At 47.8% G+C, this 71,676-nt stretch overlaps 2 long non-coding RNA genes across 2 annotated transcripts; one reads left to right on the top strand and one right to left on the bottom strand.

Annotated features, from left to right (window-relative positions):
* Nucleotides 1-23,723: 23,723 nt before the first annotated feature.
* Nucleotides 23,724-26,767, top strand: LOC122419700. Its single transcript, XR_006262962.1, has 3 exons — nucleotides 23,724-23,967; nucleotides 24,067-24,139; nucleotides 26,087-26,767. It is a non-coding gene; the product is annotated as an uncharacterized LOC122419700 (long non-coding RNA).
* A 7,670-nt stretch (nucleotides 26,768-34,437) lies between these two features.
* LOC122419721 lies at nucleotides 34,438-50,187 on the bottom strand. The gene is made up of 4 exons (XR_006262968.1): nucleotides 50,036-50,187; nucleotides 41,199-41,208; nucleotides 38,860-38,864; nucleotides 34,438-34,449 (listed from the first exon to the last, which is right to left on the bottom strand). It is a non-coding gene; the product is annotated as an uncharacterized LOC122419721 (long non-coding RNA).
* Between the last annotated feature and the right edge of the window lie 21,489 nt (nucleotides 50,188-71,676).

The raw sequence follows: 71,676 nt of genomic DNA, 5'->3' as shown, positions 1-71,676 counted from the left end.
CCACGGTTTGTCTATCAGGTGCTCTTTCCAGTGAAAACGGTGTTGGATTAAAAGGTGGCCCGTTCACCGTCTGACTTAATTGCTCAAGGGCTTTTGCTTGTTGTAACTTTTTGTTTCGGAGATGCAGTAGCTCAGCTTTATGCCTGTGCTCTGCCTCATTAAAGAGAGTATAAAAAATGTTGCCCCATCAAGGATAGTCAAACGAAATGAGCGCCTTTTGTTTCTCTTCCGCAAGTGCAAGGAGTGAGGGTGGTAATGACTAGTTGTGTGTTTCCTTGCCATGGCCACGACTTGCATTACTGCAACCAGCATTTGTAGCTTCACCTGCTGTGATTTTGCACCACGGGTGCAGATGTACAAAGAATCAAACAATGCCTTACTGTTACTATGAAAGTACTGTTGACCTTATTGACCCCTCTGGGACTCCCAGGGGTCGGTGAAGCACATTTTGAGAACTGCTGCACAGAGATGACGACAAGCATCCTTTTTTTTTTTGCATTGTTGATTTTTGGATTATTGGATTATTATTACTATATGTTTATTTTTTATTTCCTTAGTCAATGCTTTCACATGTTTTACTTTCTTCCTTTTGTTTTCATTTCTTAAACTAATTATTATTTTAGCATAGTTGATTTACAAAATTGTGTTAGTTTCTGCTGCGTGAATTAGTTATACATACACATATATCCACGCTGTTTTTGGTCCTTGTCCCATATAGGTCATTACAGAATATTGAGTAGAGCTCCTTGTGCTATATATACACATTAGGTCCTTATTATTTATTTATTTTATATATACTAAAGTGTATATGTTAATTATAATCTCCCAATTTGTTCTCCCCACTCCCAACAAAAAGTATCTTTAATTTTTTTTAACAGTCTAATTTTTTTTTTTAATTAGTGGGGCAGTACCCACTCCACTTCCTGAATAATGCAAGAGCCTTCAAGTGCTTCATCTCTATTTACTTCTACTTGTATGTTATAGTTTTCATTTATTGTATTTATCTATCTATTCCATACCCTACAAGTCATTAGTATTGCTTTAATACAGTTGATGTTCATTTTACATTTATCTGCACATTTGCCTTTCTGTCATCTTTTCATTCCTTCCTACATTTCTAAGCTTCTCTCTGAAGAATACCTTTTAGCATTTCCTTTTGTGGGGGACTGCTGGGGTGAATTTTCTCAGCTTGAAAATATATATTTCTCCCAATCTGAAAATGCCTTTATTTCATATTTACCTTTGAAAGGTATTTTTGCTGGGGAATTCTAGGTTGGGAAATTTTGTCTCCAATACTTTGCAGATAGCATTCTATTGTCTGCTGGTTCTGCTGTTCGTGTTGGGAAGTCAGATGTCAGTGCTATTCTTGTTCTTTTGAAGGTAATGCCTTTCCCCAGCCCCCTGCCCCAGTTTTAAGATTTTCTCGTTGGTTCTCAATAGCGTTAGTATAATGTGCCTAGGTGTGATTCTCTTTGTATTTACTTTGCTTGGAGGTTCATAGTGCTTTCTGAATCTTTCAAAATATGATTGATCACTTTTATATCTTTATTTCTTTAGGTATTTTTTTCTGTCTCTCTCTTTGTACTGTTCATCTGGGATTCCAATGACATGTATGTTTAGACATTTCTGCAGTATCTCATATGGCTTCCATGAAAGTGAAAGTTTTAGTCGTTCAGTTGTGTCTGACTCTTTGCAACCTCATGGACTGTAGCCCACCAGGCTCCTCTGTCCATGGGATTCTCTGGGAAAGAATGCTGGAATGGGTAGCCATGTCCTCCTCCAGGGGATCCTCCTGCCCCAGATGTTGAACCCCCATCTCTTGTGTCTCCTGCATTGCAGGCAGATTTTTACCATCTGAGTCATGTCTTCCATACTTTTCCTCTATCCCCATGTCTCTCACATATCATTCTAGACTTTTTCTTCTGAGGTATCTTTCAACTTACAAATTATTTAATAAGCTATATCTGATTTAGGGCTTCCCTGGTAGCTCAGACAATAAAGAATCTGCCTGCAATGCAGGAGACCTGGGTTCGATTCCTGGGGTAGGAGGATCTCCTGGAGAAGGCATTGGCAACCCACTCCAGTATTCTTGCCTGGAGAATTTCATGGACAGAGGAGCCTGATGGGCTATAATCCATGGGGTCGCAAAGAGTCGGACATGACTGAGCAACTAACACTTTCACTTTCATATCTTATTTTCTTTAAACCTATCCATTGAATTTTAAATTTCAGTTATTCTAGTTTTCAGCATTAGAATTTATATTTGATTCATTGTGATAGTTTCTGGTATTCTGATGTAATTTTCAATTTTTCTTTTATTTCCTTGAACGTAATAATTGTTCAAGAATTCCATGCACAGAGGAGCCTAGTGGGCTACAGTCTACGGGTTCGCAAAACGCTGGACACATCTGAGTGGCTGACACATTCACTTTCAAAGGAGACATAGGAGATGCTGCAAAAATGTCTAACATATATGTAATTGGAATCCCAGATGAACAGGACAAAGAGTGAGACAGAAACAATACCTAAAGAAATAAAGATATAAAAGAGATCAGTCAAGTTGTTTTTAAAATCTAGGTCTAATATTAACACCTCCATTATCTGTGTGTCCCGTGGGATGTTTCCATATTACCACATTATCATTTTGTGTCTCTTTGTTTTCAGACATACTATTTTGTTTCCATGAATTCATGGTTTTAATTGAGAGCTGGAAGCATCATAGAGCTAAACTGGCAACCCACTCCAGTGTTCGTGCCTGGAGAATCCCAGGGCCGGGGGAGCCCGGTGGGCTGCCGTCTACGGGGTCACAGAGTCAGCCGCGACTGAAGCAACTTAGCAGCAGCAGCAGGTATAATATTTGATTCTGACACAGGCTAGCTAGGAGACCTAGCAACGCCAGAGCTCCTTAATCTAATTAGTGGCGGAGAATTTTTAAACTGGGCTTCCATCCTTTGAAGGACAAAGTATTTCTGGTTTTCCCTTACTCTTAAAGCATATCCTTTTAGAGTCAGTTAAGAAGAAAACCCAATCAATTCTTCCACAAGAGGGAAGAAAGAAAAGAAAATCGTAGAAAAAATGGATACTGCTCTTGGTATTGGTGGTTTCATAAATCCCCCTTATTAACGGTCTCTGAACTTTAATTTTGTCCCTATAGTTCTATGAATTTGTCAAAATTTCAGCTTTTCTGCCTCTTCCTCCAGAAACAGGGAGCACCTATAGGGAAAAAACTGTCCAAATGCTAAGCTTGTTTCCTTGAGTTTCCTTCTTCTCCTGGATCTTAGTTATAATTCTTCATTGTCTTGAAAACTCTCCAATACCTTCAGGCTTTTAATTTTTAATTTGAAAGTTTATCCATATTTCCCAGGTTTTGCAGTGGGAAGGTTTGTCCTAGCTACGTGGTCTGCCATGGCCAAAAATACAGCAGTCTGGTACTACTTTCAATTTGTCACTATCTAGGGGAGTTGAAGGGATCTGCACTCCACAACCCAGAAATTCCACAGCTAAGCATGTTTACTTTGGAGACAAACTTTGGCAAAATAAGCAGTTTTTATAATATCTATGCCTACCAACAGGAGAGTGGGTAATCAAATGTGGCGTAGTCTTGCAAAAAATAATGCAGCAGTAAAAATTAATGAATTAAAGTTACATTTATCAAAATGGACAAACCTTGTGAGCACAATATTGAGAATAAATGTGATGTGCAGAAAAAATATGTGTGTGTGTGTATGTGTGTGTGTAGTGATATATACACTCAGTCAGTCAGTCAGTTCAGTTGTTCAGTTGTGTCCGACTCTTTGAGACCCCATGGACTGCAGCACGCCAGGCCTCCCTGTCCATCACCAACTCCCAGAGTTTACCCAAACTCACGTCCATCAAGTTGGTGATGCCATCTCATCCTCTGTCGTCCCCTTCTCCTCCTGCCTTCAATCTTTCCCAGCATCAGGGTCTTTTCCAATGAGTCAATTCTTTGCATCAGGAGGCCAAAGTATTGGAGTTTCAGCTTCAACATCAGTCCTTCTGATGAATATTCAGGACTGATTTCCTTTAGGGTTGACTGGTTTGATCTCTTTGCAGTCCAAGGGACTCTCAAGAGTCTTCTCCAACACCACAGCTCAAAAGCATCAGTTCTTTGGCACTCAGCTCTCTTTATAGTCCAACTCTCACATCCATACGTGATTACTGGAAAAACCATAGCTTTGACTAGATGGACTTTTGTTGGCAAAGTAATGTCTCTTTTTAATATGCTGTCCAAGTTGGTCATAGCTTTTCTTCCAAGGAGCAAGTGTCTTAATTTCATGGCTGTAGTTACCATCTGCAGTGATTTTGGAGCCCAGTAATATATACAGTTGTGGTAAAATAAATGGGAATGAATGGTATGGTAAATAATGAATTAGGCATTTTCTATTCTTCTGGGAGGAGAGAGTGGGACTGGGAAGGGGTACATAGATCCTTCAATTTTGCTGATAATAGTTTACTTCTCAAACTATGTGGTGGTTATACCTGCATATTTCTTGTGTTTTGAAAGGTCTTTTGGACAATCTTGTTTTGAATTTGTTTAGCCCACTTATGTTTATTTAGATTATTGATTTATTTTTATTATTTCTTAGTTGTCTCAGTTTGTGATTTCCCTTTTTCCACTTTTTCTATGATTCTCTTCTTTCTTGCTTTTTGATCATCTTTAAAAAATTTTCCATTTGCTCTTTTTCTTTATTTCATTTTTACTCTCTCTCTATTGCTTTCAGATTTATTCTTTTTTTTTCCTATTGTTTTTCTGATTTCCCTGGTCACTTTACCAGGCATATTTAACTTGACAACATACTAAATTAAAAAATGTGTTTAAACTCCTTTGAGGAATAAAAGGACCTTGGAATATCCAGAATCAGATCACCATTCTCTCAAGATACATGTTATTGGTGTTTAATATCTTACTTCTGTTATTTTGGGCTTCCCTGTTGGCTCAGAGGGTAAAGCGTCTGCCTGCAATGCAGAAGACCAGGGTTCGATCCCTGGGTTGGGAAGATCCCCTGGAGAAGGAAATGGCAACTCACTCCAGTATTCCTGCCTGGAAAATTCCATGGACAGAGGAGCCTGATGGGCTATATAGTTCATGGGATCGCAAAGAGTCGGACACGACTGAGTGACTTCACTATTACTATCACTATTGTAATTTTAGACAACATTGATTTGTAAGTTTTCATACATGTTCACAAGCTTCTTAGCTCACTATTTTTTCTTGCATCTCAGTCTTTTTTTAAAAAATCATTTTCTTTCCTTCCTTAGGGAAATTCTGCTGGTTTACCACCAACCGAATATATCTGAATATAATTTTGTTTCGTGTTTACTGTTTCTGGGCACATGGTCTTGAGAAGTACACAATTCTAGGTTAGCAATAAATGCATTTCCACGTGTGAAAAGCTATTCTGTGACTTTTGGCTGCATTTTTGGCATTATAAAGTTTGGTCTCAGCATTATTATTATTCATTTGAAGATTACCTCTTCTTTTTGTGGCTGCTTTAAAAATATTGTTTTTGTTTTTGGTATTTTGGAGATTCACTATAGGATGTTGGAGAGGATTTAAGACATTTAATTTTACTTGGAATACATGGTGGTTCCTGAATCTTGGATTCACATCTCCCATCTGTTCTAGAAAGTTCTTAGCTATTATCTCTTCAAATATGATCTCTGATGTAATATCTCTGCACTGTCCTAGGGTACTCTGACTAGGTTTATGTTAGAGCTGCTCATTCTCCTCTTTATCACTCTTATGTTTTCCTTCATATTTTCTAGTTCTTTGATTCTTTGTACAGCTTTTTGGTAATTCAATCAGACTCTTGGGTTCACACATTTTATTTTTAGCTGTGCATAATTAACCACCCATTGAGGTTTTTTTTTTTTCCTCAAAATTAATTATCATTTTTATTTTTAGAAGTTCCAATTAGTTTTCAAACCTGTTTGGTCATTGCTGATCATCTTTTGTTGATCGTTCATCTTCGTGATTCTAACCTTCCTCTATATACTTCAGCCTCTGTTCTTATATATTGTGTATCAGACTGTACCATCTTTGGGTGTTTAAAGTTTGTTCTCACTGCCACTGATGGATATGCTCATGTGTGCACGCTCGGTTGTTAAGTCATGTCTGAATTTGTGACCCCGTGGACTATAGCCTGCCAGACTCCTCTGTCCGTGGGATTCTTCAGGCAAGAATACTGGAGTGGGTCACCATCCCCTTATCCAGGGGATCTTCGTGATCCAGAGATCAAACCCTTGTTTCTCATGCACTGGCAGGCAGATTCCTTACCACTGAGCCACTCATGGATAACTGCTTCCTTCTGTTTCTGTGACCTTTCATTGTGAGGTCATTGCTTAGTCCTAATCCCTGGGACACTTGTGAGCCTAAATTGAGGATGCTTTCCTCCTGCTATGAGCCTGGATTACCAAAGACTTGGAGACACGGATGTCACCTTTGAGCATCTCAGATCTGCAAGATTCCCAGGTTTACCTTCTCTGTCTTGTTCTTGGCCTTAGTGTTAGGATATTCCAAAAGCAATATGATTATTGATGCTCACTCTCAAGGCAAGCAAACTCCTACTTTCTGTACATTGCTACCCTGTCCCATTTCGGGTCTAGCTCACATTTTGGGGAGGAATTTGGGGCTTCCACACGTCCTACCAGTAGGTCAAAAGTGAATGTTTTTCAGGATAATCTTTTGTTTTTTGACACGAGAGGGTGCCATGGAGGACTCGGTCTGCCTTACTCCCAGAGTGGAAATTATTCTATTGTTCTGTGCTAATCTCTTTACTTCCTCAGCTCTCATAAATACTGCATAATAAAGATGAGCCTACTCTCGACCTTGAAGTATTGTTATGATGATTAGAAAGCATATGAAGCCTCTAGCAGTTGCTAAACAAATGATCACTAATAATAATGATGATGGTGATTAAATATTTTCTGAACTTAGTTGAACATATATTGATTGTTGAAGATGTATAAGGTTTATGACCTCCTGAAGGCTGAGTGCAGAAGAATTGATACTTTTGAACTGTGGTGCTGGAGAAGACTCTTGAGAATCCCTTGGACAGCGAGGTGAACAAACCAGTCAATCCTAAATGAAATCAGCCCTGAATATTCATTGGAACAACTGATGCTGAAGCTGAAGCTCCAAAACTTTGGCCACCTGAGGTGAACAGCTGACTCACTGGAAAAGACCCTGATGCTGGGAAAGATTGAGGGCAGGAGGAGAAGGGGGCGACTGATGATGAGATAGCTGGATGGCATCACCGACTCGACGGACATGAACTTGGGCAAACTCTGGAGATGGTGAGGTGCAGGGAGGCCTGCATGCTGCATTCCACGGATATGACTTAGAGTCGGATATGACAGAGTTGGAAATGACTTAGAGTCGGATGTGACTTAGCGACTGAACAGCAACAGTGACAATCTTGTACACTCTTAGGGGGGTAAGATGCTTATTTCAGAGACTAGGAAACGGAAGCTCAGAGATAATAATGAGCAGCATTTTTATTAAATGATATAAAATATATGATAGTGCTAATTCATTCATTCTTTGAACAGATACTTGGTGGTGGTGGTGGTGGTTTCGTTACTAAGTCATGTCCGACTCTTGCGTCCCCATGGACTATAGCCTGCCAGGCTCATCTGTCCATGGGATTTTTCCAGGAGAGAATACTGGAGTGGGTTGCTGTTTCCTTCTCCACCCACAGATACTGACTGAGTCCCTTCATAGTGTTTGCATTAGGAAGCTCCTGGATAAAATCTCCTTTGAGGTGAGCTTCAGCCCTCTAGGCCAATGGCCCCTGGTAATAACCATGCTCCTGTAAATGAGATGGAGCTTGGGAGCCCTGAGTTATAAGCACTGTGATGCAGCTTTGAGTTAAGGTGCAGATGGAGTGTGCAAGTTATAATGTGTCGTTACTAACTTAGAAATTAGTAACAACATTAGAGGGCTTCACGGGTGGCTCAGGCAGGGGATGCAGGGGATGTGGGTTTGATCCCTGCACAAGAAAATGGCAATCCATTTCAGTATTCTTGCCTGGGAAACCCCATGGGCAGAGGAGCCTGGATGTCTACAGTCCATGGAGTCAAAGAGTCGGCCATGACTGAGCGCTTACACACACAACGTCATGATAAGGGAATAATGTGCACTTGCGAGTGGGCAGCCTGGCTCATAAATATCAGGGGGTCTTGGTGAGAGCTGGTCTGTGGCCAACAGGCTCTCTGGTTCTCTGCAAGAGCAGGCTGGGACGACAGGAAGTACCCAGCATCCTGGCTGCTGGGTTGCTTCAGTTGCTTCAGACGCGCTCAGTTGCTTCAGTCACGTCCGGCTCTTTTCGACCTCATGGACTGTAGCCCACCAGGCCCCTCTGTCCATGGGATTCTCCAGGCAAGACTACTGGAGTGGGTTGCCATGCCCTTCTCCAGGGAATCTTCCAGACCCAGGGACAGAACCTGCATCTCCTGTGTCTCCGGCATTGCACGTAGATTCTTTACCCACTGAGCCACCTGGGAAGCCTTGCTGCTGCTGCTCACCTACTGGAATCTTCTATGACTGCTTGCCACACCCAGCTCTTCCAGGCGCCTAATTCAGGTTGCTCTGACACCTCCTTCACCTACTTCATGTCCTGCCCCCCTGGTCTCCCGGATGCTGAGACCTGTGCCCGGGAGTCAGACCCTCTTCTGCAGGTCTCCCCCCAGTCAGGGGAAGACAGATCAGGCTTATGGACAATGGTGCATAAGGGTCCCTGGCTTAGAAGCAGTCACCTGCCTTGGCTCCACCTTGGGAACTGTCAGCGCAACCTGTAAGTAAGATTAAATTGGGTGCATTTATATATGGGCCTGGACATGTGATGGTGAGAGAGATGAGGCTGGCAGAGAGAATGAGGGCAAGCTTTTAATTTTTTCATCCAGCAAGCATTCGTTTAGGACTTCCCAGGTGGTATAGTAATTACAGGTTTCCCCTATAGCTCAAGGGTATGGAACCCACCTGCCAACGCAGGAGACATAGGAGACACAGGTTTGATCCCTGGGTCAGTAAGGTCCCCTGGAATAGGAAATGGCAAGCCACTCCAGTATTAAGACTGCACTTCCAATGCAGGGGGCACAAGTTCAATCCCTGGTCAAGGAAGTTTCAAGTGCCATGCAGTGTGACCAAAAATGAACAAACAAACAAAATAAACAAGCCATTCCCTTATCTAGCATCGAGTCTGCACAACTCCCAGGAGTCAGAAAGAGGATCTGAACCTGATTCTGCCTCAGTTCCACAGCCCATGCCCCTGCCACCGATAGTAATACCCATGTCCCAGGGTGGTTACAGAGCTTGGAGATGTGATGTGTGTGGGCAGCACAGCACCCGGCATTTCAGAATGCGGTCTATGCCATCTTCTTTCTTTCTCTGAGCAAAAAGAAATCTTAAAAGAAATTCAAAATCTGTTGCCTTGGAGAAGTTTGAGAAGAAACCAGAAAGTGTGTGGGAAGGAATTCGTTCAGCCTCTGCCTGGGCGGTTGCACTGGTTCTGGTGGACTCTGACTCCTGGCATTCCCCCGCTGATGGGGGCATTTAACCACCTTCTGCCTTCAGGTTTTATTTCCTCCACCTCAGCCACATGGCCCGGCCGTTATCACAGACAGAAGGACTGGAGAGTTTTCCCTTTTCAATGATGAACTTTGCCATGCTCAGCCTTATCTTTTAGTTATTGCGATTTTGCCTAAAATGAAGAAGTGCAAATCTGACAGATTGAATATCAGCTCGGAGGCTGTACTTTTCATAGTTCTTGTGGTTTGGGTGGATTTGGGAGAAAGAAAAAAGGAGAGAGGTTCTTTGTGAAGAACACATCATTTTTCTACGAGTAGTCATTACAGAACATGATTCGATTGTATGTATCTAACTGTGCAGAAATGATGCTAGCAAACATCCCTCCTTTATTGCTTCAAGTCAAAGAAGCACTTGAGGTTTAATAAGCTGAATGGAATGGGATGGGGCAATGAACAGGCAAAGGGATGAGGAAGGTGCAAAGTCACAGCCTCCGCCTCCTTCCACCTGCTCCTGGGAAGCAGTGGAGGGTCAGACGTGTGGTGTGGAGACTCGACTTTCTCCTGTGGATATGTCTCTTCACGACTCTGAGCTTGTTACTCCTTCATAAGGCGAGGTTCTGCTTGTCTGTGGCTGTGAAGCAGACCGGCCCGTGCGGTGGAATAAAGCAACACTCATTTAGTACTGGTATTGCTCCTGCTTCTGGGGGTGACTGGGCTCAGCAGGGCGGTTCTCGGTTTTCATTGCTCAAGGGGGTGTGCTCGCATGCAGGCTGCCCTGGACGCATTTGAGGTCATCCTTATGCGTCTGGTGGGTGCAGTGGGCTGTTCGCTTGGATCTCAGAGGGGCTGTGGTTCCAGAATATCCACACGTGGTCTCCCCATGGCCCTTGGGTTCCTGCATGGCACGGTGACTGACTGGATTCCAAGAGCCCAACAGTGAGTGTCCTGCAAGGCAGAAGGAAGCTGCTTTGCCATCTAAGACTGAGCTTCAGAAGTCTCTCAACTCCATGTCACTCATCCTCTGCTGTTGGACACTCATCGAGGCAGCTGGGAGCAGCTCTTGATTGGGGGAAAGGCAAGGCAAGGCTCTGAGATGGGAAATAATGTGGTCACCTCTGGAAAATACTGTCTGAGTTGGCGTCTGGGTCACTGCGAGCATAAACTGAGTAACACTGATAGGCAGTGAGGTGTGGGTTTCTGATTCTGATTCTGGTTTCACCACTTACCAGTCATGGGATAAGGCAACCACATCCAGTGGGTTCAGCCACTCAGGGCCAGGCTGATGAGGGAGGAGGTGTGGGATGCGGATCCTTCAGTGACTCCAGATATTTCTCCCGTTTTCCTTTCCTGGTGTGTCTCATTGGCTGCTGCTAATTTGTCCAGTGCTTAAGGATGATGTTTCCTGCAGCATCTTTAAGTTTTTGTTGTTACTGTTGTTGTTGTTCAGTCACTAAGTTGTGTCCGACTCTTTGCGACTCCATGGATTGCAGCACACCAGGCTTCCCTGTCCTTCACCATCTCCTGGACTTTGCTCAAACTCATGTCCACTGAGTCGGTGATGCCATACAACCATCTCATCTTCTGTTGCCCCCTTCTGCTTATGCCATCAATCTTTCTTAGCATCAAGGTCTTTTCCAATGAGTTGGCTCTTTGCATCAGATGACCAAAGTATTTGGAGTTTCGGCTTCAGCATTATTTGTTCCAATGAACATTCAGGGTTGATTTCCTTCAGGATTGACTGGTTTGATCTCCTTGCTGTCCAAGGGACTCTGATTGCAAGGGAAGCCTGGGTTTATTAGATTGAAAGCTACACTAGAGGCTGTCCCCTTCTCAGACCTTTGACTTGGGCAGATGGAGGAGTCTGCTCATTGGTAACACCTCTCTTCCTGGGTCACAGCAAAGACTAAGTAGAATAATGGGCAGGAACCTGGGAGTGACGGAGGTGGGGGCGTGTGGGCTAAGGGTGGGCTTTGGGACCTGATGCCCTTGGGTTTGGATCCTGGTTCATCAACTGGGAATCTTGGAGAAGGCAGGTCCCATCTTTAAACTTCTGTCTCTGTAGCTCCAAGATGGGGTGATGCCTGGGATTACTGTGTCCTGTAACTACAAGGGGCTACTCCCACAACATTGTTCGGGTGAATGGCGCCCCCTGGAGGTGTGCGGGCACTGTCTGCATGGCCTGGAGGACCTCAGTCGGGCATAGCAGTAAGTGAGGGTGAGAAGGGGTGGGAAAGAAGGGCTTGCATGACTCAGGGCACAGAGGACTCAGTGAAGGTTGGCTCTAACCCTCTCCCCCACTCCACCCCAGACCCTCGGGGAGCAGTGAGGTTTCCATCTTGTCCGGGTCCTTCTTTCTCCACATGCCAACTGTGTCCAGATCGTACCTCCCAGCTCATCCCAGAAACGCAGCATCCTGGCCTCTCACGCCCCACAGCCCTGGGAAAGGGGTTCCTGCTTTAAGGAGAGAGGCACAAAGGCAAAGCCTCCCTCGTTGTGGTTCAGATCCAGACTGAAAGTTCTCAGGGGCCTTCTCTGAGGCTGCAGAGAGGCGGCTTTGGTTTTGTGATTGATCCTATTCATCCTCAGCTACCTGGCTCAACTACCCTGTCCTTCCCCTTCGAGGCCAGCAGGTGAAATAGTAAGATCTGTGCCTGGAATCCAGGCAAACCTGGCTCTTAATTCCCAGTGCATGTAACATCACTCGCTGGCTGTGAGGTCCTAGCCGGTTGAGTCTTGTTTTTGTGATCTATGAAATGGGTACAGTGACACCCACCTGTCAGGCTGGATGTGTGGATTCAGTGAGATAAAAGTAGTGTAATTGATTAGTGAATTAGGCAGGATTGATGGAGTTTGTTGAGTATTCAGGCTGTATTCATGTTGCTGGGGGTTTGAATAGACAAAGTCCTGGGGATCAGAGAGCAGAAGTGGATATATCCAAGCAGACAAGTCAGGATGGTATCTTTCTGATGGTGACCCGTGCATGTGGAGTGTGGTGGAGACTGCATGGGTGGAGTAGAGTTGTCTAGAAGGGAGGGGCTGATGAGGGGGGCTTTGAATGGAGCCTGGGGGGAGGGAGGGTGAGCATGTGGCTCTTTGCAGGTATCAGGCATTGGTAACAGCGTGGTCATTCCTCACCAGGAGAATTGCTAGAGGACTGGGACTGGGTGGGACTAGTGGAGGGGAAGTAATGGGCAGATGGACGTGACCTTGCCGGTCCTCATAAGTAAGTCAACCTTGGATCCTGGTGAGATGGGAGACAAATGGGGATTCAGGAAATGTCCTGTCTTCCTCTGCTTTCTCTCAGTATATGACTACCTTTAATACACATGGAAAGAACGTGCATTATTTGTGAATACCCTTTCTTTCTTTCCACTTTCTTTGCAGCTTTCCTTCTTCTTCATAGAACAAAGAAAACCTACTGGAGTGTGAAATAAATCCACATCCTTGCATCTCACTGGCATGGTGAGAAGCAGTGTGTCTAGTTTTTCACTCTGTACATCAAGTCGAATGACTCTTGCTGCAGGCCTTCAAGGCAGTAGTATTGTGCCCATTGAGCAGATGAGGAAACTGAGGCCCACAGTGCTGAAGGAGGTGATTAAGGTCACAGGGCTTGCAGAAGGCAGACAGGACCTGAACCCCAGTTTATGTGACTCTGGGTTGTTCCCTCAACCTTGGCTCATGAGTCAAGTCCAGGATCCAGCCAATGACATCGGATGATGTTAATCCTTCCTCATCGGCCACCTTCCAGGGCGCGGCTTCTGTTGCTGGTGTGAGTGTGTGAGATGTGGGCTTCCCCATCATGCGCCAGGCTTGATGGGGCTAGGTGGATTTTTTTTTTTTTTTTTTTTTTTAGTGATGATGGGCATAATTCATTTGGTATGGAAGATGCCTCATTGCTGCCGGTGTTAGAGAAAGAGAAAGAAAGGAAGGCTGGTTGCAAGGTAGATCCAAACAGAGTGAGCCCAACAGGCACAGGAAGGGAAAGCGCTCTTGGGAGAGGAGTGGGCTGAGGGCGTGTGCTGCCTCTGAGAGATGCCTCGAGTGCATCTTGTCCTCAACAGCAGACAGAGCATCAGCAGTGATGACCATGGACGTGGAGGGTTAGGCCACGGGAACGGAGTCCTTCAGATCGGGCAGGCGTGGCTACAGCACTTCCTGGAATAACTCAGCCAGGGGCATGTCACTCACTGGTTCCCAGACCTCAGTGTCTGAACGTGTCATCAAGGAGGCCTGTTTAAAAAATCCAGATACTCTGACCAAACCTTCAGAGATTCTGACTCAGTCCTGTGGGGAGGGTCCCGGAGGCTTTATTTTTAACAGTCACTCCATGGGGTTCTGGTGTTGGAGGTTTTAGAAACGTGCGCCCAGGGGGTTGAGGGCACGACCTGGTGATTTTCCGCCGTGGGTTTGAAGCTGCTGTGACCCAGCCCGAGAGAGCTAACCTCTTTGACCTTCGCTTCCTCCTGCTGTGAAACGAACCACGAGAAAGTCCACTTTGGAGGGTTGCTGGAGGAATGTGGGATCACGCACATAGAGCTGCTTCAGGTCTCCATTGACAGATGGTAAGGAGTAGACTCAGCCCCCAAGAGGAGGGCTAGTTAGTGATGCTCAGACAGCAGGTGGCTGGGGCCCCAGGTCTGGCAGACGCTGGCTACATCAGTGATAATTCAGTGCTTTGGCGTTCGACTCAGACCGGAAGTCTTCCTTTCTTAGACCTCTACTTAGAGCTTCCAGGACCTTCTATGTGCCTCTGTTCCAAAATATTTGCACACGGCATTAAAGCAGGCTGTTTGTGTATTTGTGTACTAGGTTGTCTAGCTCACCTTTTTTAGCTGTAGGATCCAACACAATTCATTTTGCAAAGTTGTAATCAGGATATTAAAGCAATTTTGTATGCTGCTCCCTTGGCCTCTCATCGTACGATGAGCACTTGTCCAGGGTAACAAGTCTGCAGTATCATCATTTAAAAAAATTTTGACAGCCCATGCTCTTCATTATGGTTCGGGCTTCAAGGGCTTAGTGGGTTGCAGGATCTTCGTTCCCTGACCAGGGATCAAACTCACATACCCTACATTGGAAGGTGGATTCTTAACCACTGGACCACCAGTGAAGTCCCATGTACAGTAATCATTTCTGACAGCTGTCCAGTATTCTATTGAAGTGTTGCCCTATCAATGTTTAAAGGACTCTCTCCTTGATCATAAATACTTTTGTCGTTGTAAATGATGTGGAAGTGAATATCTTTGGGTCCCTAGTTTGTGTAATGAGCTCCTGAAAATTGACAAGAAAACTAGCCGAACTCCGTTAGTAAACAATTTAAATGGATCATTCTAACAGGATGGTATACCATTGGCAAGTATGTAGAAAAACAAGCAAGCTCACAAGACAGAGCATGCAAAATAAAACATGCCTTATATTTTGCCCAGTAGGTTAGCAAAATTAAAAATAATAGTAATGGTTACTCTTCGGAACATAGAGTCATCTTCTTTGTAAAGAAGGCAGCTTTGACATAATGCTGGCACACCATCATAAGGGATCCAGCCTGGAGGTGGAGGGAAGGTACGGGAAGCCCCTGGGAAGATGAGATTCTTGATCTTGGACTGGAAGGGTCAGTAGCTATTCACTCACCAGATGGGAGTGTGGAAACAGACAAGCAACCCAGGCAGAGGAAATGGCATTGTGCTTGTGTAGGTGTGCTTGTGTGTGATTGAGTGTGTGTATGTGGGCACTTGGGTCTGTCAAAACCAGAGGCTGGTCAGATGTGTGGGGACTGTAGACTGTGAAAACCTGTGTTGGGGGACTACCCTCTGAACGTGATGGGGTGACACAGAATCAGAGAAGGGACCTGATTGGATTTGGGTTTTAGGAAGATCTCACTGGCTGCTGGGTGGAGGCCAGATAGGGGGCTGTTGTGATAACTTAGGGGAGAGATGCTGACCCTGGATGTTATGGACTAAAGGTCTGTGTCCCAAAGACCCCCAGATTCATGGGCTGAAGGCCTAACTCCCAGGGTGACTGTATTTGGACACAGCGCCTGTGAGAGGGTGATAAAGATCAAGTGAGGTCACGAGGGTGGGGCCTTAATTCCATAGGGCTGACACCCTCTCTCCTGCCTTGTAAGGTCACGGGGAGAAGGCGGCTGTCTACAGGAAGGGAGTCCCAGCAAGAACCAAATTGACCTTGATCTTGGACTTGCCCTCCCCCAGAACCGTGAGAAATCAATGTCTCTGTGTTAGCTCACCCAGACTGTTTTGTTATTTCCAGCAGCCTGAGCAGACTAAGTCACTGGGCCCCGGTGAAGAAAGATGGGCTGGAGGGAAGGAGGTGAAGTGCCCATGTTTAGGAGCTCACCTTCACTTTTCCCAGTGGCCCTCCCTCAGGCAGGTGTCACTGGGCCGTGTCCATCTGGGTCCATGGGAACTCCTGGAAGCCTGTGATGGCCCATTTGAGCTTGGGCACGTTGCAAACCCGCTAACCGCGCGTGCCGTCTGATTGCATAATACAGTTAGTGATCTGCTAGTGAATGGAGGCCCAAATGTTGCTCTTTGCAGGGTAATTATGCTGGATAAGTGAATGGCTGGAATATTTACAAGATTCTGTCCCTTGGTCGATTTCTTTTCTCAGAAGACAGCCGCTGTGTGGGGTATAACAGAAGAGAGAAAATATCTCTGGGGCTTACGCAACATGGCGTCGGGAAAGCTGGTGGCGTTTGAGAGAGGAACATGCAAAATATTAAGTTTGGGTAGAAAAGAGCATGCAACTGTTCCATCCTTGAAATGCATATGTTCCTCCGGGTGATTGGCGCGGCGCGGGCTGCTCTTGCCCGTTTCCAGCCGAGGAGCGGTTCTCATTTCCAGAGCTGGGGTGTGTGTGATGAACTTGCCATTAGGTTGGGCCCCATGTGGTTTCGGGGTGTGTGGCTGGGTGTTGGGGTTCAGCTGAGTTGGGTTTGGATCCAACTGAGTGAGCCGGGGGAGTCCAACATCTGAGCCTTGGTTTTGCTCATCTGCAGAATGGGAACAACGGTGTGTTTGCGGAGTTGCATGATGGGTCTATGGGGTGAGGCAGGTAAGGGCTCCAAATGAGGCGTGGATGTAGGCCTGTGCTTCCTTCACCCCCTCACAGAGGCCAAGGGTGAGCTTAGGGTCGGGGAGAGTGGGGTCCCTGGGGGTCCTGGGAAACCACGGTGAAAGCTCCCATAGTGTCTGCCTCCTCCCCATGGACTCAGCTCAGCTGGATTAGGTAGGGGCCTGGCTGAGTGAGGGCTTCCCCGCTGGCTCAGTGGTAAAGAATCTGCCTGGAATGCAGGAGCTGTAGTAGACATAGGTTCTATCCCTGGGTTGGGACAATCCTCTGGGTTGGGACAATCCCCTGGAGGGCAAGGCAACCCACTCCAATATTCTCACCTGGAGAGTCCCATGGGAGAGAAGGCTGGTGGGCTGTAGTCCACAGGATCACAAAGAGTCAGACACAACGGAAGTGACTTAGCATGCATGTGCTGACTCAGTGAACATGCAAAGGGCTGGGATTGGGAGGAGGAGAACTGGTTGAAGGCTCTAGCTTCTTCCCAGAGAAAAGAGGATTGGTTTTTCCTATGAAGTGCCAGGCACTGGGGGAGAACATGCTTTGAAATTACAAAGAAGTCTTGAGAAGTTTCTGTCTCCATTCTTCAAGGGAAGCCTCTGAGGCTCAGAGAGGTTCCCTGATGTTCCATTGGTACACAGCTCACAGATGGCTGGAGGTGGGCTCAAACCAGGCTCCAAGGTGTGCTCCCCATCGGTGAGGCCAGGGTGCAGGAGGCTGCTTCACCTTTGGGTGCATGTGTTTGTGTGCGTGTGTGTGTGTGTGTGTGTGTGTGTCCTCAGTCATGTCTGACTCTTTGTGACCCTATGGACTGTAGCCTGCCAGATTCCTCTGTCCATGGGATTGTCTAGGCAAGAATGTTAGAGTGGGTTGCCATTTCCTCCTCCAGGGGATCTTCCTGACCCAGGGATCGAACGCACTTCTCTTGTGTCTCCTGCAAAGGCAGGCAGATTCTTTACCTACTGTGTCACCTGAGAAGCCCTTGGGTGTGAGTGGGAGGCATTTAGTTCTCACCATCAGACTCAGACAGCTGTGGTCCTCAGCTGACCGGCGGGTCAGATGGAAGCTGTCTGTGTCCCTTGTGACCCAGCAAGTCCCAGGCTCTGCATCCAGTTGGCTTTTCCCCAACATGATTCCGACTTCCTGACGAGGGCCCTTGACCTCCAAGCACCCTCACCTGGCTCTACCCATGGTGAGGACCCTCCTCCTACTACCCTCTGACCCTGGCCACCTTCCCAGGCTCCGGGAGGCCCAGCTCCCCTATGAGGTGGGGATGATGAGCCTGTGGATGGGGGAGGCTCTCATAGGGCTCTCTCTGGGCAAAGCTGGCCACCTCCCAGCACCCCCATGCAGGAGGAGGACGTCCTCGGAATGGTTGCCAGAGCAGGTCAGAGTCTGGGGGAAGCCGGCGTGGCCAACTGTGAGCTGCATGGCTTCCTGGCTATGCCTCAGTATACTCATCTGTCAAATGGGCACAAGAGCCCTTCCTTCCAGGGGTGGTTGGCAAGGACTCCATGAGAGAATAAGGGCTCAGCACGTGTCTGCCTGTGGGAAGTGCACTGTCTCAGGCCGTGTGTCATCACTGTGGTTATCATCATCCTCGGGTCCGTGAGCAATGCAGAATTCAGACCAGAGCCGGACAGACTTGTGGGTGTGGAGACCATGGCTGCTCTGGGCACGTGCTCACAGGGGCACACGCAGGGTGTGCGGGGCCGATCGCCCCACGTCTCCTAGGGTACAGGTGCCCAGCACGTGCCTGCACACACCTGCTCAGCCACCATCACTTCTCATGACTCCAGCTCGGGTTTGGGTCCCAGGGGGAGGGCCGGTCGGCACACAGTGGGGTGGGCGCTATGCTGGGCCGGCAGGGTTTCTGAGCTAGGAAGGGCAGAGCCCCCGGAAGCTCTGAGGGAATCAGACCCCACCCTGAAGATCTGCTGTGATGTCGGCTGTAGGCTGTGTTTGTGGAGCGGGCACCAGGCTAGGGCAGGGATGCAGGCTGAGCTCTCAAACAGCCCACAGCCGGCAGACAGACAGATGTGCACGTGATGAATCGCAGGTGAGAGGGTTTGGAGATCTCCTGGGTTGCGATCTCCATCTGGCCCCGGCCTTAGTCGCCTGGCCTTCCCTGGTCACCTCCTGACCTACGGATGGTCTTACCCGAGGCTTGCTCTCATGGTTTTGGCAGCACTGGGCAGCTAAGGCTTGTCCTGGGGCTCGGCCGATCTCCCACTGCCCCACCGCCCAGCACCCAAGGCTGCGGTGGCCCCGCGGACAGGGCCTGGGCGGGTGCAGGACAGGACCGTGCATCCAGCTGCCTCCCCCGCTGCCTGTGCGAGCCTCGCACGCCCTGGGCCTCGGGGGTCTTCGTGGCAACATGGTCCCTGCTCGTGGTGACCTCTTTTGCTCCATGCGCCCCACACATAGTAGGGCTTGCTGGTGTTTCTTGAACTAGCGAATGAACTTGAATTGGTAAATGGCTATGTAAACTCTTCCATCTCCTTGGAACAAACAAATTTTTTTTTTTTTTAACAGCAGTTTGGACACTCCTGACATTGTTAAGTTAAAAAAAGAAAGGGTCGTGACGTACTGTGTGGAATGTCGTGAAACACTGTTGGCATTTCCAACCTAAAATGACTAAATGTGCTAAATATAGTTTGAAGCTATGTTAGGTGATATCTTCTGCTGGCATGAGAAGTCAAAAGGTTAACAGAAATTTAGGAGAGGAAGAACTTGAAGCAGAAAATTCTGTCTGTTAATGTGTGTGTGTGTGTGCGTGTGTGTGCAAGCACACTTGTAAGTGTGCGTGTGTCCATGTAGCTGAGCACATGTGTTCATGAGTGAGCAAGTATCCACGTAGGTGAGTATGTACATGTGTGCACATGTGTGCTTGTATATATGTGCATTGTGTGAGCACACGTACACATGTGTGAGCACATGTGTGTGTGTATGAGCACATGTGTTGGAAGAAGTCTTCTATTGCAATAACTTATCATGGGTCTGCTCCAGAGCTTTAGGGACCCATGGAAGCCTATCCTAGGTACACAGCAGGTGCTCAATAAATGCTCTCCCGTTAGACTCAGTGAAGGCCCCTGCTTCCCACCCCACTTCTCTTTGCCAGGGTGTATTATTTGAAAATTGCTGGCCAGCAGAGGAAAAAAGCTCCAATTACTAGATTAATTTGGTGCAAAGATCTGTTGAGGTTTTGACCCTAAAACACCTGTCCATCACCCTTAAGTTTTCTCACCAGTGTCTACTCCTGAGGGACCATGGACATGGAGGTGGACACAGGGTTCAAACATGAGACGGGAGTTCTGGCTCCCAGGTGGGTTAGTTTCCTGGGGCTTCTGTGATTGAGTACTGCCAAGCGGGTGTGTTAAACAACAGAAACGGATCGTCCCATGGTCCTGGAGGTCCAAGATGAAGATGCCCTTGGGGTGGGCTCCTTCTGAAGGCTGTGAGGGGGACTCTAGCTGGGTCTTCATCCTTGGCTTGTTGATGGCCATCCTCATGTCTGCATGTCTGTCTCTCTAGGGCCCAAATTTCCCCTTCTTCTGAGATCACCAGTCATATGGGATCAGGGCCCTCCCTGATGGCCCCAATTTAACCTCTGTAAAGACGTTCTCTCCAATCCCGATCATGTCCTCAGGCACTGGGGATGAGGACTCCAGCATCTGAATTTTGGGAGGACGAAATCCAACCCCGGACACGAGCCCAGAGGATGCATGGGAAGGCAGCATCCAAGGACCACCACAAAGGACTTGGACCATGGAACCTCGGAAGCCGGGGAACAGTCACTGACTCTGCTTGGGAGGACCCGGAGGCCTTCACAGGAGGCTGTATGTAGATGAGAGCGTAGGGTGGAACAGGGGTTCTCTGGAGAGCCGGGTGAGTGGACAGGGGGCTGCCCTCTGGCTGACCACGTGCTGAGCTCAGAAGCATGGCTGCCTCAGGAGGCTGCCCACAGGCTGGACGGCGCCTCCTGCCACTGGGCCGCTGGGGAGAAGATGCTGCTGGTAGGCAAAAGCCAACACCTCGGCTTTGAATGCCAGGCAAGGACTCGGGCTGGAGTCTGAAAGTCACTGTGGCCTATCAGAGGTTTACCCTGGGCAGGCGCAAGATCAAATTTGGGCTTTCAAAGAGTCACTGGTACCATTAGTCTCTCAGGCACTCCCTTGATGAATATTACTTGGGTAGTTCTTTCCTCGGAATCTGCAGTCACTCTGTCATTGAGTCCCTCAAGGGTATACAGCCGAGTGACCTTGGCCACATTACTTAGCCCCTCTGAGGCTTGGTTTCCTCCTTCCCAGGGTGCTGGAAGAAGGAGACATTATAACAGACTGGCCACCTCAGGCCTGTCTGACTGTCAAGTCTCCATAAAGATTCGCTACTTGGGATGGAGAACAGGGAAGAGAGGAGACGGATGAAAAGAGGAGGGAGAAGAGGAGGAGGGAGGGAGGAGGAGAGCCAGGCGTGGGGAGGATGGAGAGGAAACTGAGGGGGCCCTGAGCATAGAGCACCCTCTCACCCCTGCCCTGGGTGAGCCTGGGGTGGGGGCAGGGGCAGGCAGGGGCAGGCTGAGGCCAGGAGGAGCTGAGAGTGGTGCCTTGATTTGGTGGATCTTCCTCCCCTTGTAGGCACTCCCTGACCTGCAGCCAGCAGCCAAGTGGATGGAAGGAGGGCAGGGCCGGCTCAGTGTCTGTATTTCCAGTTCGGACACACAGATGGTTCCCAAAGATCACCTTGAAGATGAACGGTCCCTGTGGCTGCACTCCATGGCACTGAGATTTGGCTGCGCTCCAGGCAGACTGTCCTCTGGACGTGGGCGTGGCTCCGACTTCGCCACTTTAGTTGCTGTGACGCAGCCCCTGATGGTCTGTGTCCCCTCGCTTGACAGCTCGCCGTCAGCGGTGGCCCTGAGTATCATTATCTTTGAGGACTAGACATATCGAGTTGATCTGACAAATGAAACAAACAAGCAAACACCTATTAGAGAGTCAGTTCTGAATATTCATTGGAAGCACTGATGCTGAAGTTGAAACTCCAATACTTTGGCCACCTGATGCTTAGAGCTGACTCATTTGAAAAGACCCTGATGCTAGAGAAGATTGAAGGCAGGAGGAGAAGGGGATGACAGAGGATGAGATGGTTGGATGATATCACTGACTCAAAGGACATGAGTTTGCGTAAGCTCTGGGAGTTGGTGATGGACAGGGAGGCCTGGCATGATGCAGTCCATGGGGTGGCAAAGAGTCAACTGAAGTACTGAACTGATCAGAGAGCTGATTCATATCTCATATCTCAATCAATCAGAGATATGATTCTCTTTGGGTGTCACACAAAACATTAATGCATGTTATCTTATTGGATCCTTCCACAGTAGAGAGTCTTATTTTCATTCTCTAGATAAAGGAAAGGAGACCCAGTTGTCTAGGTTCCCCAGACAACAAGAAACGCAGTTCAGCCTCAAAGCATGAGCGTGATGATAAAGATGGTCAATAGTAACATTTACAGAAAACCTTCTTGGAGCATTTGTCTTGCGCCAAGAGCACAGAACACACTTATGAGGTAGGCTGATGATGAAGATGATTTGCCCCAAATACAGATGATGAAACAGAAGCTCAGAGAGGTTAAGGAATTCCCCCTAGGGCACACAGCTTGGAAGTGGTGGAGCTGTCACTTGAACCCAGGTCTTTCTGCTTCTGACACTCAGGTCACCTCCCCACTCTTCCACTACTGGTCTCTCATGCCTTCTGCTGCTTTCTGTTGGCAAAGAATCTCTAGTTCTAGTCCCCAGGCTTTTACAAAAGCAAACCTCATCTTGGATGCCCTGCCAAGCGCACATGGCGATGGAGAAAGGCCTGGTGTGGATGGTGAGCTTGAACACTGGACCATTTTTTCAGAGCTCATGGTGCCGTCCCTGATTACAGCCTCAATGGCCTTGGCATTGAGGGGGGCAGGTCTTCTCACCCCTCTCACTGTTTCTGGATGCTGAGACGTGGCCCATGGGAGAGGAGAAGGTGGTGAACCATAGTTCTCCCTGGAGGGGAGTTCAGCCAGTCCTCAGTTGGTCTGGGGAAAGCACCGAGTGTTTGCCCCTGGAGCCACAGCCCAGCTGGTGAAGGGTGAGCAATGGAGCCTCGGGGACTGGTCAGGTTCTGATGCCTTTCCTGCCCATCCTGGGAGAAGAGAGGGTATTGCAGGGCAGTTGGGGGGCGGCCTATGAAAGAACATTTTGTAGCAAGTTCCCCGTGCTCAGAATGACCCAGGTGGAGCAAGAAGCTGAGTGAGGTTGAAGCTGCGGGGGATGGGGTGGGGGGTGGGTGCTCAGGGATCCAAATGCTATTCTACCCAGCTGGGTCTGTTCCAGCAGAGGTGAGAGAGGTAGGTGGATGTTTGGAGAGGGCGAGTCTATGAGGAAGAGGGGACAGAGCACAGGCCTTGGAGGAAGAGACACCTGGGTTCTTGGGGATTGTGGGCAGGTCACTTTACTACTCAGACCCTCAGTCTACCCAACTGTATAATGGGTATGATAATGTACCCTCCCAGAGGTGAGACAAAGAATCTCAAGTGCCTGGCACAGTGCTTGGTATACAGCAAGCACCCATTGGGTAAAGATTTCCTCCCTCTTCCTCATGGTCCACATCGCGTTCCTCTTTGCAAATGCCCAGGGGAGAGGTGCTGACTTCCTGGCGTTCCTCCAGCCCCAGAGAGAGGCGTTGGCCTCTGCCTTGCTTCTCCCTGGATGCTCTTGCATTTCCGGGCTCTGGACAGAACCTCCCAGAGCTGAAAGGTGGCATTGTGCATGTGGGCTGATGACTTTGGCCTCCCAGCGCTCTGTAGATGCTGGCTCACTGGGGCCGGGACAAAGCCCTATTATGAAGGGTGCTCACACACACACACGTCTGAAGTGCGTGAACCCGCCACCCCGGCCCGCCCCGGCCCACGGAGGGCTGGCATCATTCTGCCCAGCCACTGTTCCCACAGCACCAGGGAGGTCACCCAGGGTGGTGATGCCCAGGGGCGCCTTTGTGGGTGTGGACCCTGCGCCTGCCTTCACTGAGATGGGACCAGCTGCTCTATACCTCTGCTGTGCTCCTGGTCACAGGCTGCGGCTCTGGTGGGAAGGAGGCGTCTGGAAGGAGCGATGCCCGGGTCCTGTTCAGCATCAGGGTGGGAGGCCAGGTCCTGGGTTCCCTGTAAGACAGAGTAGGTGTTATCTGGAGGACGCTGCATGTGTTGGCGGCAGAGAAGAGGACCACCTTTGTTCTTTTAGTCAATCAGTGTTTGTCAAGAGCCCACAATAGGCCAGGCTCTACGGATGCACAAAAACAGGTATACACACATATACACACTCACAGAGGCAGAAACTCATGACAGAGTTGATTGAAACCTAGGTCTGCTGATTCTCAAATTTCTTTTTTTTGTTTCTAGATGCACATTTTTTCATCCATGGTCGTGGCTGCATAAACCAGAGGAGAAGCTGCGGAAGCCAAGCCCAGAGAAGGTACAGAGCTAGCCACCATCACATAGCAGAGTTTGGCACCCAAATGGGGTTGAAAGCCCCAGCCTGGACTTGCCAAGGCTGCCAGCTCTTGCATCCTGAGATTTGGGCTCTTTGAATCTGCAGTACAGGCTGGACAGGAAGGAGGGGAGGGAAAAGGGCCTCGTGGTCACCTGGAAGATGGGGATGGAAGGCTGGTTAGTAGGTAATGAGACCGTGCCTGGTCCATCTCCCTCAGGAAGGCGGTGGGGATTCAGTGAGGACAGGTAATTTCAGCAGGGGTGAAACTGCAAAATCCATGTTGTCATTTTGACTAGTGAACTGGTTTAACACGGCGGCCTGTCTTACTGTGGACAGTTGGGCTAGGTGAGAAGGGCCCTTGCAGGCGCCATAATTCCCCATCCCACCACTCTCGGGGGCAGGGAGGGACCATTACTTGAAAGAAACTTCAGCTGGAAAAGAAGTTTACCCTCCTCAGCTTTGCCTGGGGTGCATTTCTTATCTGTGAGTAATAGGTTTTTCACAATCCACCTTTTATGTTCATTTCAATAATGCGCCCGGCTAAGCCAAGGTTCTCTTAAAGGAGAAGGCCCTGCTAATTTCCCGAGTGGTACAACTCAGCTAAGAGGCGCAGCAAACCTTGGGAGCCTCATCTTCCAAGTCACCTTCTTGTCAATGAAAAATTAAACCGAGAAGATGTATTTCTGCAACATGTAGACCAGAAAACCAGACAGAACGAAAACCTCCAAGTCCCAAAGATTTCAAAGCAAACACAGCTTTAGGGGCTTTTGAAGGGGAACGTGAAAGCCCCAGACGGTAAATATATGATATGTCTTGCAAGTCACAGCTGCTGGCCAACGATCCTGGGACAGGAGGTCACTGTGCTGGGTTGGTGTGAGGGACCCTTCTTCCTGCCAGGGTAGCTGCAGTACTGATCTGCCTTTTGCATTCGTGAACCGCGAGTGTCTGTCTACATCCGTGTTCACATGGGTGGGACGTTTCCTAATCCTCTGCACAAGCTAAAAGTACCCGTCAAGCAAGGTGGAATTAACCTTGTTTAGGCACTCTACACGGGCTTCCCAGCCCTATGAGAGTTTGTTTCTTTTCCTTTCACAGGGCCTCCCAGGTGGCTCAGTGGTAAAGATTCTGCCTGCCAATGCAGGAGACGTGGGTTTGATCGCTGGATCAGGAAAAGCCCCTGCAGGAGGGCATGGCAACCCACTCCAGTATTCTTTTTTCTTCTTCTTTTTTTTTTTATTATTTTTTTTCTTTTTTCATTTATTTTTATTAGTTGGAGGCTAATTACTTTACAATATTGTAGTGGTTTTTGTCATACATTGACATGAATCAGCCATGGATTTACATGTATTCCCCATCCCGATCCCCCCTCCCACCTCCCTCTCTACCCAATCCCTCTGGGTCTTCCCAATGCACCAGGCCCAATCACTTGTCTCATGCATCCAACCTGGGCTGGTGATCTGTTTCACCCTAGATAATACACATGTTTCGATGCTGTTCTCTCGAAACATCCCACCCTCGCCTTCTCCTACAGAGTCCAAAAGTTTGTTCTGTACATCTGTGTCTCTTTTTCTGTTTTTCATATAGGGTTATCATTACCATCTTTCTAAATTCCATATATATGTGTTAGTATACTGTAGTGGTCTTTATCTTTCTGGCTTACTTCACTCTGTATAATGGGCTCCAGTTTCCAGTATTCTTAACTGAGAAATGCTATGGACAGAGGAACCTGGTGGGATACAGTCCATGAGTCAGACAGTCCATGAGGTCGTAAAGAATCAGACATGCCTGAGATGTCTGATTGCCCACATAGGCTGAATAACAGCGGTCAACAACAAGCAGGCAGTCTATAGCAGTTCTATATAAACCATTGCAATTCATTAACAAAGGGTGGTTATTTATTCATTCATGTTTTTACTTATCTATTTCTAGGTGTATAGGCAACAAACACTCAGAGAGGCCAGGTGATTGACTCAAGGCCACACAGCAGGTACGGAACGGAGCCAGGACCCAATCTGCTTCTAAAGCCCTTCCGTCTTCTGTACCGTGGCCCGGCATCATGCCCAAGAAAGTCTCAAAATAAGTTCCATTCCATCACATCGATTCCTCCTCTCCCTTGTCTTCCCACGGCAGAGTTGGGTGCAGCTTTTTACCACACTCATCAACTTTTAATGTTTTGCTTTTTGAAAATATCTATAGCTGTGGGTCGAAGGCCAGAGCTGAATGAAGGTGCCTAGTGGGTGTCCGAAGGTTAATTTCCAGCTTGTTAATAAACAAACTCCCGGGACTCACACAGAACATTTTTTAGCATCTTGCAGTTTTGGTAAGTGACAGTTTTGCAAATTGCGGGTAAAGAACTTAAATGTCTAATTAAATCCTGAAGATGTACAGGAGTTTGAAACCCGTGATTGATGTTCACGGAGGTGCGGGTCCCTGATGGAGCCTGCCTGACAGAGACTGCAAAGCCCGCTCGGCGACTGATGTCTTGTTGTGATCCGGGTTGTCATTTTTTCATTACTGATTAAAATTAAAAATCTGCTTGGCAAATCCATTGTAAAAATTCCCTTCATGAGCATCGATGGGTACAAATTATTTTGTCAATCGTCTGGCAATCAAAACGGGGCTGGAGATGGTTTTCTAGCCCACACTTCTTTTTTATTCCCCTCACGCTCACGCCAGTGACTTTTCACAACAAAGTTTTCAAAAGCGAAGGTAGCAGTCTTGGCATTGCTTTAAAAAAACGGAAGATTCATCTCTATTTTTTTAATGAAATGTTCTGTTTATGTGCGCCCCTCCCCCTGCCAAGAGTACAGGGGAAGGTGCGTGGTGGGAGAGTCAGTTTGTGCTCTGTAATTGTCTAATGCCTTGTAATGACAGGTGGATAATAGTAATAAAAGCCTTTATTAGGGTAGAAATCTGTTTTGAGAATGGAAGCATAAATTGTCTGGAACTGCGAGGCAGAAAAGGAATCTTGCTAACCTGCAAGCCAAATGGAAAATATTGACAGCGACTCCATTGAGATGGCTTTTGAGTCGTACCCACATGTCACTGGAGGGTGAGGGAGGGACAGGAGATGTGTGGGCGGCGTGGAGCTGGGCATGGAGCACTGAGGGGGGACACCCGGGTTCCAGGCTTGGCCCAGTGCCGAGTGACTTTGGGAGGGTCAACTCCCTCTCTGGGCCACATTTCCTCTTTTGTAAGATGAAGTAGTTGGATCACGCACCTGGTGCTGGCACTGTCTCCAATGCACACTCTGCCATCAGGTTTATTCATCTGAAGTCTGGAGTCCGCTAGGCATTTAAAGATACCCAGGATTCATCTAGGAAGGCAGAGTGTGGTTCCGGGGAGACAGCACCCCCGAGTTTGTAACTAGAAGCTCTGGGCTGGATCCTGATCTGCCACTTCCTCTTAAGAATTTACTCTTGTCTTTGAGTCTCAGCAGGAGATCAAACCAGTCAACCCTAAAGGAAATCAACCCTGAATATTCATTGGAAGGACTGATGCTGAAGCTGCAGCTCCGGTAGTTTGGCCACCTGATGCGAAGAACCAACTCACTGGAAAAACCCTGATGCTAGGAAAGATTGAAGGCAGGAGAAGGGGGCGACAGAGGATGAGATGGTTTGATGGCATCACTGACTCAGTGGACGCGAGTTTGAGCAAGCTCCGGGAAATGCCGAAGGACAGGGAAGACTGGCAGGCTGCAGTCCATGGAGTCTCAAAGAGTCGGACACGACTGAGCGACTGAACAACAAACTCCTGACCTGACTGGGCTTCCCAGGTGACGCAAGTGGTAAAGAACCCACCTGCCAATGCAGGAGACCTAAGACATGAGGGTTCGATCCCTGGGTTGGGAAGATCCTCTGGAGAAGGGCATGGCAATCCACTCCAGTATACCTGACTGGAGAATCCCGTGGACAGAGGAGCCTAGCGGGCTATGGTTCATAGGGTCACAAGGAGTCAGACACGACTGAAACGACTTGGCGTGCACGCATGCACCCCTGATGTGACTAAGTGATTAAATAAGCTGACATCCAAGGAGATCCAGTGGGTGCCTGCCACGTGGTAATCACTGAATCTATGAATTAAAAAAATTCACAATCAGGTGTACAAAGAGCTCTTTGAAGGCGTCTGAGGAAGAGAATGACTCCTTGGACGTGTGTCACCCAGGCCTCTAGACCCCGGGAGAGTCCCATCACCAGGCACCACGTGTGAATTTTTTCTCCCCAGCAAGCAGTTCTCCCGACACTAGCTGGGTGTCCCACAGTGCAACCCAGTTCTGGCGCTACCCACTCGGAGCCAAGAGTTAGATCCTACTGGTTAAAGGCTTTGTCCCACGAGACTGACCCCCGCCCCCACTTCAGATAGCAATCACAAGTCTAGGTGGTCACCTGTGCTTTTGACTGGCGATTCTTGGAGGTTTTGGTGACGCCCCCCCACCCCCCACCCTGCCACCAAGCCCTCCTCTCTCCGCCCTTCTGCCGCCGCCTCGCCACCAGTTCAGCGGATTTGCTAGAGCAGAAAACAGAGCCAGTGAAACGTTTTACCTACTAGATCACCAGTTCATTAGAAAGAGCTATAACTCAGGGACTGCCAGGAGGAAGAGACGCACAGGGCAAGGTGTGCAGGAAGAGATGTGGCACTTCTGTGCCCTCTTCAAGGCTGCCCCTCCCCAAATGAATCTCCAGTTGTTCACCCACCTCCAGCCCCCCCTGAGCTCAGGCGGGCGGAACTGAAAATCCCAGCCCTCCAATCACAGGGCTGGTTCCCCTGGCAACCATCCTTAGGTGTATCCAAAAGTCACCTCTTTCCCATAAACTCAGGTGAAGTTGAAAAGGTTTGTTACGAGTATCAAGACACCTTTATCGCTCTTATCACTTAGGAAATACTGAGGGTTTTAGGACCTCTATGCCAGAAGCAGGGAGAAAGACTTGTTACGTGTTTCTTGTTTCAAATCACCATATCACACCTCCCACCAGCTCCCATAGGCAACCCCAACCTGCTGGTGGGCCCCTTCCGTTATACTCAGTGGAATTGGGGGCACTGTTCTTGGCTGTAGGTGTTGGGAGGGCAAGAATTGATCTCATCCATTTCTGGGTCCTCAGATTCCTGCCTAGGGCTTTGTCCCAAATAGGTGCTTCGTACACGACTTGAAATAAGGACTAAATGTTTGATCAAGGTCACTGACAGGGAACATAGAAACAGAAATGTCCCCAAAGGAGATAAGGCTAATCACAAGAAGGTCTGAAACCAGTGCCTGGTTCTGGGTACCCAGCTGTATCCAGCTTCATCCTTATAGACATCTCATTCAACTAACACAATGTCTGTATCCCAGGGTGGGATGCCATCCTCTCTGTAGTTCTTAGATACTCACAGGAATGAAGCTGCAAGAGGCACCTTCTGGAACTATAACTTAGACTTAATTAAAAAATACTTCATTCTGTTTGAGGTTGTTTGTTTACAATTTATGCACTTCATTTTTCCCTTCCTTGTTTCTAAAAACCTAAAGGTTTCCATTCTTCCAGGGAAGGCAAAAGCAGAATCTATTTTTGAAAGATTGAGATCCCAGGGTCATCTTTAATGAAAAACAACGTGCCTTCTGTCTTTTTATAGACCTGTCTGCTTACTGAGTACCTTGAACAAATCACAGGACAGAGAAAGAATTTGTAAACAATTGAAATCAGAAGGTTCAGAATTCCAAATTTCCATGCTTTTACAACTGAACTGGAGTATTTATGTCTCTTCACACATCCTTGGCATGTGAGCCTCATACAGAGAATGGGATATTATAAAATGCAAATAAATCCACATTTTTCTCCCTCCATAACACAGCAGGAACAGGGCTGTTGGGAATAAAGGCCATGGATATGTGAATAGTTAAAAAAAAAAAAAGCACTTTAACGATTGGGCAATTTTCTATTTTGGAAAATGGTTCATTCCATTTTATAGGATGATTTCCCCAAACCTATATTTTGTGGATATTCTGCTAATGTGCCAACCCGCAGCTGGAGAGATGAGTGTGTGTTTTCCACACCCCTAAAACGGGAGCTCAGGCAGGCATTCCTGGATACGGTGAGAAGCCCGAATCCAGAAGTCCTGGGGCACCGGATCCTCTCCTGTTCCCACTCAGCGAGGCTGATGCAGACAGGACATTTGGGGGCGTGTTATCTGAGACTGCACTGTCCGTTTGCATGTCCACCCACTTACCTTATGGACCCGTGATTGCTGAACCAAGTTTAATTATTTTGCTCCCCTCACTCACAGAGGACCTTGTGTTCCATGCAGGCAGTGGGAGTGCAGAAATTAATCAGACAGTCGTTGCCCTCGAGAAACACCTCAACCTGACTGGAGAGGCAAACAAAGGCAGAGTAGGAGAGAAGGGCTGGCTAGGGGAGATGTGACAACAGGAGGGGTCACCTATGAGTTCCATCGGGGCTGTGGAACCTATCAATCAAGCGCAGTTCTGATTGATGTGAACGGCCTGAACTGATGCCATGGTCATCTGACAACCCTCTACCAGCCACGCTTCCATCCTGTATCAGTGGCAGACATCACTAATTGATCACGGCACACTTTCTCTTTCAGCCAGGGGTAACCATCACTGATCCATTGAAATTGACCCTAGAGGTTAAGTCTGGGTGTTAGTTGGGGTCTGGTGGTTGGAGAGAGCTCTGAGTTAGGACTCAGGAGACAGAGTTGCTGCTGGTTCTCTGTATAATACGGGCAAGACTATTAAATGAGGGAATGATGGAGGATCTTTAAAGTCTTTTCCAGCTCTGACATGTTAGTCACAGGTAAATTACTGAGGACATATTTCAGTCGATACATACTGATGGAGCACCTACTTTGTGTTGGAAATCGCATTGAGCTGTGAGGAGTAAAAGACACTGTCATTAGGAGCAGACAGGCATATATGTGGCCAATTCTAGTATCTTCTGAGAGTGAATGAACAATAATAGAAGCTTGGTGAAAGGCTCTGGGAGATAGGAGAGGAAAAGATGAACTGCGGGGAAGATTGGGACGGTTTCCTGGAGGAGGTGACATGTAACCTCAATCTTGATGGACAAAAAGGAATCTGATAAGCAGAGAGGGTTTGATTTGCCATGAAAGTGAGGAGATTCCTATTCTTTCCTCTCTTTGTCTTCATTTCCTGATCTTCAAAGAGGGACCATAACCACCAACACCTCTCATCAGGATCGAGCAAGACAGTGGCTGGGCAATGTGCCTTGGCATGTATTCTATAATGACTCATACAAATGTCCATTATGATTATTACATTCATTCATTCAGTCAAGAAATATTTACTGAGCACCTACTATGTGCCAAGCCTACTCAAACCGTAGGGATGAAGAGGCCAAGGGAGAGGTAAGCATCTCTTCCTAGGAGTCTGCACTCTAGTTGGCATCTTAACTTGTGTTGAACATCCGAGCGTGTGAGCATGCCAGCATAAGACACTTCCACTTGTCTTTGGAACTTGGTGAGGTTGAACATGGTGAATTTCACAGACAAGTGAAATACTATTTCAAGGAAATAGTCTGTCCTTAGGAGGTGGCTCTGCTCCCTGGCGATCTCCCAGAACTGTTGTGTGGGTGAGACAAATCATCACCATCAAGGCAAAGAACATGAGCTAATGCTCATGGAAGGCTTAACATAGCTCCTGGCCTGGGAGCATGCTCTGCAGACACAGACTGAAGTCCGAGATTTCTTGCAGGCCGCTGGGCAGAGTCAAGGCCACAGCCGCACCTGACCCTCCCAGGAGCTCATGGGCCCCTCCCAGGAGCTGTGGGCACTGAGGCGTGTGGGGCTGATGCCTGCGGCAGGGTCACACAGCCTGCGTGTGGCCGAGCGGCTGTAGCTCCAGGGAGCCCAGTTCAAGCCAGCTTGCCCCAACCCCCCATCTGGGATCAATTCCCTCACCTGGGTGTTCCCTGGTTCCCAGGCCTCTTGGGGGCAGTGAGGGTGGGCAGGGTGAGGGGCGTGAGCCTGGAGCCTAGGTCTGAGTCAAGTCCTGGCTTCCTCGCTTGTTAACTGTGGGCTCCTGGTCATAGCACCACTCTAAGCCTCAGTTTCCTCATCTGTACAATGGGTAGTGTGAAGGGCAGCAGGAACGGGCAGGTGGAGGGGAGGGAAAGGACTTGCAGACAGTGCTTAGGCAAAGGCTCTGCTCCCTTGGAGCCTCTGAGGAGAGTGCAGGAGGCCTCTGGGCCACTTTATCATCCACCCAGAAGCTGCCACCACCAGGTCGCGGGCACAGGGTGTCCTGAAACGCCCCCTGCTCCTCTCTCGAGCTGATACATACTTGTCGTGGGCGATGTTCCCACTATCAGACATTTGGTGGAATCATAAAAATCCATTCCCACTCTGCTTAATACATTTTCATGCTTCTTCCTTGACAGGCCTGGGCGCGTCGGATTTGGGGTCCCACTGTCTTGGAGCCCACGCTTCTGGTGTGCCTCAGAACGAAGGTGTTTGGGGACATCCAGGCAAGAGCCCCGGGCCGCTGGAACACAAGGAGAGAAGGTGAGGTCAAGGTCAAGAGTGAGGCGGGGCCCCTGGGTGTGTCCACGGCTGCTTCTTGCAGCCTCTGTCAACCAGAGACTTGCACACACTCAGAGCTGGGGTTTAAGCCCTGGCTCTAACCACGCGCCCGCAGTTAATCTCTCCGAGCCTCAGTGTTTATGAAACGGGAATAATAAAAGTGCCCACCCGGATAGCTGAGCGATTGCATGGAGTTATGCTTGAAGACAGTTGTGCATGTGCCCAGCTCCCAGGAAGAACCCAGTGATGCTGCAGTAAGACGGTATTAATATTGTAAGTCAGCAATTGTATGTATGTCATTTAAAAAAGTCACAGTAACCTGGGGGTTGGGGGAGGGGTTTGTATCATCCTTCTTTTGTCGATAAGGAAACTGAGGTTTAGGGAGGGCAGTGACGTAGCAGAGTGATGCCCCAGGATTTTGCCAAATCTGCCAGTATGGTCTCCCTGCCAGACCCACTCGAGTCCTGGTTCAGGACCTCTCAGGGTGGCGATGGCCGGCTGGGGTCTCCAAAGCCGCATGCCGGCCAACTGCTGCAGGTTTAACCCCTGATTCCGGAGGGCCATCCCTCTGGAGATGCAAACACGTGGGTTCCCAGGACTGGAAGCCTCAGCATGTGCGGCCCTGAAACCTCAAAGGGGGTTTGGCCACTGTGGCTGTTCGGGTAACAAAAGCTGTTGCTTTATTTTTCAAGCCGAGTGGCTAGCTGGGGCATCAGCTACAACCTGCTCTTAGATGCTCCTCGCGGCGGTCTGTGTGGCGGGTGGGGGGGTAGAGCCCCCGTGTGTGTGGCAGGGTCCTAGGTCTCTCCTTTCTGGGGATTTCTTTTTTTGTTTTAAAATTGGAGCGTAGCTGAAGAAGTGATGCTTTCAAAGTGTGGTGCTGGAGAAGACTCTTAAGAGTCCCTTGGACTGCAAGGAGATCCAACCAGTCCATCCTAAAGGAGATCAGTCCTGAATATTCATTGGAAGGACTGATGCTGAAGCTGAAGCTCCAGTACTTTGGCCACCTGATATGAAGAGATGACTCACTGGTAAAGACCCTGATATTATGATAGATTGAAGGCAGAAGGAGAAGGGGGCAACAGAGGATGAGATGGTTAGACAGTATCAGCGACTCAATAGACATGAATTTGAGCAAACTCTGGGAGATGGTGAAGGACAGAGGAGGCTGGCATGCTGCGGTCCATGGGCTCACAAAGAGTCAGACATGACTTAGCGACTGAACACACAGACACACACAGACATTGAACTTTTTGATTTTACTCATTATACGTTTCATTTTTAGCATCTCTAGTTCTTTTCAGGTGTCCCTTTACTTTTCCATGCAACTGTTTTTGTATATATGTCTTCCTATCTCTGAAGATTTTACATGTGCTTAAAGTTTCAACTTTTTATTTCTAGTTCTTGGGGTGAATTTCTCTATTTTTCTATGTCTTTTGATTGTACTAGACCTCAGGGCGGATTTTTCTTGCTGCTGTGGATTGTAATTTTTACCATGAGCTCACCTTTAATGGGGCAGCTTTCCATAGGCGCCTTGTTCTCTTGAGTTTTAGAGGTACCCTTTCTGGTAGTTTCACATGTGCCTCTTTGTTGGGATCCTGTGGGTTTTATCAGCTCTGGATGGATTTAATAATAATGTTTTAGCTTGGAGTTTCAAGGGTGATCCATGCTTCATGGTTCCCGGCTTTAGGAAGGGGGTCAGACACAGATTCTGCTTCACTTAAGCCTGAAGATTCCTTTCTTCCCCTAGACTCCAGCTCCTATAATCCAACACTGAGACCCTGTAAGTTGTTTGTCTTCAGGCTTTGTCAACTACTCTGGTTTGAGTTTTATTTTCATTTTGAATTCCTGGAGATTTTTCTTTCCTTGCTTTTGAAATTGGCTTTGTGTTGAAATGATTTGATGTTACATTGTATCCAACATTTTTATTGGTTTGTACTGGGAGTGAGTGGGGTGGACAGTCATTCAGGGTCTGTTCAGTCGGCTATACTGACTGGGCATCAATTATCATGGATATTTTTATTATCAGGAGAGCCACCTCAGTCACCAGAAAGGAGACAATAGATGTAAATCTGTTTCTGAACTTTAAAGTTTGCTACCAATGGAAGGTATGAGGTGCTCAGTTTCCATCCCTGAAGGAGGGAGTAAAAAGAAAAAAACCCAAACCCTGTGTGTATCGAACTTATGGAGACAGTTGCCTGCATCTGCCACACAGAAAAGGCCTGTGTCAAGGTCATCGATGTGACTGCCACCTGGTCCAATCCAATAGTGCCCTCCTCTTCCTCAGTTCAGCTGACTACTCCCTTCTTCCTGATTATTCTTTCTTTGCAACGCTTCCAGAATACTCCTTTACATAGCTTCTAAAGGTTGGCTACCTCTGGGCTCTCTTCTCTGGGTACCATCTGGTCCATGGCCCCACCTCCCAGCCATATCCCCAAATTCAAATGTTTTTCTCCATCCCCATTGCTGTCATGATAGTCCATCATCTTTTGCTAGACTGAGAAATTCTGTTAACTGGTCTCTTTCTTTTTCAGCTAATCTCGCCATTATCCTGACTTCATCTAACGGAGTCAGAACACAGATGAATTCTGCAATTCCCCTGCTTTGTTGTTGCTGTTCGGTCACTCAGTTGTGTCCAATTCTTTGCGACCCTATGGACTGCAGCACACCAGGCTTCCCTGTCATTCACTATATATTTCCAAGAGTTTGCTCAAACCTTATATCCATTAAGTTGGTGATACCATTAAACCATCTCATCCTCTGTCGCCCCCTTCTCCTCCAGCACTCAATCTTTCCCAGCATCAGGGTCTTTTCCAACGAGTTGGCTCTTTGCATCAGATGGCCAAAGTACTGGAGTTTCAGCTTCACCCACCAATGGCTTCCCACTGAACCTAGAACAAAGCCCAATACAACACTTTATCATGGCCTTTAGGGCATCCTCTGATCCACCCCCACATTCCCCTGCAGTCTTATATCCTCCACCCGCTGAGAGTTCACGGGCTCTAGCTTGATCTTCTCAACTGCCCCAGGGCCTTTGCATTTGCAAACCTTTGCCCCAGCCATCTTTTCATGGCTACTTCCTTCATACCATTCAGCCTCAGGTCGAGTGCTCGCTCCTCACTGATGACTCTTGCCAAGGCAGCCAACCCCTTCCCCCTGTCATTCTCTCCTCCATTGCCCTGATAGTCAAGACTTTGTCATCAAACACGATCTCATTTATGTCTTTACCCATTTATGGTCTCTCCCCAACAAGAATGTGAGCTCTCCCAGGGCAGGGATGGGGTCTGCCTTGCTTGACTGTTGATTTTACAGTATAGAGAATAAAGCCTGGTATTTTGTAGGCACAATAGGTCCCCTACATACAAACCTTCAAGTTGTGAACTTTCAAAGATGCAAACATGCATGCCAGCCCATGTATGCCAACTGTTGTACACTGAACTTTTCAAAGTACTGTACTGTAGGATTCACATTAAAAAATTTTTTTTGTGTTTGTTTTTATGTATGTATCATTTGTGTGAAAAGTACTATAAACCTATTACAATCAGTACTATATAACCAGTTGTGTTACTTTCATGCATGCGTGTGTGCTAAGTCACATCAGTCATGTCAGACTCTTTGCGACCCTATGAACTGTAGCCTGCCAGGCTCCTCTGACCATGGGATTCTCCAGGCAAGAATACTGGAGTGGGTTGCCATGCTCTCCTCCAGGGGATCTTCCCCACCCAGGGATTGAATTCGCATCTCTCATATCTCCTGCATTGACAAGTGGGTTCTTTACCATTGTGCCACCTGGGAAGCCCTGTTAGTTGGATACTGAGGCTAACTTTGTTGGACTTACAAACAAACTGGACTTATGAATGCACTCCTGGAATGAAACTCGGTCATAGGTAGAGGACTGACTGTACTCGACAATTATTTACAGAAGAAATGAGTGACTCTATGCCTAACATATCTTATTTCTTTCAAGTCTCTCAACAACCCTACAGGTGGAAATTACTGTGCTCATTATATGGGTGAGGAACACAGGGATCCTCGGAGATATCTAAGATCCTCAGAGTCCTAGAGCCAAGAAGATGCAGAGCCAGCTGCCAGGTCCTTCTGACTGGATCCAAGGTCCGTCCTTATTGCCTTGTATCAAGTTGCTTTTTGTGAGCAGATTTGAGATTTGAGTGCAGAGGTCAAGATGCAAACAGTTGTTGAGTCAGGGTCTCTCTTTTGTTTGAGAACAAAACCTTTTCTTTAAGCCAACGAAGAACAACCAAGTCCCCAAAGTCTCAGCACCTGATGGCATGCTTCCTTGAAAATGCCCGCACAATGGCTGGCATTATGCAGAGGCATTTTTCTAATCAACTTTGTTTTGGAGTTTTTCGAGCCATAAAAAGACCAGTGCGAAACCACAAAACTTCTATGTTTCTTACACTCTTAAAAAAAAAAAAAAAAAAAAAAAAAGAGGGGGAGGGGGAATGAAATTATTTGAACCATATTTTGCAAACCTTAGCTTCTCTCCCGGTCTGAGGAAGCTGGTGCCAAGTTGCAACTCGCCACACATTTTTACGAGCTGGATTATTAACCTCTGCAAACAGATGTAAACCTTTGCATTCCACAGTGGAATGACTGCCTGGGCCCCTGTCCCTGGACAAGAAGAAGCATCACTAGGAAGCCCCCCAAATGCGAGTCCTTCCAACCTGGCTACAAAAGTTGAATCTGTGCTTTGGCCACACATGCTCACCGGCACCGCAAGGAAGTCTCAGTTCTTGCATTCCCTTAAGATTTGGAAATTTGGGGAGTTGGCAAGAGCAGCGCCTTGGACCACAAGCTAGGACCAAAGCAGGGGAGCATGAGCCTTACTGCTTACATCACCCGGAAGTAGTGTGGAAGCGGGCAAAGGGCTTCCTGGTTTGACGGACTAGTTACAATCCCGACTTCGGCCGCGGCAGTAACTTTGTGTGTCCTTCCGCCAAGGACTGGATCCAGCTCGTCCTCAGTTTTCCTGTTGGTACAGCGGGGCTTGTACATTGCCTTGTGGGCTGGGGGTGAGGGTTGAACGAAGCTGTGCCTGGCAGAGAACGTGGTGGGATGGCTAAGAGCAAGGACTTGAGGGTCTGTGTAGACCCGTGTTCAAATCCCAATTCCATCTCCAACCAACTGCGTCATCTCAGGCCAGCAAAGACTAAACACCTTCTGGTCTCAGACTCTCCCTCTCATGCAAGCGTTTAAATGAACTAGTGAGTGGAAAGGTCTTGGCAGAGAGCTTGCCTGACGGTTCTTAGTAAATAAATACCAGGACTTGCCTGGTGGTCCAGTAATCAAGACTTGGTGCTTCCAATTCAAGGGCTGGGGTTTGATCCCTGGTCAGGGAACTAGATCCCATATGCTGCAATTAAGATCTGGCACAGCCAAATGAATAAATAAATATAAAAAAAAATAGATACAGGTTTTGTCTTGTCCCTGATATCCAGTCCCCAGGACTGTGGGTGACACTTAGCCATGTTTGAAACAAGAATCACCAATATGAAGAATGTATTCTTAGGCTATTTGCTGATGTAAAATTTTTTCTAGGTTAGTAATCATAACGAGGTTTTGCTTGTGTGTTTCACTTAAACTTAGACAAATTGGGGGAAAAAAACACAAAGAAAATTCTTTGTTCAGAGGAGAACATGTTTCAAAGAAAAAGTCATCAGCCAAGAATATTCAGACCCTTTTGTTATGTTTTGAAGAGATGATTATTTTGCAGGCTCTGGGGCACTTAAACTCTGTCCAGAAATTCCTTTGGTAAATAATAATAATAGAAAATATCCTTTGGAAATAATAGAGGGGGATTTAACAAATGCCTTTCTTGCAGGGATCTCAAAAGGCTTCCACATAATTTTAGGGCTTTAGTGATTTTCTTAAAAGAGTTTGACTTTCTTTCCTGCATCAGTCAGAGTACGTTCACAGGAACTGGAGAACTTGAGAGCTGGAACGGGTCCTAGGGCTGACTGTCCAGTATGTTTGTTGAACCAGTAGAAGGAATGGGAGCCAGGGCAGGAGAGGATGAACACTCCTGAGAGCCAGCTCGGTATTCTTCTTGACTTGGAGACTCCCTAACTTCTGCAGGTTCCATGTTCTCAAAAAAAAAAAAAGCATCTGAATGCTGACTCGGGATTGACACTTGACGCATGTTTGCTCACTTCATCTTTGAGCTTTTGCCTGTGTGGGTTTGACAGAGAGGGACAAGTGAACCACCAGGACCTGGATTTCACCCTGGGACTCCTGCCTTGGAGGGTGAGTGCCCAGGCAGGCGAAGGACCAGGCTTGGCTCTGGAGTTGGGCTGGCTGCTCAGATGCCAACTCTGACCTTGGGTGAGTTCCCTCGGCACTTTGGATCTCCTTGCCTTCCCTTTAGAAGGCAATAGCTAATCATTAATTAGGTGGATTTTTGGTTGTAATTTGGGCTCCCTGGGTGGTGCAGTGGTAAAGAATTCACCTGCCAATGCAGGGGATGCAAAATCCCTGGATGAGGAAGATCCCCTGGAAGAGGAAATGACAATCCACTCCAGTATTCTTGCCTGTGAAATCCCTTGGACAGAGGAGCCTGGTGGGCTATAGTCCATGTGGTCTCAAAGAGTTGGACATGACTGAGCACACATGCACACCGCCTCTACCTTTGGTTAGAATTTAAAGCCTGTGTGCCATGTTCATCCAGAGCATGGACCATCGTTTTCTACAGATGCGTCAGATTTGTCTCCCTGATTCAGGAAATGTCAGTTTACATCATCTTGTTTTTTTTGCTCATTATCTATTGAGTGTTTTTTTTTTAATTGAAGTATAATTGATTTACAATGTTGTTTTTGTTCCAGGTGTATAGCAAAGTGATTCAGTTATACATATATTTATCAATTACTTTATAGATTCTTTACCCTTATAGGTATTACAAAATACTGAGTATAGTTTCCTGTGCTATACAGTAGGTCTCTACTACTGTAACCTAATTGGTTATCCACTGACTCTTTGTTCATTCATTCATTCAATAAAAGTCTTCTGAGCCCAACTATGTGCTAGGCATGGGATGTCATGATAGCTAAAATCCAGCCATGGTGAACTTGACAAAGAAAAGCCAGAGCAGTGAATCAGTGTCTTTATCCCCAAAAGGTGCCTCAGTCAGGATAAGATAGGTTATGCTGCAATAACAAATAGCCCCTACATGCAGTGACTTAAATACAACACAGGTTTAATTTTGGCTTTTGCTACTTGTCAACACTCGTCAGTGGGAGAGCTCTGTTTCCCCTGGAGGCCCAGAAACTTAGGCTGATGTAGAATCACCTAGACTTGGGCTTCCATCTTCACTGAGGCAGCAGAAAGGGAGCAGGGTGAATTGTACAGAGATGCTTAGAGCTTCCACCCATAGTGAGGCATCAATTCCACTCATATGTTGCCTGCCAAAGCAACATGATCACAGTTAATTTCAAGATTGGTGAGGACCTGCTGTTTTATCGTGTCCTGGAAAGAGGACTGTTACACCTACAAGCCTCAGTTTCCCCATCTGCACAAACGAAGCAGGACCAGCTGGTCCTTTCTCTCCATCTGTAGCAGCTGGTGTTGGAGGACCATGCTCTCTAAAGCAGAGTTGGTCCTGCTGTCTGGGCCATGCAACAGTGATTGCTCCTGCTCACCTTCAGGGAGCTGGCGGAGAAGTGGGTGCAGCCGATACTTAGAACTAATTTAGGTTTTCAATTTCTAGCACGATGCTTTTATTTTGGGCCTCCTTTCACTTCTGCTCTTAAATTCTGGCAGAAGTATTTTCAAGGTTATGCTTATTACATCAATTATTTTTCTAATTTCTTTTTTGAGTGAATTCATTTTTTGCAGAGCAAAGAGGGAGTGGTGTGAACGGGGCTTTGTCAGTGAAGGGAGGCCCTATTTTGGCAGGAGAATCGTGACTTTTGCAACGAGTAATTATGGACAGGGTGCACTTGAAACCAACGCTCATAGCGAATTCCCCTGCTGTTTCCAATTGGTTTTGCTGGTTAGTTTTAAATCTTGACCTAGCTTTTTCCACTGCTGCTGGAAATCCTTTCCCCATGGCCACTGGCCTTTACAGAGGTGACTACATTTCTCATGTGGCTGAATACGCAGGGGTTGTTTCGAGATAGAACTTGGAGGTCTGTCTCTGCCAATCTCAGGCCACTACCTAGGGGTGTGCCAGGGACCTCCTTGAAGGCTTTATGACTGGACTGGATTCCAAATCACAGAAATGTAACCCAGTTAATTTAGGGTGACCTCTTGCCCTGGGGGTGAGTCTACATCTTAAGGGGTTCATAGAGGGAAGTGTGTATGGTCCATCCATCGTCCTCACTTGTCTGTGTTGGTACCACTTAGACCTCCTGACTCCGTGTGGTCCCTGGCAAGTTCCTTGCCTTCCCAAGGGTCTCCCAGCTGCTTTCAAGTCTGCAGAGAGGCCCAGGGGGGCACTTCCCAGGTCACTAAGAGCTGTTTGTGGCATCGCAGGCCCTCATGTAGCTGTGGTCACATCACTGTTCCTGGGTGGTCCTGCCGAGTGGGAGGGATGCCACGGGCTGGCCATGTCTGTGTGTTCTCCTAAAAGCAAGGCAGAGCTCCAGTCTGCTCTCAGAGTTGGCCAAACTCCCCCACATACCACTGAGAACCGGGCTTCTTCTCAATAAAAAATACCAGCCCCTAACTCTCCAACTTAATTTTTGGCAAGGAGCATTTTTGTCCTGTGATTGACCTATATTGACCTACAATGATGGGGACCATGGGCTTGGGTGAAGACCAAAGAACCAGATTTGGGATGGCATCCCCTTCAGGCCTGGGAGTTGGAGACTGAGACTCTTGGTTGGAGGGCTGCTTCCAGTGGGTCCTAGTGGGACCTCCAGTCCTCACTTGGGCCCCCTCCCTCAGCCTGGGGGCAGACTTCACCTCCTCCATCAGGTGCCCCTGCCCTTCAAGGGGGCGCTCAGGGTCACTCTTCATCTCTTTTTCTCACATCCCTGGTCCATGGTGCTTCAGTGTTTCCAGCCTCAGAGCATTTGTTAAGTTTGAGTCTGGTTGTTGAGCCAGTTGGGGGCTCACCTCTGTACCAGCTGGGGGTGGGCAGAACCCCTGGAAGGTGTGTGAGTGAAGGATGAAGGCACCCACTGCAGGGACTCGCGCTCACCAGGAGTGTGCGGCTGGAGAAGCAGTCTGTGTGTGTCTGTTGGTTTCACTTCCGATGCTGGAGCTTCTGGTCTTCTCCGAAGGGGTCTGGAGAGGGAAGAGGGCCCTGAGGTGGGATGTGGGGGTCATGGGGTGGGGAGGTCAGAAGCGAGATGGGATCCCAGCCGGGTGGAAGGCACCAGGATGAGTTGGGACCATGGCTGCTTTGCTGCCTCTAACCCTGGGCACGTTCTCTGGGGGGTTTGTCCCACCTGGAGAAGCGGGCGCCCTTTGTCATGAAGCAGAGGTGGCCTGGGAGTCGTGGGGGATTGGAGCCAGTGCAGGCCTGCCCATTGCCCCACGCGGAGGCCAGACAATGTGTGTGGGCTGAAGCATGCCTGCCGCCTACCGCCGCGTCACCCCTTCCCTCCAAATGACACATGAAGATGTGTCTTGGGGCCCCTCCTCTTGGAAGCCTTCAGGGAATTCATTCAGGGAATAAATTCTGGGTCACAGAGCCCCGCCTGGCCAAACTGACAAATCACTCCCTGCCTCTTAGCCTTGAACTGCTCAGAGGGTGGGTGTGTCTAGTCCAACACATTTTCATTTATTCCACACATTTGTCGAGCGCCTACTGCATGCCAGGCCTGTGCCATGTGCTAGAAGCACAGAAATGACTTGGGTCTAGTCTTGGCCCTAAAGCCCTGCCAGGCTGGTGGAGACACAGGCTCGGAACTAGGCTATGCTAACACAGAGGTCATCACAGGGGTTGTCTGGGGCTGTGGGCCCATGGTCCAGGGCACAGGGAAGCCTGGTGAGGGGTGGGAGGTCAGCAGAGGCTTTCTCAGGGAGGGACTGCCTAAAGGATGGAGCAGGAGTCAGGCAGAGAAGTGCAGAAGGAGGAATCTATGAGAAAGTACGAGCAAAGGCCCTGAGATCTAAGGAAACACAACCCTGGAAGGAACCATGAGTCACTCAGTCTGGCCAGAGAGCAAGGAGGGTGAGAGGTCTTGGGGGAGTGAGCAGAGAGGCAGGGGAGGTCAGGGTGGGCCAGCATTTGTGGCAGCTTGTGCTCTTGGCGAGGGAACTTGCCTGAGCAGGTGTGGGGGTGTTTGTAGTCAGGGCGTCACCTGGTCAGATCTGGATTTTAGAAGGCTCTCTGTCACCCTGACCTGACTTGGATGGGAGGGGAGGCACGGCAGACAGTGTGTGTTAGTGTGATGGTCACGGTGAGTGATGACGAAGGCCTCGACAAACATAGAGGTGCAGTGGATTCAATTCCACCACCTTCCTTCACAGCCTGTGAGAGAAATGATAAAAACAAAAACAAAACTAAACAAGAAAACATGGGTGATGGACACCCCAGTTGTGGAGGAGGAAAGTCAGTTGTAGACAAAGTGAAAGTGTTAGTCACTCAGTCATGTCCGACTCTTTGCGACCCCATGGACTGTAGCCCACCAGGCTCCTCTGTCCATGGGATTCTTCAGGCAAGAATACTGGAGTGGGTTGCCATTTCCTTCTCCAGGGGATCTTCCCAACCCAGAGACTGAACCTGGGTCTCCTGCATTGCAGGCATTCTTTACCGTCTGAGCCACCAAGGATCCACCTCTAGACAGAGTGGCCTTTACTTCTCACGCTCTGTCTTCCCAAGACACGGGCCTTTTCTGCTCTTATTGGGACGATCTGGGGGCTGGAACACCAGAGCTGGGGTTCTGGGTTCCTGCTGGTGAGGAGGGGTCCCCAGACACCATCCGGGTGGTCATGGGGGTGGAGAATGGAGCTCCAGGATGCAGACAGGAGGCCTTAGAGGGTGACAGAATCCCACAGTCGAAGCCCAGGCCATGTCAGTCGTGTGTTCCTCATGCCACTGACCACACGTGGCCGCGTTCTGCAGGCTGCGTCCTGGCACCAGAGCCTCAGCCCTAGGTGGGGGTCAGAGAGGCCGAGGCCTTGCCTCTGCTTGCTGGCCTTCTATAGAGTGTATTGCAGCCATTGTAGAATTCTTCTTGAGTTCCAAACAGACATGCTCATCTGGACTGTTTTGGGAAGCGGATTATTATTACAGAGCTTCTGGTGCTGCCGAGTCTGTATCAGTAATGAAATGTGAGTTGCTCCGTTGTGCCTGACTCTGCAACCTCATGGACTGTAGCCCACCAGGCTCCTTTGTCCATGGGATGCTCCAGGCAAGAATACTGGAGTGGGTTGCCGTTTCCTTCTCCAATCAGTAATGAAGGGAAGTGTTGAATTAACGAGGTGACGGCTCCAGCCTATGGGCTTGACGTTTAGCAGATGAATTCACGTTTATAGTAAAATGGGTTTTTAACTCAGTGATTTAGCAGGCTGTGTTCTCAGCTTTAAAATTTTTTCTTTTAATTTTAGGAGGCTCAATTTCTTAATTTTCTTGGCTACACCATATGGCATGTGGGATCTTAGTTCCCCTACCAGGGATTGAACCTGTGCCCCTTGCCTTGGAAGTGCAGAGGCTTAATCGCCGGACCCCCAGGGAAGTCCTTGTTCCCAACTTTTCTTCCCCAGTTTCTTTCATGGTAGCCCCGTTGCTTTCCCTTTCTTCTCTCCTTTTCCTCCCCTTTGTGTGATGGGCTTGCGTGCTCCCTGCCACTGTGTTTCTTTGCAGGAGAGCAGCTCACATGCCCTCTGGAGCTGGCATCCAGGGGCGTTGGTACTCCTGGATCCAGGGCAGGGAGGGGGTGGGTGCCAGCGGCTCTAGGCTCACTCTAGCTCTGCCCCTGGTCCTTTGGTGGCCGGCTACCCTCTTCCCCTCTCTGAGCCTAAAGGTCCCCCTTCTCCTGGGGGACCTGCTGTAGTACCTATCATGTTGAGTTGGAACCTGATTAAGTGAAGTGATGCAAAACACAATGGTCATAGGCTTGGGCACTCAGCAGGTGATCCATAAAGGCAGTTTTTTCCCTGACCATGCCTCCTCTCCTGGACCAGGGCTTGGGAGCTGATCCAGGGGAAAAGCCTGGGGCCGTGAGGAGTGTGGGCCCATCCCTGGAACTCACTCACTGCCCATCTGTACAATGAGCTGGATTATCTACATGTTGTGTAAATGCCTTTTGGGTCCCCGTTTGAGGATCCTGACTGTACGGTGATGGAGGAGGAAGAGGTGGGGGGAGACAGAAGCCAGCAGGGCACCACCCCAGCTGCTGTGGGCACCATTTGGCATCCATCCTTCTCCTGGTCCTTACCCAGCCCTCTCTCCTTCACTTTCAAACCCCTCCCAAAGTGAGTGGGGCAGATGGTACCAGCCCTGCAGTGATGGGGGCTAGAGGTCACAGCACGCCATGCCTTCAGGGAGGGTGAAGGGACCTCCAAACCATCACAGGGAAACTGTAGGTGAGTTGGGGAGGATGGGAAGGAAGGCACGTGGGGACGAACGGCTTCAGTCTAGAGGACAGGGCACGTGTAGAAGGACCAGGGAGGGCTCGGTAGGAAGATGGCTCTCCTTTCTGGGTCAGGCTCTCATTAGTGGTGGATGAACAGATGTGACTGTCTCCTCTGGGTGGGCAGGTGTGTCTCCTCCTCGTTCACTGGGCACAGACACAGACCCTGGCAGACACTCTGAGGCCCATGGAAGGGAGGAGGTGAGGGGTTCACTTGATGGATAGAACGCAGGTAGCTGCTTGGAGCCAGGCCAGCCCTTCTTCCCTGTCGTGGACTGGATGTGACTCAGAAGTAAACCTGCACTGTGATAAGCCACTGAGGCTTTGAGGTCATCTGTTAGAGCAGTAAGCACAGTCTGATACAGGAAGGGGACACCAGTGGGTGGAAGCCGGCAGGGATTCATTCTGAACATCCATTTCTATATCTGAAGATGTATTTGTGTCTATATGTGTGTATTTATAACTGAATCACTCATTGGAAAAGACTCTGATGCTGGGAAAGATTGAAGCCAAAGGAGAAGGGGACGGCAGAGGATGAGATGGTTGGATGGCATCACCAACTCGATGGACATGAGTTTGAGTAAACTCCAGGAGATAGTGAAGGACAGGGAAGCCAGGCGTGCTGCACTCCAAGGGGTCACAAAGAGTCGATCATGACTTTGCGACCAAATACAACACAACACACTTTGTTGTACACCTGAAACAAACACAGCTTTGTAAATTAACTATACTACAATAAAAATAAATAATTAAAAAAAATGGTTAAGATGGTACATTTTATTTTACATTTATTTTACCATGATAAAAGAAAGTGGTTGAAAATAACCCAAACAGTTCCTGGGGTTCTTGATAGTCACTGACAGGTCAATCTGATGCTGGAGAGACCAGCATCTCCGCATGTCAGAGCCTCTTCACGTGCAGACACGGGGCCAGGATGGCTCAGTCCGACCTCCATCCTCACGGAGGAACCAGTACGAAGAGGGAGGGATGTGATCGACTCAGGGACATGTGCCATCTGACCCCACAGCTGCACTCTCTCTGCAGGATGGAAAAACACACTCAGTCAATAAAGGAAGACGTGCCCTCTGCTCCCTGAGACTGCCCCCTGGGCGAGGCAGCTGGGAGAAATGCAAGGTGAGACGGGTCAGGAGACCAGGCCATGCGTCATGCCTCCCTGACCGGGTTCCTTCGTTGCAGTACATGGGCTTCTTGTTGTGTGGCTTCTCTTGTTGCAGAGCACAGGCTCTTGGCAGATGGGCTTTGGTAGCTGCAGCACGTGGGCTCGGGCTTGTGGTTCCCAGGCTCTCGAGCCCAGGCTTAGTAGCTGTGGTGTAAGGACTTAGTTGCCCTGTGACATGTGGGATCTTCCCAGACCAGGGATGGAATCTGTGTCCCCTGCATTGGCAGGCAGATTCTTATCCACTGAGCCTCCAGGGAAGTCCCCACCATCTGCTTTCTGTCTCTATGAATCTGACCTCTCTAGGTGCTGCATATAAGTGGAATCATACAGATTTGTTTTTTTGTGACTCGCTTACTTCATTTAGCATGAAGTCTTCAAGTTTTGTCTGTGCTGTAGCATGTTCAGAGTTTCTTTCCTTTTTAAGGCTGAGTGATATCCCAGAGACGGGGGAGCCTGATGGGCTGCCATCTATGGGGTCACCCAGAGTTGGACACAACTGAAGTGACTTAGCAGCAGCAGCAGCAGTAGCTATATTCCATTAATCCCGTGGACTGCAAGGAGATCCAACCAGTCAATCCTAAAGGAAATCAGTCCTTAATATTCATTGGAAGGACTGATGCTGAAGCTGAAACTCTAATACTTTGGCCACCTGATGTGAAGAACTGACTCACTGGAAAAGACCCTGATGCTGGGAAAGATTGAAGGCAGGAGGAGAAGGGGACGACAGAGGATGAGATGGTTGGATGGCATCACTGACTCAATGGACATGAGTTTGAGTAAACTCGGAGAGTTGGTGATGGACAGGGAAGCCTGGCGTGCTGCAGTCCATGGGGTCACAAAGAGTCGGACACAGCTGAGCGACTGAACTGAATTGAATATTCCATTGTTTGAATAGACCGTTCATCTGTCAGTGGACACTCAGGTTGCTTCCATTTTTGATTAGTGTGAAGAATGCTGCTGTGAACACGAGGGTGCACGTATTTATTCAAGCCCCTGCTTCTGGTTCTTCTGGGTGCAGGCCAGGAGGTGGACTCACTGATCCTATGATGTTTCCATGTCTGAATTTTTGAGGACCCACTCTACCATGGCAACCCACTCTAGTATTTCTGCCTGGAGAATTCCACGGACAGAGAAGCCCAGCGGGCTACAGTCCATGGGGTCGCAAAGTGCCCTCAAGACAAAATGATGCACACACCTATTTTGAGAACTACTTTTTTTTTTTTTAAACCACCCCCACCTCCCCGTCCAAGCAAAGGGTTATAAATCAGACTTAAAAAAAGACAAGGGAAGAAGGAAAAAGCCCTACCCTGGGGGCTGACACGGTAGTCCTGACAGGAGAAAGAATTTATTTTGACTAACAAGCCAAGCAGGGATAATCCCCGGAGCTGGGCAGGAGGTGGAGGGGCACCGGGCGGCGGGGGCGGAGCCTCGCGGCTGATGCCCGGCTGGCCAGCAGCGGGCAGCCGGCTCTGTGTGGACCGCGCATTGTCACTTTGGTGGAATTCAGGAGCGCTACTCCCGTCATCAGGCGGCAATCTATAATTAACTCACGCAGAGGCTGTGAGAAGCGGAGGCCTCTTCCTGGGGCAGCCAGAGACAGTCCACCTGCCCTCCGCGGGAGGGGGCGAGGGGACCTCCCTTCCAGCCAGCAGCTGACGCGTAATTAATGGCAATTGTATTGTTCCAGGGCCTCCCCTCCCTGGAAGATTCTGGACTCCCAGATGGGGGCGGGTCTCAGGAGGTGGAGATCAGCCTGAGGGCGGATGGGGAGAAGGGTTGACCGCCAGAGCGCGGGCCCCAAGAGAAGCCCCACCCCGTCTACCTGGTCACTTTCTTCTTGGCCAAGAGGCCTCACATGCCAAGCTCAGGGGCCCCCCAAGAGTGGACCGAACTCCTCCAGGGGTTAAGCGACTTGAAACATGCCGACAGAGAAGGGAAAAACATCACGATGTGTTCTGACCACGGGGCCGCCTGCAGCCCGGTTTCCCAAGCCCTGGGCAGGGTTGGCGTCTGTGTCCCCTCTGGAATGTCTGGGCTGCAGCCGGGCTTTGCTCTAAATGAGAAACAGGCTGGCAGGCTGCGGCCAGCTCCTCGTGCGGTCTGGGCAGGGCCGCTTGGCACCGGCCGCCGCCGTGGAGGACACACGGGCTGTGCCTGGCGGGCCTCCCACCAGCATGGGAGGCTTGGGGGCCCGGCCAGCCGGTTCAGGCCAGCGCCTGCAGGGAGGCAGCGCCGCTGCTCCCTGGGGCCGTGGCAGGGCACCGCCCTGGAGGCAGATGGAGCCGGTTCTGCTCCTGGCTTGGCCCCTCACTCATTCTGCAACTTTGGGAACCATGTGGGTCAAGGCCTCTCAGTTTGCCCACCTTGAAAATGGGACCGCTGACATCCCCTAGGGCGTCTCATGGCCCAGAGCTGGGCAGCAGGCGGGATGCTTCGTGAACGTGTAATGTCTGAAAAGATCTCACAGAGGGTAGCTCAGTGTTCTGGTTTCATAGCGGTAGCAACTGAGGTTCAGAGAAGTTCGGGAACTCACCCAAGGTCACACAGCAAAGCACAAGTAAACAGATTCTCCTATAAGCCAGCGATTCTCCGTATCAGCCGTTCTCTGCAAGAACCCAGCTTTTTGCCAGCCTGGTCCTTCCCTCCCATCCTCCCAGCCCAGGCGCTGATCCCAGAACTCCTGATTTCCAGCAGGCGTGCATGTACTTTTGCTAATCCTGTGGGGTGGGGGTTCAAGGATGTCCCAGGGGCTTCCAGATCAGAGCTGTCCCTGGGGTGGCTGGCATCACGCCTCCTCCAGTCTGCCCTCCACCTCCCAAGTGGCATCATCTGGCTGACAGGATGTTGTAGCTGCTGGTCACTACACATTTAACCAGGGGCCCTGGAAGTGACGTTTGCCCCCTACAGTAAACCGTCTGGTGATCCCAGGCTGGGTTTTTAGTTCCATTTTACAAATGAATATTCACTGGAAGGACTGATGGTGAAGCTGAAACTCCAATACTTTGGCCACCTGATGTGAAGAACTGATTCATTGGGAAAGACCCTGATGGGGGAAAGATTGAGGGCAGGAGGAGAAGGGGACGACAGAGGATGAGATGGTTGGATGCCATCACTGACTTGATGGACATGAGTTTGAGTAGGCTCCGGGAGTTGGTGATGGACAGGGAGGCCTGGCGTGCTGCAGTCCATGGGGTTGCAAAGAGTCAGATAGGACTGAGCGATTGAACTGAACTGAACTGAGAGAGGCTCAGTGACCCATCAAATGTCACCCAGCCGGAAGAGGGAGAAAATGGGGATAAGCCGCAGCTGCCCGTGACCAGGCGCGGGGCCGCCTGGGCTGCACCACGGAGCCCGTCCATCAAGGCCTGAAAACCTCTGTGCTTTTCTCTTGGGAGGAGAGGCACGGGCTTTGGGTTTGTCACTTAGGAGAGTGCAACTTCAGACAACAGTGCAGTCTCTTAAGACCTCGGTTTCTCCACCTGAAATCGAGGGTGACGATGCAGGAACGTGAAGGCATGTGAGCAGGTGGCCATGAAGGACCCAAGGGGGCCCCGAATACCCAGTATTTGGGAAGGGTGTCTTGGGAAGGGTGGGGGTCTGCTCTGGAGAAGTCCCCTGGGGCCAGACTCTAAAGCAAGGGTCCCCAACCTTCAGGATCTAATGCCTGATCATCGGAGGTGGAGCTGATGTAATAGTAATAGTAAAAAATGCACAATAAATATAATGCGCTTGAATCATTCCCAAACCATCCGTCACCCCTGGTCCATGGAAAAAATTGTCTTCCACGAGCCTGGTTCCTGGTGCCACAAAGGTTGGGGACCGCTACTCTAAAGGACATTGAAAGCTAGTGGAGAGGTCTGAATTATTCCGTTTTGTGGTAGAGACTGAGAGTTTCAAGTGGGAGGTGACATGGTCTCTTGGTGCCTTGGGAAGACCACCCCGCTTGTCATATTGGAGAAGGTGACTGTGGGGGAGGGGGACGAGGACAGAGGAGGAAGAGCAATGAGGGGCAAGGGGCTGAGCATGGAGGGGTTGTCGGGCAAGAACACCCCCTCCCTGCACCCCCTACCTTCCCTTTCCTATGGAATTAGATCTAATCTAATTCTACCCCTGTTGGAAGTTTCGGTTTTAGTTCCATGAAAGCAGCAGAGCTGGTTGTGATTAAGATAAAGTTCGAGACAGCCTCAAGGTCAGGGCCAGGGCACAGCAAGTCCCTGCCCCTCCCCGCCACCCACCTCCTGCTTCCTCTTCCCTGCAGGGCCCTTGGCCCTGACCCCTGAGAAGTGTCCGCTGGGCCCTGGTGTGGCCAACCGAGGACCCCTCGGAGCCCACCTGAGATTGGCCTTCACTGAGGGTGGTGGAGGTTCATTGTAGGGTCCCCCTCACCAGCCTCCTGCCTCCCATTCCTCCAAGGTCTGTGCAGACCCCAACCCCACTAACACTGCAGTCCACACTGAAACGATGAAGGACCACTGGGGTGGCCATGATAGACATGTTAGGTCATGAGGGTGAGCAAGTCCCAACTCAAGAAAGCAGGCTGGGATTTGAATGCTTGGTAGTGATGCTATTCCAGGGACGGACTCTGCTCTAAGTCATAGAAATATCCTCCAATCCTCTTGTAAATGATTTTTTTCAATAACAAAGTGGGGCATCTCCAAGAGCTATCTCTATGGTGCACCTGTGCTTGGCAACATTTGGCTTAGAACTGTTAGGTGTGTGGGTGACACCTCTGGGCAGAGGTTAGGGTGACCCACATGAGAGTTATCTCTGCGATTTGAGGTGGCCCAGAGCAAACTTCATCACCCACCTTCCTGGCGAGGGGAAGAATCAGGTCAAAATGAATACATTTGCAGAGATGCTAAGTGGCCCTTTTGTCTTGGTGTTAAGGGATAGTTGCAGGTTTAGCGGTTGCCTAAAAGCTCCCTGCTTTTGTTTTAGCTCACTGTCCAGGTTTACATGGGTTTCTATACATCGGTCCGAGAGGGTGTGTGTAAATCGGTGTGCCTTCGTGGAAGTGCGTGCATGTGTGCATGTGTGTGGGGGGGAGGGCTTCTCCAGTGCTTTGCAAGCAGCACTTGTGAATTGGTTCGGCCAGGCTTTGGGCCCGGGCGGGGCTGTCTCAGCCCCACTCTCATTGAGCTGCTGTCCCAGGGCCGGTGATGGGCTGATGGCTCCTGCTGGCAGCGGGGACATCAGAAAGGGTTAAGGGGCCTGGCGGGCTGCTGCCCCTGGGGTTTGTGCCCCCTCGGTGCCCAGGGAAGAGATCGATAGGCCTTTAAAGTGATTTATAAAAATGGATGGGGAGGCAATATCCTTGCCTCAACTCCGGTGAGTCAGATCAGCATCCTCTCCCAACTATTGATCGTCTGGCTCTGTCTAAACACACATTAGCGGGGGCCAGACCATAAAAATGACTCCTCCTCCTTCATCAAGTGGAAGGTCATCTTGCCAGCTTCCCCGGAGGGGAGTGATGTCATGAATGGTCTTGTTGGAAGGAGAGGTTTTTTATTAGATCTGGTGAGGCTGTTGGCATAAAGTTAATCGGAATGCCCGACAGAGAGAGAGAGCGGCAAGGGTGAGTGGAAGGGCTTTGGTGCAGCAGTTACACTGGCGAAGACCCTCTGGCTTCTGCAGCCGTGTGCAAAAGCCTTCTTTCAGAGTCTCTACCTACTGCTGGTTTCACCGGCCAACTCCTGGGTTTTTAAGGAGTTCATGCCCTAAAAATAAGGCCGAACCCACTAATACCAGCGATACTAACATCTTCTCTTCCTATGTGCTCCTTCCTAGCCCTGCCGGCCCATCCCTGATACTTTCACATGGCCCACCCACCCTTTTCTTTCCATGGCAAGAGGAGCGGAGGCGGCTGCAGGGCTCAAGGGGGCGGGCAGGCTTGAGTGTGCAGGTCAGGACTGACTCTTATTTCCTGTGTGATCTTAGATGAGTTGCTTCATCTCTCTGAGCCTCCGTTTCCTCCTGTAAACTCGCCTGGCAGGGTGAGTGTGAGTGTTACACGATATGATTCAGGGTTTCTCAGGCCGTGTCTCACATGATAAATTTTGCCCTATTTGTGCGCTTTCTCTACCACTTTTTAATATTTTAATATTTTTATTTAAGCCAGGGTATATGCCTAGAGGAGAGGGTGAGATACAGGGAAAGAGTAACTGGAAACATACATCACCATATGTAAACTAGATGGCCAACGGGAATTTGCTCTATGTCTCAGGAAACTCAAACAGGCGCTCTGTATAAACCTAGAGGGGTGGGATGGGGAGGGAGATTCAAAAGGGAGGGGATATATGTATACCTATGGCTGATTCATGTTGAGGTTGGACAGAAAACAGCAAGATTCTGTAAAGCAATTATCCTTCAATAAAAAAATAAATTAAAAAAATAAGCCAATTCCCTTTTTTCTACATAAATTTGTTTAAAATGGAAACATTACACTATATTTTTAATAAAAATTTTACTGAAGCATAGTTGATTTATAATGTCATTTTAGTTTCAGGTGTATAGCAAAGTGATTCAGTTTCTTCAGATTCTAAGTTATGACAAAATATTGAGCATAGTCCCCTATGCTATACAGTGGGTCCTTGTTGGTTATATACTTCATATATAGTTTGTTCAGTAGCTCAGTCATGTCCGACTCTTTGTGGCCGCACCAGACTACTCTGTCCATGGGATTTCCCAGGCAAGGATACTGGAGAGGGTTGCCATTTCCTGCTCCAGGGGATCTTCCTGACCCAGGGAATGAGCCCGCATTTCTTTCGTCTCCTGCATTGGCAGGCGGGTTCTTTACCACTAGCTCCACCCGGGAAGCCCCTTGTATATGAAAGTGAAAGTGAAGTCGCTCAGTCGTGTCCGACTCTTTGCGACCCCATGGACTGTAGCTCGACAGGCTCCTCAGTCCATGGGAGTCTCCAGGCAAGAATACTGGAGTGAGTTGCCACTTCCTTCTCCAGGGACTCTTCCTGACCCAGGGACTGAACCTGTCTCCTGCACTGCAGGCAGACGCTTTACTCTCTGAGCCACAAGAGAAGCCTTGTGGATAAGGGAGCCCTTATATATAGTATTGTGCACAATAACATTACACTATCATTATAAATGGAAAAATGGATCATGTACTATGAATACAAGGGAATAATCAAGATAAGCATACCTTCAGATGACATCAGTTCACATAGAAAATTTCAAGGAATCTACAGTATATCTCCTAGAACTAATAAGAGTGCCCAGCAACGTTGTAGGATACAAGATAAACACACAAAAATCAATTGCATTTCTATACACTAGTTATGACTGCATGGAATTGAAATACAAAATTACAAGACCCTTTATAAACACTCAAAAAAATACTTCGGTATAAATTTACCAAAACTTGTACAGAACTTATATGCTGAAAACTGCAAAATATGGATGGAAGAAATCAAAGATGATCTAAATAAACGGGAGAGCCATGCTGTGTTCATGTTGGCAGACAACGCAGTGAAGACATAAATTCTCTCTGAATTGATACAGAGATTTAACACAACTGCTATGGAAATTCCAGCAAAAATTTTGTAGGCAAGATGATTCTAAAATTCATATGGAAAGGCAAAAAACTAGAATATAGACAATAATTTTGAAAACGAAGAATAAAGTGGAAGAAACTGGCCCTTCCCTGGTGGTCCAGTGGTTAAGACTCTGCATTCTCAATTCAGGGGACATGGGTTTGACCCCTGGATGGGGAACTGAAATCTCACCTGCTGTGTGGTGTGGCCGAAAAAAAAGGGAATATTAAAAATAAAGTAGGAGGTCATTTTGCCTGACTTCGAGACTTAGTCTATAGGTACAGTGAGCTCAATGATGCTTGTGTATGAACCACTTAAAAGCCCTAACACACTGGTCATCAAACAAGTACTGAGCAAGTGACATGAGCCCGCCTGAGTCCCACCTGTGCTGTCCAGAGAGATGGGGGCATCCCTGACTTTGAGGGGCCGCAGTCTAGTGGAGCGACAACTGAGGTGCAGAATGTGTGTGTGCATGTGTGTGTCTGTGTATGTGTGTGCATGCGCACGTGTGTGTGTGTGTGTGTGTGTGAGACAAGGTGGGAGGGAGGGCAAAGTGGAAACAGAGCATCACTCAGGATCTCATGCTAGGCTGAGGGACCCATATATCTTCCTGTTTTTCTCCATCTTATTTTCTCTGTGTTTTTCATCTTGTTCTTGCTTCTTCTCAGCTCTCTATGGGAACACTGCATTTAAGAGGAAGAGCTGGGCAGTGCAATGGATTTCATAACTTTCAGCAGTGCATTCTTTTGAAAAAGGTAATTTATCACAGCACCTGCAATAGACTGAATGCTTGTGTCCCTCCAAGTCCACATCTTGAAGCCCTCATCTCCAATGAGTTGGAATTAGGAAGTAGGGGCTCTGGGAGGTAGATGGGACTAGTGTCCTTATAGAAAAGACTCTGGAGCACTCCCCTGTCCCTCTAATCACTTGAGGACACAGTAGAAGGATGGCCAACGGAGGACCCTCAGCAGACACTGAATCTGCTCATATCTTGACCTTTGATGTCCCAGTCTCCAGAACAGGGAGAAGTAAGTGTTTTTAAGCCCCTAGTCTGTGGTGTCTTTGTCGCAGCAGCCCAAATGGAGTGAGTCAGAATCCTGATACCTAAAACTGGTGATAGTGCAGCCGCTGGGTAGTTACCACCTCCTCTCTCTGTGCGGGGTAGCCCCTCGGGAAGCAGACACTGAGCTGGAGATTGGTGGGCAGGGCGTTGGTTAGGGATGAATACCTGTTGGAAAAAAAACTATGACAAACCTAGACAGCATATTAAAAAGCAGAGACTTCACTTTGCCGACAAAGATCTGTATAGTCAAAGCTATGGTTTTTTCAATAGACATTTAGGGATGTGAGAGTTGGACCATAAAGAAGGCTGAACACTGAAGAACTGATGCTTTCGAATTGTGGTGCTGGAGAAGACTCTTGAGAGTCCCTTGGACTGCAAGGAGATCCAACCAGTCCATCCTAAAGGAAATCAACCCTGAATATTCATTGGAAGGACTGATGTTGAAGCTCCAATACTTTGGCCACCTGATGCAAAGAACTGACTCACTGGAAAAGACCCTGATGCTGGGAAGGACTGAAGGTGGGAGGAGAGGGGGCAACAGAAGATGAGATGGTGGGAGGGCATCACTGACTCAGTGGACACGACTTTGAGCAAGCTCTGGGAGTTGGTGAAGGACAGGGAAGCCTGGAGTGCTGCAGTCCGTGGGCTTGCAAGGAGTTGGACATGACTGAGCCACTCGATAACAGCAACAACCACCTGTGGGAGGGCAGAAGAGGGAGTCCAGCTGGGATGTGGGCTGACAGCACCCTAGCTGGCCCCGTCGTCTGCATGGCCCCCACCCTCCTCACACCCCTGTCCTCATCAGCATCTGACGTGGGCTGCTCTGGGAACGGTGTGCTCTTGGGTGAGGCTGGTCTTGGCAGCCAGGTGGGGGCACCTCTGAAGGGGTGACAGCGAGAGGCCACCAACCCTTTGTTAAGGGGAATCTGGGTGGTGCACCTCCAAGTCCAGCTGGGCTCACCCCTGTGGTCCCCTCCTTTCTATTCCCGTGGGGAGCGGCTCCTTCAGGATTCTGGTCACTGTCTTCCCGGGAGGCTCAGAAGAGCAAGGTTAGCAGATGAACTGTGGCCAGTCTCCGGGTGTAACTCATGGTGGGGGGGGTCTCTCCACCCCTGACCTCAGATTGCCCTCCCCTCGGTGAGCCTCTGCTGGCCTCAGGGTCCACCTGATGGCAGGAAATGGCCCGGGACCCTGGTCACCATGAGGCTCTCAGACTAAGGTTCTTGCAGTGATCCACTCATCATTATAATTGAGAAAGAGAACGTGGCAGGAACCCTTCAGGAGCCCGTGGGAAGCCTCTATCTCTCCCCTTGGGGTTACTCACCTGGGGGTGGCTGATGGCACAGAGACCTTCACACCTGGGCCACTCTCACCTGTCCATCTACCTGCCTGCACCCCAAAGCCCTTGTCCCCTGGCTTAAAGTTTTCTCTTTACAATCCTTTGTTCAGCCAGCCATGCCATTCAACACTGCCCATGAGTCTGTATATAGTCTAATCTGCACCACATCTCCTTCTGCACAAAGGGGATGGCCAGGTGCTCTACTCAAAGCTCCACCCTTTGGGAGGTCTTGTGAAGGTCCCTCCTGCAGCCGCAGGTGTGATCTGAAGAAGGGGGCAGGTACAGCCATGCTCCATGATGGTTGGGGGGGGCGTTGGGCTACCTGCTCCTGCAGCTTGCTGGCACCCGCTGGTCCGGCTCACACTCCACTCCAGAGGCACACGCCCTTCTCTTTCAGGATGGACAGCTTCTGGGTGTCCCCAACCTTATGTCTTGGAGGGTCCGACAGACCCAGCTCATTTCGGGCAGCCCTGGACACCTCAGCATTTCTTAAACTGTGACTGGGTCCAGTGGCCTGGCAGGATTTATTTTTCAGAAAGCACCTTGTTTTCTGTTGTAGACGGCGTGGTCTGGCTGCAGACCCCCAGGGCCCTCCTGAACTATGATTCTTTCGCCTGGGCTTGGCAGAAGCTTCTCAGAGCCTCCCCTCCCACCACCGATACTTCCAATACCCTAAGACCTTCCAGGTCACACGGACGGAGTGGCCGCGTGGCTCGTATGCTGCAGCCTGGTCCCCGGTGAAGTTGGAGGCTCTTTGGGTCGTCTGATACGCGGGCCAGAGCAGAATTCCTGGGTGTGGAGTATCAGAAGCCTGCCAACCAGGGTGCTTTTCTCCTTGTGGCAGGACGTGTGTGTTCTCAGTCGCTCAGTCACGTCTGACTCTTTGCAACCCTGTGGACTGTAGCCCGCCAGGCTTCTCTGTCCATGAGATTCTCCAGGCAAGAATACTAGATTGGGTTGCCATTTCCTCCTCCAGGGGATCTTCCTGACCCAGGGATCGAACCCACGTCTCTTGCATCTCCTGCACTGGCAGATGGGTTCGTTATCACTGCATGGCAAGAGGTAACCCAACACAGTACTTTTCATTTGACCTTGGAGAGGATCTCCCATGATGCTGCTGACTGCTGGACTTTAGCACTTCCTGGTGATATGGGGTGCACCTGCCTTACCAAGAGCCCCAGTTTGAGAGCTGTTTCTTACTCACCAGTGATGGGCTTCATGGGGAAGCACCCCTGAGTTTGCTCATGCATCCACACTGGTCAAGGGCTTGCCCAGTGCAAGGTGCTGGCTTAGGTTCTGGGTGTGCCATTGTGAAGAGAACAGACAGGGTCCTGGCCTGTTAGGGATTTTCCTCTAGTGGGGAGAGAGGCATGAAACAAGCAAAGAAACAGACAAATAAATACGTGATTATAAACTATGATAGATGTTCTGGAGAACTCAGAGTAATGGGGTAGAGAATAATGTGTGTGTGTATTAAGTCGCTTCAGTCATGTCTGGCTCTTTGCAACCCTATGGACTGTAGCTTGCCAGGCTCCTCTGGTGAAGGGATTCTCCAGGCAAGAATACTGGAATAGGGTTGCCATGCCCTCCTCCAAAGAGAATAATGGGAAGGCATAATTTTATTTGGAGGACAGGTCGAGTAGGGATGCTGAGGAGGTGATGTTTAGACTGAGGTCCGAGGCAGAGCTAGCAGAGCCTGGAGTCCTGGGGAGTGAGGAGGTGCAGGACAAGTTTCCTGGCAGAAAGAACAGAGTGTGTGAGGTTCTGAGGCAGGAAAGGGCCTGGAGTATTCTCGGATCTGAAGGACATCCGGAGTGGTGAGCCCGGGGTAGAGGGGTGGGGTGGGTTTGAAGGTGAACCCCATCCTGTGATGCCTGATGAGCATTAACAAGAAGCAGAATATTATGGGAAGAGGCGTGGGTGCTGCTGCAGGGTTTAAGTAGGGATGTAACATGACCTGATTTCACTTACAGATGGGACTCTGGTCATTGGAAGTAGAACAGACGGCAGGAGAGCATGTCAGGGTGGGCAGGTGGTCCAGGTGGGAGACGATAGAATGGACAGGCTTTGAGGATGGGGAGGGGTGTGTGGTCGAGGGAGAGAGAGGGACCAAGAAAGACTCCCGGGTTTTTGCTGCGAGAATCAAGGGTGGAGGGTGGGGCCATTTCCTGGGGCTGGTTCCAGACAGTGATCGGGCTGAAAGATTATGTCCCGGGCTGCAAAGCCTGCAGTCTAGTTGGTTGATTGGTCATCCTTTTCATTGTCCATCAGGTTGTTTGATAGAAAGGTGCCAGTGTTTACCACTGTGTGGGGGCACTGATTGGGGTTCCAGGTACAAAAATGTGAGTTTCTGTTTTAAGAAGTTAGCACGCTGGTAAGAAAGGCAATAGCATTGTAAAGTGCATAATTGAATTCAATTCAGGGACCGCTGGGGAGTGCGGTGCAGGGGTGGGGAGCCTAGTGCTGTCCGCAAATTCCACAGAGGGTTGACTAGGGGCACAGGGGGCTCTGAAGACCCAAAGATGTGCAGGCAGGGGAGAGAGGTGCAGGGGGAGAGTGTCGGGCAGAGGATGCAGCCTATACCGAGCACAGAGCCAGCACTGCCTGGCCTGGGTGGACCAGCTGGGCTTGGAGGGCATCACAGGACCCTCAGTGGGAAGGAGGGTCTAGAAGAGGCATAAAGTCCAGTGCGTGCATACTCAGCCACTTCAGTTGTGTCTAACTCATCCTAACTCCATGGACTGCCACGATCCTCCGTCCATGGGATTCTCCAGGCAAGAACACTGGTGTGGTTGCCATGCCCTCCTCCAGGGAATCTTCTTGATCCTGTGATCAAACACTCGTCTTTTATGTCTCCTGCACTGGCAGGCAAGTTCTTTACCCCAGAGCCACTGGGGAAGCCCATAAAGTCCAGGCTTGCTGTCTTTTGCTTGTTTTTTAAAATAGCATCTCAGAGCACAGAGAGAAAACACACGCATCTCTCCGGCGCCGGTAAATCAGAAAGTGCTTCTGGTATTGTTCAGATGAGGAGGTTGTGGCAGATGAGCAGGTCGGAGGCACTGCCCTGCCCCACGTGGAACCTTCCTCCACTGAGTCTCCCTCTGCCTCTCCATTCACTCTGTGGGGAGAGGCTGACGTGAACATGTTAATCCAGCCCTGTCTGGTTCTTTTCCAACCAAAGCTTCAATATGCATCTGATCTCAGGATATTGGATTTTTCTTTGAGGAAAGAAATAAATGACTTATCTGGGGAATAAGCCCAGAGTTCGCTCCATGCATCGCACATGCTCTATATCGGGCTAAAATAAAGTTTGCTGATTCTCATGTAAATCTCTAAAGCCTGGGTGTCATAATATGAGTATTTTATGTGCCAGGTGAGTGGGCTACATCCCCAGAAAAGAAAGAAAGGAGGCAAGGAAGAGAGATTAGTGATTGTATCCAAGGAGAAAGGGAACCAATTCAAATACTTTTAGTGCCTATAGATTCTTGGTGCGATGGACGAGGACTCTGATTCCCTCTGAGAAGCAGTCCTTTTGGTTTATATTTGGAATTGATCTTGAAGTCTGGCAGATATGTTCTTTTTGTAGTTGTCACTGCTGCGTTTCTTTTCCACCTCCCTTAAGCCTGACAAAATGATGCTTCATAAAATCCTAGTGGTTTTTGCTTCTTTCCTGTGTGGCTTGTGCAGCATGGGTAGTAGAATGAAGTATCTTGCTGGCTGCAACTATTCATTGGGTGACTGGTTTTGGCAAATGTGTCCTTCAGAGAATCTTGATCATATTGCAATGGGTCTGAAAAGCAAGGAAGGCCCACCACAATCTTCTCAGTATGATTCTTGGTTAGGAGAAAAAAGAGTTGTCTTTTCTGATTTTAAAGCCAATGGGAAAATTTCAGGGCTTAGCAAATACAAACCAAGAATCCAGGTGAGTTCCAGGGGGTGATTTTAGCTGATGTCAAATGCATACCTTGTTAGACAGCATGGGTATGTCCCCAACCTTATCTTGAAGACAGAAGTCTAGAATCAGAAGCTCTTTTAATACACTTAGTCAATTCCCTTGTTCTGTTGATGAGAAAACTGAGAACTGGGCAAGCAGAGATTTATCCACTGTCAGAGTGAGCTGAGTTTGAGGAAAGCCTATCACCAACTGTAACAGGTTGTATTTCCAAAGATGGATGCAGTCACGTCTCCCAACCCATAAGCTCTTCTGCAGAGCAAATTTGCTACCCTTCCCAATGTGGGATTACGTTGGGACTTCTTTGATCAGTAGGCTAAGGCAGAAATGATACTGTGTCACTTCTAGGTGTAGCCCTTAATGGTCTGCTGCTTTCCTTTCTGGCTTTTGGGGATGTTTACTCTGGGTGTTCTTTCTCTTTGAACCAAAGCACCATAATGTGAGAAGTCCAAGTCACAGGGAGAAGCCATGTGTAGGCTTTCCAGTTGACCTCCAGCAGGGGCTTTCAGCCCTCTTGGGGCACCATCTTGGATGTCCAGCACAGTTGAGCTTTCAGATGAGTACAGTTCCAGCTTAACCAAGAGAGAATCACCCAGTTCAACTCAATGAACCATCCCAACTCTGATGGTTAATAATAAAGTATTGATTTAAATGACTAGTTTTCAGGTTCTTGTTAAGCTGCAGTGGTTAATGGGAGCACTGCTCATAACGCTAATACGCACACTCATACTTGAATATCACTCTATGATTTTACCAACTACTCTCTCATATGTTCTAAAATCCAGTGTTTTTCTAGTAGAAAGTCATGACTCATTAGTGGATCATAAGGTCATTCTAGTGGGCTGCAAAAAATTAAATCAAATTGAATAGAATTTATTACAGCGCATGACACACAGAAGGGTAAGAATTGTGAAATGTTTGTTTCAACTCTGTGTGTGTGTTCTAGATTTTGTTGTGTCGATAGAATATATTTCTTATTGTGGATAGCAGTCCAAAATGTTAGGAAAACATCGTTCTAATTTGAGTCTCATTATGGCTTTGACAAACAAGCAGGGGAGGTTTCGTGATCTCCTTTTCCTCAACAAGGAAACCAAAATCAGACCTTGGTATTGTGGCAGATCTGGGCTCTTCCTCGTCTGTCACCCAAGTCCAACCTCTCATGCTGCCTTCTTCTCATTCTTAAAATAGTAAAAATCTTTCAGGTCTTGAGCTGGTCTGTGTGTGCATATATGGACCTGCCCTGTATTGGGCCTTCACTGTGCTAAGGATTATACAACCAACTCATAGAGGTGCTCTGTTGTTATTTAATCACTAGGTCATGTCCAACTCTTGGCGACCCCATGGACCGCAGCATGCCAGGCTTTCCTGTCCTTTGCTATCTCCTTGAATTTGCTCAAATTCATGTCCATTGAGCCAGTGATGCTATCTCATCTTCTGCCACCCTCTTCTCCTTTTGCCTTCAATGTTTGCTAACATCAGAGTCTTTTCCAATGAGTCGGCTTTTCGCATCAGGTGGCCAAAGTATTGGCGCTTCAGCATCAGTCCTTCCAATGTATAGTCAGAGGTGCTCTAAAGATGTCCCTTTTACAGGTGAGGAAGTCAAGGTTCAGAGAGGCTGCATATGGTGGCCAGTGCCATGCTTCCAATAGGCGACAGAGCCAGAATCCAAATCTATGTAAGCTGGCCCCAAGTCTACATGCTCAACCATTAAACTGGGTTCTTCTCTCTGGGAAAATTTTTGCATGAAGCAGAAGCTTCGGAGGCTGGAGTGCGGTTGCTCCCATGTCCCGTGGGGACACACACATTTAGAATTGCCACCTGTCCCCGGCCTGGAGAGGGGCCAGGCCTTTCTCAGTGCCTGGGAGGGAGAGCGTTATCTGGCAAACCGCTTTCCTTCTTGTTTACAAGATGAGAATCAACTCCGTGGTTAAATAGTTGATGTTGGCAGAAGACTTCAGATAAGAAAGTCTGTGTGATTTTGGAGGCCCGTTTCCTTTCCCTCTTGCTTTACTTTCACTTCTGACTGTTTATGTGTAGACTAGAAGTCCTTCAAGGAGAAAAAGACTGGCCAACAAACAGTCCCTGTCCCTTGGTTTCCCTGACTGGAAAAAAGTAAGAGCAGTGGATTGGCCGAATCCAGTGATTCTCAGCTGGGAGCAGTCTTTACTCCCAGGGGACATCGGGCTGTGCCTGGAGACACTGGGAGGTCACGACCTAGAGGGGGATGATATTGACATCTAGTAGACAGAAGAATGGGTGGTACTTCGGAGAAGGCAATGGCACCCCACTCCAGTACTCTTGCCTGGAAAATCCCATGGATGGAGGAGCCTGGTAGGCTGCAGTCCATGGGGTCGCTAAGAGTCAGACACAACTGAGCAACTTCACTCTCACTTTACACTTTCATGCATTGGAGAAGGAAATGGCAACCCACTCCAGTGTTCTTGCCTGGAGAATCCCAGGGACAGTGGAGCCTGGTGGGCTGCTGTCTATGGGATCACACAGAGTCGGACACAACTGAAGTGACTTAGCAGCAGCAGCAGATATTCTGCTACATACAGGACATTCCCCACAGCAAAAAAGTGTCGGCTTTAACTGTCAACAGCACTAAGGCTGAGAAACTCGGATTAATTTCTTAATGCAAATATCCTGGCTCATTGAGGGCCTGCCACGTGCCAGATGAAAACAAAAACATGGTCTCTGGTCTCAAGGAGCTTGTAATTTAGTGGGAGCGTCAAATGCATGAATCCATTCAGAAATGATCAATGCCAGAAGGTAGGGGGAGGGGTTGTGGAGACACATAGCACTGATGGGCCAAGTGCTTAGTGAGCTACTGAGGACTTCATAGAGGAGGCGCCCCTGGGATTGGACGCCGGGGGACCAGGGAAAGGAAGAGTAAGGCAGACAGGAAGGTGGGCAAGCAAGAATGAGGTGCACCCAGGGTGATGGAATGTGGGGTTCCTGGGAGATGAGCGTGGAGAGACAAGAAGAGGCCAGGACTGTCCCTCCTGCCTCGGGGCCTTAGAACCTACTGCTCTCTGCCTGGAAGGTTTAGCAGTGGTCACCTAGCTTCCTCATCTCTTTGGTCTCCACCCAAATGTCACTTCTTTGGGAAGCCTAGGCTTCCTAGCATTTATCTCAGCTTGTAATGTAATGCTTATTTTCTGAGGATGTGACTATTATCTGGGCACTTCTGCCCACACCACCCATTCATAATGACTGTCCCTCTTTGTGGAAAGAGGCTCTACAGGTCTCTCTGAGGTCCTTCAAGCTCCTCCCACCTAAAGCAGTTGATCACGTGTCCTCTCTCATGTATTTGAACTTCAGTGAGCTGCCTTCCAGGTAAAGCCAAACCCTGAGCTCAGCACCCTGGGCCCTCTGTCCTCTGGGATTTGGCTCCAGCCTCTGCTCCAGACCATTCCACCTCTAGCTGCTCACCTCCTGGTTTCAGTCAGCCCACCCTTCTCACACAGGCCCAGGGAGGCCGTCGGCTCTCCTGCATCTGAGCTTTAGCCTGCAAAGCTCTGCATGTGCAACCTGCCTCTGGTTAGGTCGGTGGCTTCCTCGCATCTACCTTGTTGACTCCTCTTCCAGGAAGCCCTCTCTCTTTCCCGCGGGTCTGAGTTAGGTGCCCTTCCCCTCTGTGGTCAGAGTCCCTGGGCTTACTGTGGTTTTTGCACATTTGTGGCACTGAAGCTGTCTCCAGGAGAGGCTGGGTGGTGTTCATGCACCCAGCACAGAAGCCGGCATATCCATCTGTGCATTTAATGGGCAGAGTCACAGATGCCAGTTCCTCCCAGCTAATTCCTGCACCCGGCTGAGAATAGATCCAGGCTCCTTGGGAGCCTCCTTATACCAGGAAAATCCTCTGTGGTCCTGCAAACCCATGTTCTTATCTCTTTCCATGCAAATTTATAACAAAACCTGTAATTCCCACCTGCCTTCACCCACAGTGATGCTAGAATTGAAGCCAAGCTCCTGTTTCAGTGATTTAGTGGTGCCAAATAGAAGGAACATTAAAAAAAAATAAGAAAAAATTATGAAAATGACCAATGCAATTCTTGAGTGATTTCATTACACGTGTGCATTGACTGGACATTTGGGGTGAAGATATTGAATTGTTCAAAGTTACACTGCTCTATATTCACAGTAAGATGGTGAGCTTAATGATGGATATTTGCCATAGAAAGCTCTTAGCTGAACAGATATATACACCCCTATGTTCATTACAGGACTATTTACAATAGCTAAGACATGGAAGCAACCTAAATGTACATTGACAGATGAATGGATAAAGAATATGCAGTGTGTGTACATATATATATATATATATATATATAATCTATATCTATATATAGATATACATTCAGCCATAAAAAAAGTGAAGCAATGCCATTTGGAGCATCATGGATGAACCTAGAGATTACAATATTAAGTGAAGTAAGTCAGAAAGACAAAGACAAGTATCATATGATATCACTCACATGTGGAATCTAAAAAATGATACAAATGAACCTATTTACAAAACAGGTTATAAACTTATGGTTCACAAAGGAGGAAAGAGGGGTAAATTAGGAATTTGGGAGAAACATATACACACTACTATGGGTAACATAAAGCAGATAAGCAGCAAGCTTATATATAGCACAGGGAAATATGTTTAATATCCTGTAATGGCAAAGAAAAAGAAATGATGGATATTCATAGTGATCATCAAGGCATTGGATAGGCTTGTCTATCAGATGTGTTTCCTGCTCTTAAAATCCCAGCAACAGAACACACAGGCTGACTTTGCACTGTCACCTCCATCACTTGCCAGGCATATGATAAAGTCCTAATAAATGTGAGTGATGGGGTGTCAGGCATCTTGCTAGATGCTGGGAGAGTTTAGGATATAAATTATACCTGATTTCTGCCTTCAAGGAGTTCATTGTCTTATAGGAAATTTAGGATATATATGTATTCTAAAATTAACATATGTATTATTTATTTATATATTAATGTTAATATGTATTAAACATATATATTTAATTCTAGACCAACAGTCAGTGAGAAATGCTGAAAACTAGAGCAAACTGGGAAGTTTCAAAACAGGATAGATAAATTATTCCTGGGAGAGTTTAGAGAATGTGGAAGAGATCATATTTGATTTGCATCCTGAAAAATTATACATTTGAAAAAATAGTTACTCCTGTAACATCTTGAGACACAGAGTGGAAGGTGAGGGTACTCCAGGTAGAGAGGATAGCCTGAGAAAATGTCCAGAGGCAAAAATATAAGGTTGTGAAGACGTTACTATGTTTTCTTCTAGAATATTTCTAATTTTAGGCTTTATATTTAGGTCGATGATCCATTTTGAGTTAATTTTTGTATATAGTATGAGATATGGATTGAGGTTACTTTTTGACTTATAGATTCCATATAGATCCAGTATTTCCAGTATCATTTATTGTATCTTGCTCTTTAAAAAAGATCCTCCAGTTGGTGATATTTAGACCTTTTAAATATGATTATTGATATAGACTTAAACCTACTATATTGCTATTTCATTTTTTTATTGGTCCAGCCTGTTGTTTTTATTTTCCTCTATTCTGCCTTATTTTGGATCAACTGAGTATTTTTAGGATTACCTTTTGTCTCCTTTGTTGAATTATTGGCCTTAACTATTTGAAAATTTTATCATAGTCTAATTTGAAGTGATATTTTGTGTCTTTAAGTACACTATAAGAATTTTGTAATAAGATAATTTCATGTCTACTCATCTCACCTTTGTGCTACTGTTGTCCTATATTTTGCTTATTACTTCTTGTAAACTCCACACTGAATTGCTATTATTGTTACTTAAATCATCAATAATTTAAAGAGAATTAAATCATAAGAAAAACATCTTATATATTTATCTCCATATTTACCATTTCTGGTACCTTTTTTTTTTTTTTTGGATCTGTATTTCCACCTTCTATATTTTTCCTTTTGTCTGATGAAGATACATTTTTGGCTTTTGCATGTCTTCCAGAGTATTGATTTCCCCTTCATTCTTGGAAGATACTTTTGCTGGTTATAAAACTCTAGGTTGACAATTTGTTTTTCTTCCCTGTGTGTTAAAGGATGTGGCTTCCCTGTGTTCTAGCGTGCATCGCTTCTGACAAAAGCATGTTGCTGGTACAGCCTTTACTCTTCTCTTTGTCTTAGCTTTTCTTTTTTCCTCCTACTGCTATTTTTGGGACTCTCTAAACTGAAGTATAGCTGATATACAATGTTATATAAACTAAAGGTGTAAATAGAGTGAGTCACAATTTTTAAAAGTTATATTTCTCTTACTGCTTTTGAGAGTTTTCTCTTTATTACTGGTTTTGGACAATTTGGTATGTTTGGTATAGTTTTATTCATGTTTCTTGTGCTTGACATTCATGAAACACCTTGGATCTGTAAAATAAAGTTTTCATCCAATTCAAGGAACATATCAGCCATAATTTTTTCAAAAAAATTTTACCCTACCCTTCTTCATCTTCTGGGAATCCAATTTCAAACACAACTCATTGATGCATCATTAATTATTTTCCTCTGTGCTTCATTTTGTATAGTTTCTATTTTGTGTCTTTAAACTCACTGTTTTGTTCTTCTTCAAGGTCTAATCTGCATATAATGAATATCACGGATTTTCTGTCTCAGGTGTTACAGTGTTAATCACTAGAAATTCTATTTTGTTGTTTTTATTGGTCATACTTTCCTGCTTCTTTGCAAGCTTGGTAACTTTGCTTGGTTGCCAGACATTGCAAATTTGACCTTGTTTGGTGCTAGATAATTTTTTTATTTTCAGATTTTTGAAATTTGCTATGTGACACAATTAATTTACTTGACAACATTTTGGTTTTTTCAGATTTTTCTGTAAGTTTTGTTAGGCAGGGTCAGACTAGTATTTAATCAAAGGCTAATTACTTTTCTCTACAGAACCCAAACCTTTCTGATTGCTCTACCCAATAGTCCATGAATTATGAGGCTTTGCAGTCTGGCGGGTGGGACTGGGACTAGTTCTGGCTCTGTATGATCACCAATCTCTTTAATCTCATTGGATGATTCACTCCTGGCTCCTGGTGAGCACCAGGTACCAGTCCCTTTAATCCCATTGGATGGGTCCCTCCTCAGCCTCGGGTAGTTTCCTTACATACACGCTCTGGCCCACACTTAGCTGATGATCTGCGAACACTGTGCACATCATCTCTGGAGTTCTCTCTCACTGCAGCCGTTGTCTCTTCAGTACTCTGTTCTGCAAACTCTGTCCACTTTACTCTCTTTTGTTCTTAGCTCCATTTCCTCAGCTCTTCCTGTAAACTCTCAAGGCAGTAAACTAGGACAGTTGTGGCACTCAACTTCCTTTGTTCCTCACCTCACTGAGAACACTGTCCTTTATTTGCTTGATGTCCTTCATGGTCTTGAAAACCTTTGATATATTTGATAAATATGTAAATAAATTTTGATTGCCTTTGGCAGCAAAATAGATCCAGTCTCTGCTATTCCATCTTGGTTGGAGTAAAAATTCTCCCAGAATTTTAAAAAATGTCTCTAATGAAACTAGTCAGATCTGTCTTATGTGTGCCTTCCTCTCCACCATCGGCATCTTCTCTGCCATCCTAGTTTGGCCACCTCCATCTCTTGCTTGGATGACACAATCACTTCCTGTGAGATTTCCCCATCTCTACCTCAGCCTCTCTCCAGTCCCTTCTTGTGTATTAATGCATTTGACCTGGCTCAGAGTGAAGTCTTGCCTTTGCCCTCTGTTCCTCCAGGAAATGTCTAAGCCTTGATGGGAGTGTCCTTGTTTCCCTGGGGGCTTTGGGCTACACCAACTGTGTGATTTAGGGTGGGAACATTGGCTCATAAGGCATCAGCTCAACCTCTGGTGGGATGGGCAGAATGAGTGCAAGTAAGGAGTATGAATACCAAGGCTTGGGTGAGCTCCACAGGTTGGTAACATTCCTGTATATTGTCACACAGTGATGCTGGGAATAAACCGGTTTGTTATCTCTGACTCCGTGGACAGAGGTCAACTGGAATTTCTGCATTTGGAAGCTTCTGATGCCAAAATCTAGGCCTCTAGGCACCAGTGCTGAATTAAATCTTGGAGACAGAGTTTTGGGTGAATTAGAAAAGAATAGCTCTATTGCTTTGCCAGGCAAAGGGGGACACAGCAGGCTCATGCCCTCAAAAACTGTGTTCCAACCCAGGGGGGATTTGGTGAGGAGTTTTATAGCAAAGGTTCAAGGTGGAGTTGCTGATAAGAATCAAGGTGTATGCAGAGTCTGTACTCCTTTAATCTGGGCTCAAATGGTCTCTTGATGAGTTTGTGGTTCTCAAGGTTATTAAACTTTGACTTTCTCTGGAATGAAGAATGCTTCATCAAGTAGTTAGCATCTTCCATTTGGTGTGGGTTTTAGTTCTGTAGAAGAGCTCAAAGACAATGTTAAGGCTCTCCCCGTATCCCTTAGGGGAGATCCAGAACCCTGCCCCAAGTTTGCACTGTTGTTTCTTGGCTTCTTCCCCCATCCCTCCCACCTTGATTCTGCATACCTTCCCTTCCCTGATCAACAATTGTTTAAACTGCCCTTTGGAACTCAGGGAAGGTCCTGGGGCCTAAATGAAGCCTATTTCTTAAACGATAAACAGGAGACACAGAAAGTCTTCTGTACTGAGGAGCCCCACAATGTCCTGTTTGGTTTCATTTCCTGGTCTCAGCCCTACATGCTTCTTCGTTTGACTGATTTTAATCTTTGTCCTTTAGCTGTAATAAAAAATAACCATGAATTTAATAGCTTCCATTGACTTCTGTCTCTTTAGTGTATTATCTATGAATGGGCTTGGGAATCCCCAAATTTTTAAAGACTTTCAGATGTGACGGCAATCCTCTCCCGTTTGAAATTCTTTTTAATGCATTTGCTTGATTGTTAAACAAAAACAAACAAAAAAAAAAATGATGTGCTCCTCTCTTGTTTAAACCCTTTGGTGATTTACTTATACAGAGTGAAGAGCAAACTCTTCAACATGGCCCTTGCAAGCCTGTGACCTGCCTCCCTCACCTTGCTTCCTGTTACCACCCTATCCATTTTTTCTGCTTTCTTTTTCTGTTTTTTCATTCTCTTTCTCTACCTTCATTTTCTAGTTAACTCAACTGGCTTTTAAATTGTTATCAAACTCAGGTTCAGCTGCTTGCCACTTGAAAGCCAATATTCTAGAGACAAGTGTTGGTTGGAGTAGGAAAGTTTGCTTTATTCAGGAATTCAGCAACCTGAGGAGAAGATGGACTCATGTCCAAGAACCAGCTCTGAAGATTCTAGTAATCATGGAAATTTTTAAAGACAGAAAGGGGAAGTTAATCACAGTTAATCATTTGGGGAGGGGGTCAGAGTCTTCCTTACCTTTTACTACATGCAGACTTTCTTCTGATTGGTTGGTGGCGAAGTGACAGGGAATCCTGTGCTCAGTCAGAAGTTTCCATCCTCCACTTGGGTGGGGGTCTTAGTTCCTGCAGAAGGACTCAAAGATATTGTTATGTGCATCCCTTGAGGACAGAAACAGAATGGACCTAACAGAAGCAGACGATATTAAGAAGAGGTGGCAAGAATACACAGAAGAACTATATAAAAAAGATCTTCACAACCCAGATAACCATGATGGTGTGATCACTCACCTAGAGCCAGACATCCTGGAATGTGAAGTGAAGTGGACCTTAGGAAGCATCACTGCAAACAAAGCTAGTGGAGGTGATGGAATTTCAGTTGAGCTATTTCAAATCCTAAAAGATGATGCTGTGAAAGTGCTGCACTCAATATGCCAGCAAATTTAGAAAACTCAGCAATGGCCACAGAACTGGAAAAGGTCACTTTCCATTCCACTCCCAAAGAAGGGCAATGCTGAAGAGTGTTCAAACTACTTCACAGTTGCATTTATCTCACACACCGGCAAAGTAATGCTCAAAATTCTCTAAGCTAGATTTCAACAGTACGTGAACCAAGAACTTCCAGATGTCCAAACTGGATTAAGAAAAGGCAGAGGAACTAGACATCAAATTGACAACATCTGTTGGATCATGAAAAACCAAGAGAATTTCAGAAAAACATTTACTTCTTCTTCATTGACTATGCCAATGCCTTTGACTGTGTGGATCACAACAAACTGGAAAGTTCTGAAAGAGATGGGAATAGCAGACCACCTTACCCACCTCCTGAGAAATCTGTATGCAGGTCAAGAAGAGACAGAACTGGACATGGAACAATGGACTAGTTCCAAATTGGGAAAAGAATACGTCAAGGCTGTATATTGTCACCCTGCTTATTTAAACTATATGCAGAGTACATCATGTGAAATGCCTGGCTGGATGAAGCACAGGCTAGAATCAAGATTGCCAGGAGAAATATCAATAACCTCAGATATGCAGATGACATCACCCTTATGGCAGAAAGCGAAGAAAAACTAAAGAGCCTCTTGATGAAAGTGAAAGAGGAGAGTGAAAAAGCTGGCTTAAAACTCAACATTCAAAAAATGAAGATCATGGCATCCGGTCCCATCACTTCGTGGCAAGTAGTTGGGGAAACAATGGAAACAGTGACAGACTTTATTTTCTTTGGGCTCCAAAGTCACTGCAGATGGTGACTGCAGCCATGAAATTAAAAGATGCTTGCTCCTTGGAAGAAAAACTATGGCCAAACTAGACAGCATATTAAAAAGCAGAGACATTATTTTACCAACAAAGGTCCATCTAATCAAAGCTGTGGTTTTTCCAGTAGTCATGTATAGATGTGAGAGTTGGATCATAAAGAAAGCTGAGTGCCAAAGAATTGATGCTTTTGAACTGTGGTGTTGGAGAAGACTCTTGAGAGTCCCTTGGACTGCAAGGAGATCAAAGCAGTCAATCTTAAAGGAAATCAGTCCTGAATATTCATTGGAAGGACTGATATTGAAGTTGAAGCTCCAATACTTTGGACTCCTGATGTGAAGAACTGACTCACTGGAAAAGACCCTAATGCTAGGAAAGACTGAAGACAGGAGGAGAAGGGGATGACAGAGGATGAGATGGTTGGATGGCATCACCGACCCAATGGACATGAGTTTGAGCACGCTCTGTGAGTTGGTGATGGACAGGGAAGCCTGACCTGCTGCAGTCCATGGGGTTGCAGAGTCAGACATGACTGAGCGACTGAACTGAACTGAACTGAGGAAGAATCAGGACCCTGCTTCATGTTTCTCGATTGCTCCTCCTTTATTTCTGTATTCCCTCACTTCCCTAACTAGAAACTGTTTGTATCTGCCCTTTGGACTCAGGGAAGGTCTGTGAGCCTGAACTTTTTTCCTGAAAACAAGAAACAGGGGACACAG

The sequence above is a fragment of the Cervus canadensis genome, chromosome 17 (assembly GCF_019320065.1).
Source record: "Cervus canadensis isolate Bull #8, Minnesota chromosome 17, ASM1932006v1, whole genome shotgun sequence".
Lineage (NCBI taxonomy): Eukaryota > Metazoa > Chordata > Mammalia > Artiodactyla > Cervidae > Cervus > Cervus canadensis.
This window is presented reverse-complemented; position numbering and strand designations above follow the sequence as displayed.